This window comes from Bubalus bubalis, chromosome 13 (genome assembly GCF_019923935.1).
Source record: "Bubalus bubalis isolate 160015118507 breed Murrah chromosome 13, NDDB_SH_1, whole genome shotgun sequence".
Classification (NCBI taxonomy): Eukaryota; Metazoa; Chordata; class Mammalia; order Artiodactyla; family Bovidae; genus Bubalus; species Bubalus bubalis.
This window is the reverse complement of record NC_059169.1, coordinates 71,548,350-71,620,283: the sequence shown is the minus strand read 5'-3', so window position 1 is coordinate 71,620,283 and position 71,934 is coordinate 71,548,350. Positions and strand designations below refer to the sequence as shown.

Below are 71,934 nucleotides of genomic sequence, written 5' to 3'. Positions count from 1 at the left end.
TGTCTTCCTCATCATTCACTGGGCAACTGCCACCTCGTTGGCTCTTAGGACTCAACACAGTAGGTACCTCTTCTTGGAACCCTTTCTCAACTGCCTTTATTTGCCTTTTCTCACTCTCCACTCCCACCCAGGCTGAAGTTGAAACCTGTGTATGACTTTTCATGGTACATATCACATTATACTGAAATCACTCAAGGGTTTGATCTTTTTTCCTCACTGAACTTGAGTTCTTGGAGGCAAGGCAAATTTTTATCTTTGGTGCTTAATTCAGTGCCTGGAAGCTGGTCAAAAATTAAGTATTGAAAAAAAAATTAAGTATTGAATGGATGAAGGAATTCAACACAAAATATCTATTGATTGAATGTCAACTGTGTTCAAGCAGCTGTGGATCTGGGCACCTGGGAAGACAATGGAAAGCAAAAACTTAACACAGCAATGACCTCTCATATGGCTTATACTCCATTGGAGGAGCAGGCATGAGCTAAATACCCACAGTAATGAATAAATAACTGAAACTAAAATGTGTGTTTTGAAGATGAGGAACACAGTTTAATGAGAGCAGTTAAAAAGGACCATGATCTAGACTATTATGTTCTGTTCATATTTGTTTGCATGGTTTTAGATGGAAAAGATGTGAGTATATTTAGATTGGATGGGAACAATTCAGCTGAGTGAAAGAGGTTAAATAATATATAGGAGAGAAGACAATTAAATAACATCACACTTCTGGAGAGGGTATCTTACAACCCTCGTGGGGGGACTGGCCTCTTCTGAAGCCACAAGAGGGAGCATTGAGAGAGTGGATACGGAAGTAGCAGGGTGGCAGGTTTTGTACCAGAAAACTGAATAAGGTTTGATCCAAAAGCTTGGATTTTCTGAGGGAGAGGAGTCACAGCTGTCTACTGGAAAAAAAGGCAGAAGGTGAGAAAGTCAGAGATCTGAAGAGACTGGAGAGGCTTTGAAGCTTTCATTATGGACTGTAGGAAAGCAAGTCAAGTGAGAAGCCCCAGGATGGCTGGGCTGTGTTAAGAAGAACCCATCTGAAGGAGGTGATGCTGACTATATACTGACAACAGTCTGCCTATTGTGTCATTTTCTCCAGCAGACACGGAGGCTCAGGGGCAACCACAGTGACAGCACACAGTTGGTTTCACTCTGGGCTGGGTTTTTGCCACGTGGAGATGAGAAAGTGCGAGTGGGTGAAGGGAGTTTAATATAATGTTAAGAATGTTATGGAACTAAGAAACCATGGAACCCAAGACGAGAAGCCTGATGGATTAGAAAGTGGGAGGGGTGTCAGTGGACCAGAGGTCCCAAGGAGGAGGAAGAACAACTACAGTGAGAGCAGCTGAACAGAAGGTGGGAAGGAAGGATGGGCCAGAGCTGGAAGATGGTGGGATGGGGCAGCTACCCTTCATCACATCCTCCAAACATAGAACCTCTTCCACAAAACACAGATACTAAGAGATAATGAAACACTGCTAGAGGAACCAGCATGAAAAAGAGGCAGAGGGCCAAGCCATCAATAAAGTGGTTAAGAGTTAACTTATTTAGCTTCGATTTTGCTTCTCTGTCAACCATGAGCATGATAAGCCCCAGACCTCAGCCCACACACTACCCTCTCCCAGGGTTCTTCTCCCCAGTGTTGAACCTGACTAGGCTGCTAAAGAGGGAAGGACACAATTACAGGTCCTTACACATTTATCAGGGGGCTTCCTGGTGGCTCAGTGGTAAAGAATCTGCTTGCAATGCAGGATTTGCAAAAAACCCAGTTTCAATCCCTGGGTCAGGAAGATAGCCTGGAGGAGGGCATGGCAACCCACTCCAGTATTCTTGCCTGGAGAATCCCATGGACACAGGAGCCTGGTGTTGGACACGGCTGAAGTGACTTAGCATGCACACATTTATCAGTGCTTAAATTTGTTACTTTGGAAATAGTTTCAAATGATGGTAAGATTTGGGGTGTGGCTATAGGAGCTTGTGACAGAAGTGGAGAAAAGGCCACTGAAAATGAATCGAGTCTTGGAGGGTCATCTGTGGAGGGGGATGGCACATGTGGTAGAGAAGGCTGTGAGTTGAGCATCAAAGTCTTCACTGAATGACAGAGTACAACCACAAGGGCATACGACAGGAACCTGAAGACAGATGGGACAGCAGATCAAAAGGCATGAACCTTAGTAATGGAGAATTTTTTTTGCCGGAGAGTGAGGGAGTAATGGTCTGGAAGAGGCAGTGAACGGAAGGCAGACAGAAACTTAGTCACTCAGTGGATCCAACTCTTTGTGACCCCATGAACCGTAGCCCACCCGGCTCCTCTGTCCACGGGATTCTCCAGGCAAGAATACTGGAGTGGGGTGCCATTTCCTTCTCCAGGGATCGAACCAGGGATCTTATTGAACCGGTGTCTCCTGCGTTGGCAGGTGGATTCTTTAGCACTGGGAATGCTGATTCCTGAGGCCAGTGGAGTATAAGGGCATAAACAGCCAACATTTAATCTAGGCAAAGGGACACATGAGAAGAATCATTCCATAAAATGTGACCCAGTGGACTGTATCAGCCCAAAAGGCATGGCATTCAGGTCTGCCGAATGCAACCTCCAGGTTCATTGTGATCTTGGCTGGGAAAGTGCTAACCTAAGGAAGAGTCAGATTTCAGTTAAGACAAGGAGATGGAAGGGATGGCAGAGAAACGCTGATTAGGGTTTAGCCCAGGGTACAGTCTAATAAATAGTCACTCACTCACTTAAGAGAAAACTTAGAGCTAAGGTTTTATCTCTCGATTGAAACCTGGATGGACAGGCTGCATCTTGTTAACCACAGGGCCCAGCACTATCTCTAGCAGATAGCAAGTTCCTGAAATATGTTTGTTAAAAGTAGGAATGAATTTCCGGTTACTACAATTGTAGTATGGAAGGGAATGGGGGACTTCCCTGGTGGTCCAGTGGCTAAGACTCTAAGCTCCCAACGCAGGAGACCCGGGATTTGATCCCTGGTTGGGGAACTAGCTCCCACATGCCACAACTAAGAGTTCACGTGCCACAGCTCAAGATCCCTTGTGCCACAAAGAAGACCCAGCACAGCCAAACAAACAAATTTAAAAAAGGAAGGGAAATGGGTGAGCAAAAATAGTGACACACACGTTACACCTCCATCAGTAGAAATAAGGTGTGGATATAGAGCGCAAAGGAAATGGAAAGTCTCTGCCCTCAAGAGAAGCTCTGCCAAGTGCCCTTGTTCCAGGTCAAAGTCATTGTTCCAGAAGTGGGCTGTACCCCGGGATACCTCCACCCAAGATGAGTTTTCAAGTACTACAGTAGAGGCCGAGCAGTAGCTAAAGTGGGGGAGAGGGAAGGAGGGTGGAGAGAAAAGGAGAGAGAGTTGGCTCTATTAGAAGAGGGTGTATTCAAGCCCCAGTTGATTTTACCATTTTATATGAAGGAAGGAGAATAGATAAGATGCTTATTAATTTTCCAGTGGTGTCTTAGGAGAGGAACTGGAGATATACAGCATAAATGCTAACCATAGTCATCTCTGGCTGGTAGATTTGGTTTTCCTCTTTGTACATTTCTTCATGGCTACATTTTCTATATTGAATATACCTGACTGATTTTTTTTTTTAGAAAAACACTAGAAAAATATTATGTCTCTTCTAAATTTCTCACAGGCTCAGACTATCTACTCTCAGGGCAAAACTGGCTGCAAACTAAAGGGATTATAAGACTTCAAAGGAAATAATCTCTAGTCACTTCAGCAGTGGTGCAATTGTGAAGAATCAATAGATACCCATTTAATAAAATGAAATGTGTTAGAAAAGTAAACAACTTGCAAAACACCAGCTGTGTGGCTTAATATTGCTATTGATCTACAGTATAGAAGAAGGAAAATTCAAGGCTACAAGAAAGTTTGCTACTTTAATGAGAGAAAGACACATTTTTAGTTAATCTCAGGCAATGACAAGTCACCCAAGGGAAAATAACTAAACTATTATTATAAATAGTCTGAGTTCTACAAGTTTGAAACTAGATGAGAAATTCTGAAATTAAACAGAATTTTTTCTTACTTGAGGTATCTACAAGGATACACCCTGTATTCCAACTAAGAACAAGAAATATGTACTTGATTTTGCTAGATCATGCTGCAGTAACAAACAGCCCCGCAAATCTCAATGGCTTACAACAAGTGTATTTCTCATTCATATTACATGCGAAGGGCTGCAGGTCGGCTATGGCTCTCATCCATTTTGCTTCTCATTCTAGGACTGGCGCCGAAGGAATAGTCTTTATCTGGACCTGACATTCTCATGGCAGAGGACAATATTAAGTGAGTTAGTAGAAAACAGCAATGGTTCTTAAAGTTTCTCCTAAGAACTAGCACACTGTAATCTTCTTTTGGTTTGGTTTTGGTTTTTGTGGAGTTTTGTTGTTGTTGTTAAAGAAAGTGACATGGCTAAGCCTAGTGACAGGGCACCTATACTCCTTCCAGGGGATGCAGTGCAGTAGACAGGAGTGTATAATAATTTTACAAGGAAGGGATCTGTGGATATTTGGGAATAACAATACAACCTCTTACAAAACATAGTCACTTACACATGCCATGAAGACACAAACATTCTTGTATCTTAGGAGAACAAGGCACAGCTACATAAGAGTGCCTGCTGTGGGGCATTTGTTGTTGATGTTTAGCTGCTAAGTCATGTGTGACTCTTTCCAACCCCAAGGGTTGCAGCCCGCCAAGCTCCCCTGTCCATGGGATTTCCCAGGCAAGAATACCGGCGTGGGTTGCCATTTCCTTCTCCAGGGGATCTCTCTGACCCAGGGATTGAACCCGCGTTTCCTGCATTGGCAGGGGGTAATTCTTTACCCCTGAGCTACCAGGGAAGCCCCACTGTGAGGCATATACCACAGCAGACCCTCTACTCATTGTGTCCTATGTAAGTCTTTCAATAACCCTTTCAGCTGTCATAGGCACTCATTATTCTCATTTTACTTAAGAGAAAGCTGGAGTTGGCTAACTCTACCAAGGTCTCTCTGGTAGATTATGAAAATGGCCACAGTCTTCTCCTGGCATCCACACCTCGCAGTTTCAGTTGGCAGACATTCCCATTGAGGAGCCGAGGCTATTTTCTCCATTCTTAAATCAGGCTGGCCAGACACGTGGCTGGCTTTGGCACATGAAACGTTAATAAATGTAAAGAGCTTGAAAAGTGCTTGTGTGCTGAGACTTGCCTTTTTGCTGCTCTTGAATCACTCACCGTGAGAACAAGTCCAGGCTGCCCTTCTGAATGATGAGCGACACATGACTCACTCCTCCTCTTATCCCAACCACAGCCTGCTAATCACAAGTAAGGGAGGCCACCCTACATCATCTAGTCACCAGACAAACCACCGCCTGACAACAGACACGAAGTGGATACAGAGATTGAGTTGGGAGTGCTGAAGCTTTATTGATGCTTCTTAAGAAACAGTGAGGGAAAAAGATTGAGCAGGGAAGCCATCAAACAATAACCTGACCACTAGACTGCTAACCCAGTAGGGAGCTCTGGAGCAAAAACAGCCTGTTAGATAAATTCTATGTGGGATAAAGTGCCTTGTACCTCTGCCTCTAACTGTGATCTCAGTCACTGGCTGAGGAACACCACAAGAAGGTGACCTCAGTCGAAACACTGAGGGTGGGAGGATCTGAAGGAGCTAATAGCTGGACAATGCTGGTTAACCACACAAGGGTTTATATCTTGGTTCTCTGTTCTATTCCTTTGGTCTACGCATGTGTGCTAAGTTGCTTCAGTAGTGTTCAACTCTTTGCAACCCTATGGACCATATCCCACTGGGCTTCTCTGTCCATGGAATTCTCCAGGCAAGCATACTGGAGTGGGTTGTCATGCCCTTCTCCAGGGGATTTTTCCGACCCATGGATTGAACCTGGGTCTCCTGCATTGCAGGCAGATTCTTTACCATCTGAGCCACTGGGGAAGATCAGATAACCTTCTGGTAAAAAGCTGACTCAATTATAATAAATAGAAAATGTATGGAAAATAAACAAGACTTTCATTAAAATAACGACGTATTGAAGTTGGACAAAATAGTCAGTCTGGGGGAATTCCAGCACCCTCCATGGTGGGTATTCAATATTTTTGCCTGGATGGGTGGGAGGAGAAGTGTGCCCTCCCAGGAAGTCCTGGAACTGGGCATGGGAGTCCCCCGTGCCTGAGAGCCTTACCCTTCAGCTGAGAATCTAGGTAAACTAAGAAGAGATGCAGTGATAAGATCTGTCAGGTTCTAATGCTGCAGTAACTATTGGTATGCCCTGTTCAATGGGTCGGCAGTCCTGCAGAAAGGAATTGTGCTATGTGGATTGTCCAAATAGAGTAAGCAACATCCATGTGGGCTGATTTATACTTCTCTTGTAGGATCCCTAAATATCAGGTCGGTGCCTTTTCCCTTTCATAACCATTTGTATTTCATGTCAATCAGCATAAAGATTTTGAGAAAATTTTTTTTTCTAGTTTCCTTAAATGATAATGTGGACAGTAGCTTTTGTTCAAGTATTCAAGTATAGGGCACTAATGTGTTAAGTACAGCTCTGAGTACATAGTGCAGTGAGATCAAAGACTTAGATCAAATGGCTTTGACATTTGATGCTCTCTCAAAGCTCTCTGGCCTGATGCCCTTCTTTTTCCTTTATTCCTTCATAGGAGGGTAAACTCAGGCCCATTCTAACTCGTCAAGGCAAGTTAAGACCAGGCTGTAACGTATAACCAGATTTTATTGAAGGCTTCAGGATAGTAAAACAAAACTACAGCATAGTAAGGGAAAACTTCAGGCTTCCCAGGTAGCACAGCGGTAAAGAATCTGCCTGCCAATGCAGAATACAAAAGAGCCGTTCAATCCCTGGGTCAGGAAGATCCCCTGGAGGAGGAAATGACAACCCACTCCAGCATACTTGCCTGGACAGTTCCATGGACAGAGAAGCCAGGCAGGCAGGCTATAGTCTATGGGGCTGCAAAGAGTTGGACACAACTGGGCACAGAACAAAGGAAAACTTCAAACTGGCTACTAAATGTGACTTCTTCTGAATCTCCTTATCTACACTCCTATTAGCCCCAGACTTCCTACTGTGTTTTAGGAGTAGGCTACCCTCCTTACCAAGAAGGGCTGTGACCATGAACATCACCCACCTGAGCTCAGGCTCCCTAAATCTTCTGAGGCCCAGTGAGCAGAGGAAACTGCCTCCCCTTATCTCCAGCGTAACACTAGCTTTCCAGGAGATGTCATCATTTCCACAACCCCACCCACAAGGATGACAACTTCAGGTACTGTTAATAGAGCAGTTTAGCTCTGAAATATCTTTTTTTTTTTTTGCTAAGCCACCAGCATCCGGGATCTTAGTTCCCCGACCAGGGATCAAACCCATGCCCCTTGCATTGAAAGTGCAGAGTTAATCACCAGCGAAGTCCCAAGCTCTGTAAGATCTTGAATCTTACCATTGCTAAATTGCATCCTGACTTTTCCTTTCTTCGACTTCCCTGGTGGCTCAGATGGTAAAGCGTCTGTCTACAATGAGGGAGACCCGGGTTTGAGCCCTGGGTTGGGAAGATCCCCTGGAGAAGGAAATGGCAATCCACTCCAGTACTATTGCCTGGAAAATCCCATGGACAGAGGAGCCTGGTAGGCTACAGTCTATGGGGTCGCAAAAAGTCAGACATGACTGAGCGACTTCACTTCACTTTTCCAAGTCCAAAGTGCACTCTGCTTTTTTGTTGTTTTTTTTTTTTTAAGTCAGATTTAATGAGATTTAATGTACATAAAATAAAATTCACCTATTTTAGTGTATAGTTCTGAGCTTTGACAAACACATAGCCATGTTACCACCACCACAATCAGTTCCAGGACAGTTGCTTCACTCCCCAAAATCCCTCAGGTCCTGTTGTGCTCAACCTCTTTACACCCTCAGCCTCAGGCCAAGAGTGACCTGTTTTATGTGTCTGTAGCCTTGCCTCTTTCAGAGTGTCATATAAATGGATCCAAACAGCAGGTAGCTTTTTATATATGATTTTTTTCACCTGAGACCCATCCATGCTGGTTGTTCCTTGTATTGCTGAGTCATTTTCCATTGTATGAGCATACTATAGTAGATTTATCCATTCACAGTTGAAGAACATTTGAGTTATTTCCAGTTTTTGATGATTATGAATAAAGCTTCTGTAACATTTGCATACAAGTCTTTGAATGAACATGTTTTCATTTCTCTTGGGTATACATCAAAGAATGGAACGTCTGGGTTGTGTGATAAGCATATGCTCAACATTATATGAAATAATAAGTTGTCTGCCAAACTGTTCGTACCATTTTGCATTCCTACCAACAATGTATGAGAGGTCTAATTAGTCTGTATGCTTACCAGTACTTGGTAATACCAGGGTTTTTTTGTATTTTTTAAAAATCTTATTCATTGTAATATGTACAGGTACTTCAGTGTAGTTTAGTTTTTAATGATGAGCATCTTTTCATGTGCTTATGTGCTACCCATATTTCTTTTTGGTGAAATATTTTCAATTCTTTTCAAATATTTCAAATATTTTCAATTCTTTTGACTATTTACTTATTGACTTGTTTGCTTTATTGTTGGGTTTTGAGGATTCCTTACATATTCTTATTCCAGTCCTTTAGTAGAAATATGCTTTGCAAATATTTTCTCCGAAGCCTATATTTTGTCTTCTCGTTTTCTTAAACAATTTGTATTAGCAGATCAGCCTCTATAATCAAATATCATAGACTGGGTGGTTTAAACAGCAGACAGTTATTTCTCACAATTCTGGAGCCTGAGAAGTCCAAGATGGGGATGCCAGCAGATTCAGTATCTGGTGAGAGCTCTCTTTCTGGCTTGCAGACTGCCACCTTCTGGCTGTGTCTGCACATGGTGTGGAGAGAGCGCTCAAGCTCTCTGGTGGCCTTGCTGCTGCTGTCACTTCAGTCGTGTCCGACTCTGTGCGACCCCGTAGAGGGCAGCCCATTTACATAAAGGTACTAATCCCATCATGAAGATCCCACCTTTATGACCTCATCTAAGCCTCCTAAGTGAGTGAATGATAGTCACTCAGTCATGTACCGACTTTTTTCAACCCCATGGACTTGCAGGCTGCCAGGCTCCTCTGTCCGTGGAATTCTCCAGGCAAGACTACTGGAGTGGGGTGCCATTTCCTCCGCCAGAGGATCTTCCTCACCCAGGGGTTGAATCTAGGTCTCCAGCATTGCAGGCGGATTCTTTACCACCTGAGTTACCAGGGAATCCAAGCCTCCTAAAGCCTCCACAATCAGATAATTGAGGGGGCGAGCCTCCAATATATGTCTGTGGGAAAATACAATTCAGTCCATAGCAATGTCTCGCAGAGTAAATTTTAAAGTTTAATGAAGTCCAAATTAACAATTTTTCTTTTACGGATCATGTCTTTGGTGTCACATCTAAGAAGTTTATGCCTAGCTCAAAATCACAAAAATTTTCTCACATTTTCTTCTAGAAAGTTTATACTTTCAGCTGTTTTTATGTAGGTCTAATCCATTTTGTTATGTGTGCTTAGTCACTCAGTCGTGTCCAACTCTTTACGACCCCATGAACTGCAGCACGCCAGGCTCCTCTGTTGATGGGATTCTCCAGGCAAGATTACTGGAGTGGGTGGCCATGCCCTCCTCCAGGGGATCTTCCTGACCCAGGGATCAAACCCAGGTCTCCTGCATTGCAGGGGGATTCTCTACCAGATGAGCTACCAGGGAAGTCCTGGTATGACTTGTTAGATATGGTGCCAGATATAGATCAAGGCTCTTTCTTTTAACATTTGTATGTCACATTGTTCTACTGGCATTTATTATTATTTTTTTTTTTTAATATCTTTTCTGGGACTTCCCTAGTGGTCCAATGGGTAAGGCTCCAGATCCCAAAACAGGGCACCCGGGCTTAATCCCTCATCAGGAAACTAGATCCCACCTGCCACAACTAAAAGATCCTGCATGCTGCCACAACCAAATAAATAAATATTTTTTTTTAAAAAAACTCATATAACATAAAAGTTATCATCTTAACCATTTTTAAGCATATAGTTCAGTAAGTGGCACCCTTTTAATGGTTCCCATTTGCTTGTTTCTTAAATCTTGAATGAGTACTGAACTTTATCAGATATTTTCCTGCATCTCTTAAGATGATTATATTTGTTTACTTTTTCCCTTTTTTAGAATGGTGAATTACACTGAATTTTCAAATATTAAGCCTGACTTGTATTTCTGGAAATAACCCCATTTAGCCGTGATATATCAATAGTCTCCTTTTCATATGTTGCCAATTTTTATTTGGGAAAGTACCACGGAGTATCTTTATGGACACAACATACTGAAGGCTTCTGAGTTTCTGGGTGGAAGAAGAGATGCTTTAAAAATGTTTAATCAGTTCATTTACCATAACATGCAGCGTAAGCATATTACTCAAAAATATGTAAGCAAGTGTCAGAAATAACAGCTCAGAATTAAAAGTGAATGGAAGCAGGAGTAGAAAATGAGGTTATTCTTCCACTGTTTGTACCACCTGTTAAAATTATGTGCACATTATTTTAGAAGTAAAACAATTTAAATTAAATTTAAGAAAAAGATCCTCCCCAACCAGAAACCAAACAACTCTGATTCAGCTGGGATTTTTTTTGTTGGTGCGTGCCATGCAAACTGGAAAGGTAAATAGAAAACTAATTTGTCCCAGCGTAACTGATTAATTAGTCCTTAATTTTCTTCCCATGATTTGTTAATACTCTTGTATCACGGTGTTTCTGTACCATTTGTCCTTGCTCGGATACTACACTGATTAGAGATACAGTAGCATGAGTTTGGGCTTCCGTGATGGCTCAGACAGTAAAAGAATCCGTCTGCAGTGTGGGAGACTGGATTCGACCCCTGGGTTGGGAAGATCCCCTGGGTTGGGAAGATCCCCTGGAGGAGGGCATGGCAACCCACTCCAGTATTCTTCCCTTGGACAGGGCTACAGTCCAGGGGTCGCAGAGTCGAACACGACTGAGCGATTGAACATAGCATGAGTTAACTGTAGTGAACCTCATTTAAAAAAATAAAAATAAAAAAAGGACGTGCAAAGACACAGAGGTTTATAAAAAAGTAGGTGGCTGGTAAGCGCGCGGAGGAATCTGAATAGATAATGAACGTTGAAACATCCACAGTAAACAGCACTCGTTTAAACGAAAAACTCCAGCCGCGCAGTTCCCTGGGAGGCAACAAACATCACCAAGTGAAGCAGAGACGTAGACACGCAAACCACCGAGGCCAGGTTTGCAGGCCCTCACCTGCTCAGGCAGATTGGCAGCGGCTGCGGGGGCGGGGCGAGCCGAACGTCACTTCCCGTCGCGGCCGGCCTGGTCCTCTCGCGCGATGACGGCCAGCGTGGAGCCGCGGGGGCGGCGCCCGGGGGTCGGAGTGGGCGTCGTGGTGACCAGCGGCAGGCATCCTCGCTGTGTCCTCCTGGGGAAGAGGAAAGGGTCGTTCGGAGCCGGCAGTTTCCAGCTTCCCGGGGGCCACTTGGAGTTCGGGTAAGCAGCCGCCTGGCTGACTGGGAAAACAAAACGGGCGCGCAGAGGACGACGTCGCCGCCTGCGCGCATCCGTGCGTGAGTGCGCGCTGACGCTGCGTCCTTTCTCGCGCGTTTGTCTTTCTCGCTTGAGGCCGGCAGGGGGTGCTGTTCTGGGCGAGGCAGGAGCAGGAGTCGCCACGTCCGCGTGCGAGCTGCCCTCGAGGGGTCAGCTCCTCTCGACCCCTGACGCGGCTGGGCGCTGTGAGTTGTCTTTTTCCTGCTGCTTGCGCTTGAAAGGCCGGAAGTGCGTATTTACAGGCCTCGAGTAGTGTAGTTGTCCCTTCAAACGTTTGCACGGTTTGCTGGCTATTTAAACGCAGGCGGTATGTTCTTTTCCTGCTCCCGTAAGTCTTCGTAGCGCTCCAACCAAGCGAATGGTTGACGGAAACCCTGGGCCTCTGTACCTCCCTCGTTAAAACGGGGAAATCGCCCGAAGTACTCCCTAAGGTCTCCCTCTCTGCTTTGACTTTCTGTGAATTGAGGTGTCAGACCGACAGAGAAAGCTTAGTTCTACACAAGGGTGAATGAAGAAAGGCTGAGATTGACCTAGAAGGTGGGTTCACCCAGGCTCTTGGACTCTTTAATCGATAGAAATTGGTAAGATGCCAGAGGAGGAATTTAGGCAGAGGTTTGTCGGGGCTCGTGCTGTAGCCGGAGGGAGGGAACGAGAACAAGAAACAGGTGCCCTCGCTCGCTCTCCTGGAGCGGGAGGTGGTGGTGAGCTGGTTTCTTAAATGGAGTGGGGCGTAGGTATGGATCTGCGGGTTGCGCAGAAGGTGCAGCTTAAGTGGTCTGCCTGCTCCCTTGGTGGTTCTGTATGCGGAAATCATGCCTGGTAACCCTGCTTCGCTCTGAGCAACTCACAAATGGCTGTAGGTTTGTGGCTTTTTTTGTAGTTTGTCTTTAATTGCCCCAACTGTGCATGCGTTATTTTTAGTCTCTAACTCTGTCCAGGTGCGAGCATCCCCGGAAAGGGTCCCATCCTATCTCATGGTGAGAATAAGGATGACCTCTGCAGCAGATAAACAGCATCAGAAACGTTCAAGGGGCTTCCCAGGTGCCGCAGTGGTAAAGAATCTGCCTGCCAATGCAGGAGATTTAACAGAAGCAGGTCGGGAAGATCTCATTAAGGAGGAAATGGCAACCCACTCCAGCATTCTTGCCTGGAGAATCCCATGGACAGAGGGAGCCTAGCGGGCTACAGTCCATAGGGTCGCACAGAGTAGGACACAACTGAAGCGACTTAGCAGCAGCAGCAAGCTATCACTTAATAAATAATAAAACTACTAGATTAAAAATCAAATTGCACAGACAAGCACACCCCTTGATGGTGCTGGGTGCAGAAATCATGTGAGGTACCCTGCTTTTGCTCCTGGCGGCTCACAAGTGGCAGTTGGGTTTTTGAATCTTGTTTATAATTTGTGCCAGCTGTGCATGGCAGATGTGCGCTGGTCTACTTATTTTGGGTCCCTCATTATTTCTTTTTGTTTTGCCGGATAGAGGAGAGGAGACATAAGGGTCCCAGGTCTCAGCCTGTCCCACCATCAACGGGATGGAGGGAGGGGGGATGTACAATTATGGCTGATGGCATTGTTGTGTGGCAGAAACCAACACAACATCGCAAAAATTAAGAAAAATAAAAGTAGTATTTTGGTATTCTGGTCCTCTTACAGGCGTTTGTGTTTCCTTTGTGGTGGGGAGAGGAGGTGCGGGCCCATGTTTTGCTCTCTTTCTGCCGCCGCCTCTTCTCAGTGTTTCTGATTTCTTTCTCCCGAGAGTGCCGAGGTCGGAGGGGAGGGCGCGGAGCGTTCCCTGGGTGGCGCTGCTGCGCTCCATGTGCCCTCTGGGTGCAGTATTAACGTGTGCGCTCTTTCTGAGGGTGTGTTTGGTGGAAGTCCTCCAATCCTACAAGGATTTCTGCACTGCACAGTTCCCTGACACAGGTGACCAAAAACTACTTGTGATGCTGGCCGCCAGCTCCTGGTGCTAGCTAGCACACCGCGCTACATCTTCTTTCTGCCCGGTTCCCAGTAGTCTCACAGCATCTACTTAGCCCGAAGAAAACATGATGCTCTCACCGCCGCTTATTTTCTCTGCTCAGCCATCGTGGGCTGCTTTCGCCAGTCCCCTACCGTCCAAATGCCTAAAGTGGGGATGAGCTGCTGTGTTCCCGTGCATCCCTCACACCTCGGGGCGCACTTCAGACTTCCCCAGCTCGTTCCCTGCTGGTCCTCTGCTCTGAGGCACCGGGCAGCCCTGTATGCTTCCACAGCTCAACCCTTTAAGTGGGGGTGACGCACCGGTGCCTCCTTGAGAGTCAGTGGTCACCTCGTCTTCGTGACCATTTATTTCTCTTGGAGAGCCTCTTGGTTGGTTTGGGGGCAGAGTTGGCCCCCCATCAGGAAGAAAGGGAACATTCCTACAGCCTGAAAACTCACAACTTTCCTCCTTCCACAAAGATCTGTCTAATGGGTAGAGCGAGGGTAGATTAGATAATTAGAGAAATAGTCAAGGTAGAAAAAATAGAGAAACAGTATTTTATTTGCTGGATATCTCACATACTAAAGTGCTTCATAAATATAAGGAAATTTAATCTAAAAGTCACTGAACCACACAGATTTCTTTTCATACTTGTTTTCACTTGATACGTACTTTATCTGACTATAAAATTCCATTTGGAACCATTTCTAAAGGGGGATACTATATATTTTTAATCTTGTTTCATGTATGAAAACTGTACAGTGAAATGTTTTAATTTATATGCAGGTTTTGGTAACTTTTAGAGTATCAGTTCTTGTCAATATCTAGTTATTATGGATCATATTGAAGGTGAACTAATCACAGAAGTGTATTTTAATATTTTGTGAATGCCTTTTGTTCTCAATTTTGAGGCATAAACTGAAATTCTGAACCTACTGGAAAAGACTTTACTTACTTCTTGATACACTTACAACAAGCCTGTAAGAAAGTAGCATTATCTTTTTACTAATCCAAGGTGGAAAGGAATGGACTTTGAACTCAAACCTAGGTCTAGTTAACTATAAGGCCTGTGCTCTTAACTGATACATCAGACCACCTCCTGGTTGCATGCTGCTTCCGGGCAAGTGAACTAGTGCTGGATTGGCTAAATGTTCATTTTTTGTTGTTCAATATGAAGTCCTTTTGGTCTTCAGATAACTAGATACAGGCTAAACAGTATCTAAGGGTTGTTGATTTATTGTTTTAAAGCATGGATCAATTACAGCTCTTTGGGGTTACACTGGAAATTTCTAGCCAGAAATTTCATGGCTAAAAAAAAAAAAAAATGAATAAATAGAATCGAATATGGTGGTGTGTTTCTGTTTTCCAGTGAAACCTGGGAAGAATGTGCTCAAAGGGAAACCTGGGAAGAAGCAGCTCTTCACCTGAAAAATGTTCGCTTTGCCTCGGTTGTGAATTCTTTCATTGAGAAAGAGAATTACCATTATGTCACTATTTTAATGAAAGGAGAGGTGGACCTGACTCATGATTCAGAACCAAAGAATGTAGAGCCTGAAAAGAATGAAAGTAAGAGAATTATATACAATAGTTCGTTTTCTACGAGAGCATGTCTGAAGGAAGATTATGTCACCATATGAAGAGAGTTAGAATGTAATTATACTTGAATTAGAGCTTAACTCTACTTAAGTTCTGAAGACATAAGGATAGAACAGGAAAGAGAATGGGTCTAGAGCCAGACTGCTTGGTTCTTCCGCTCAGAGATTTGTGACCTCCAGCCAAGTTCTTTAGGTCTCTGGGCCTCTTTTCTCATTTGTTATAATAGTAGCTACCTCAGATGGGTTGTTGTAAGAATGAAATGAGTTATTACCTACAGTGGGCCGGTCCTAATGAACACAGTAAGTACTCAGTGTTAGTTTTATTGCTAGTGTTTAATTTTGTTTCAAACTGACTTTTTTAAGCAAAACATTTAATGTGCCTTCCTCAGTTTTCTCACCTGTGCAAGAGAGATAGTAACTTTCTTTTATAGAAAATGATTAACTTGCAAAACACCTAATCTGTTGCCTTCTGGTTGAATTGAGTGCTCTGAAAGCTTTAATGACAGTAATTGATATCCTTTTATTTACTGTGTACTACACTTTGTCCCTGGGGCTTCCCTGCTGGCTCATAGGTAAAGAATCCACCTGCCAGTGCAGGAGATGGGGGTTCGATCTGTGGGTCAGGAAGATCCCCTGGAGTGGGAAATGGCAACCCACTCCAATATTCTTACCTGGATAATCCCATGGACAGAGAAGCCTGATGGGCTACAGCCCATAGGGTCGCAAAAGAGTCAGACAGGGTTTAAACAACAACACGGCAAGGTATGGGGGCGGGGGCATGGATGCACCACCCTCCCAGCAGCTTCACATGTTCAACTCTGAAGCTTTCTGAACCCAGTTGTGTGGAGTTTTTATGAAGGATCATTACGTTATGGGATTATTATTATTGTGATTGAGTAAACCATTGCCCATTGATTAACTCAAACCTCCAGCCCCTCTCCCCACCCCTAAGGTGGAGTGTGGGGGTCAACCCTGTGATGATGCCTCTGTCTTTCTAGTCAGCACCCACTTCCCGAAACTGTGTGGGAGCCACCAGCCATCTCATTAACATTAACTCAGCCTTGGTTGAAAGGGGCTTATTATGGAAAACATAAGTGAGTGATCCCTGTCACTCAGGAAATTATTAATACAAAGGTTTTAGGAATTCTGCCAGGAAACAGGGATGAAGACCAAATACATATTTCTTATTTCATGATATCACATGAAGAAAAACACAAGAAGGATCCAAAGGCCTTCAGCTGGACTAGGGTACAAGAAAAATTATTCACACCTTAAGAATGGGAAGGCAGGATTGTACCAGATTCACTAGGGGAGCTGATAACTGGCCAAGGTACAGTGGCTCGGGGCTCTTTGTTTTATTTATAATACAGGCATGCACTCTGCCCCGTGTTCATCAGGCCCTGGATCTGAACAGCCTGCTTCAGTCTTCTAGTCACTGCATCTTTCCTCCAGCCGTCAGATTATAATTAGAGGGGTTATCCAGATGCTTCCTTCTCTAGGAGGCTCAGTTAACTGAGCATCTTGCGACACGTGGTTAGTGTGTGCCTCCCCTCTTCGTCCCCCACCTCTCCTCGCCCCTACCCCCCATACTGTGTGGTCACAGGTACTGATCAGCCCTTCCAGAACTCGTTCCAGGTTCACGGATTCTTTGTCTCCTTCCTTCCCAGAGTGAAACTACGTATCTGTATTTTATAGGCAGAGAAATGCTTAATGAAAGAAACAGCAATTACACGTAGATATATACATGTAATCATAAACTAATTTAGAACATAGAATTCTTAATAATCATTGTATTTTTGTTGTTAATATAATATTTAAACATTCACCTATAGTGAGCATCTGTGCATGCTCAGTCATGTCTCTCTGCGACCCCATGGACTGTAGCCCACAAGGCTCCTCTGTCCATGAGATTATCCAGGCAAGAATACTGGAGTGGGTTGCCATGCCCTCCAGGGAATCTTCCTGACCCACAGCTCCTGCCACATACCCTGCATCACAGGCAGATTCTTTACTGCTGAGCCACTGAAAATTATGTTTGTATAGCCAAGATAATGCGTAGCATCACTCTTGCGCTTCATTTTATTAGTAGAAAATCACTTTTTAAATTAATTTTTCTTAGTACAGGTTAACTAGCCAAAATGAATATGCTTTGTTTCCTTTCAACTGAAGAAATTGCTTTAATGTCTTTCTTTTCTAGGTTGGGAGTGGGTTCCTTGGGAAGAATTTCCTCCCCTGGACCAGCTTTTCTGGGGACTACGTTGTTTAAAAGAACAAGGCTATGATCCTTTTAAAGAAGATTTGGATCATCTGCTAGGATATAAAGGAAGTCACCTAGAGGTGAACAAGGAGATTCACTGAGTTGGTTTTTTTTTTTTAATGGGTTGGCCAAAAAGTTCAGTTAGGGTTTTTTTTGTATGATGACTGTAGTCTTGCTTAGTTGTCTCTAACTTCATTTAAAACAATTTTGTGAGATTGTATTGTGACACCTGTCACAGCAATGTGCATTTTTTAAAAGAAACGCATCAAAATTGGTGAATTTGGGGGTAGCCATTTTAATATTGAAGATGGAAGAAAAAAAGCAACAATTTCGGCATATTATGCTTGATTATTTCAAGAAAGGTAAAAATGCAACAGATACCAAAAAAAAGATTTGTGCAGAGTATGGAGAAGGTGCTGTGACTGAGCGAACATGTCAAAAGTGGTTTGCAAAGTTTCGTGCTGGAGATTTCTCTCTGTATGATGCGCCACGGTCAGGTAGACCAGTTGAAGTGGATAGCAATCAAATTGAGACATTAATTGAGAGCAATCAACATTATACCACACGAGAGATAGCCGACATACTCAAAATATCCAAATCGAGCGTTGAAAACCATTTGCACCAGCTTGGTTATGTTAATCGCTTTGATGTTTGGGTTCCACTTAAGTTAAGCCAGAAAAACCTTCTTGATCGTATTTCCACTTGTGATTCTCTACTGAAACGTAATGAAAGTGTTCCGTTTTTAAAACAAATTGTGACAGGCAATGAGAAATGGATACTGTTCAATAATGTGGAACGGAAGAGATCATGGGACAAGCGAAATGAACCACCGCCAGCCATGCCAAAGGCCGGTCTTCATCCAAAGAGGGTGATGTTGTGTATATGGTGGGATTGGATGGGAGTCCTTTATTATGAGCTCCTTCCAGAAAACCAATCAATCAATTCCAAGAAGTACTGCTCCCAGTTGGACCACCTGAAAGCAGCACTCAATGAAAAGCGTCCAGAATCAGCCGACAGAAAATGCATAATCTTTCATCAGGATAATGCAAGACCACATGTTTCTTTGATGACCAGACAAAAATTGTTACAGCTTGGCTGGGAGGTTCTGATTCCTCCACCATATTCCCCAGACATTGCACCTTCAGATTACCATTTATTTCGGTCTTTACAAAATTCTCTCAATGGAAAAAATTTCAGTTCCCTGGAAGACTGCAAAAGGCACCTGGAACAGTTCTTTGCTCAAAAAGATAAAAAGTTTTGGGAAGATGGAATTATGAAGTTGCCTGAAAAGTGGCAGAAGGTAGTGGAACAAAATGGTGAATACATTGTTCAGTTCAGTTCTTGGTGAAAGTGAAAAATGTGGTTTTTATTTTTGCTTAAAAATCAAAAGAACTTTTGGGCCAACCCAATACATAAAAGGCAAAATAAGGCCCTGTTAAAGAATAAAAAATATCTACATTTCAGAACAACTCCATTTTACCTGAAAAGTCCCACGTGATGGACGGTTTATTTGTAGTCTCTTAATATACCCAACACCTTTTCATTCAGTACTTGTGAGAGATTGTGTCATGAACTGTGTTTCAGATTCAGAAAATGTGGTAACTGGTGATGTTATAAATGGTAATTCCGCTTTCTGTATTTCTCTGGTATTGATGTGTCACTTCCAGTGTGTGTGGAGGAGAGTGCAGTAGAATTTGTCTTAGTGTTTCAGTTCTAGTAGAGATCCTAATTCAAGTGCTAACACAGAATTTATCGCATTTGTTGGTTTTCCTTTCCTGTTTTGTTGTTGTTGTCAATATATTTTGACAGTTCCTACCACTAGAGCAGACAGGACAGGTCATTGGGTGTATTTCTGATTGGGAATGTAAACCTAGGGAAGCAAGTTAAACCATCCAGGATCTGTATCCCATCGTTAACAGGCCTTACCATTTTGGATCTCAGTTGATCTCTCTCGAGATTCAACTTCCTTGTATGTGAAATGTGATTAGACTAGGGCAGCGGTTCTCAGTATGGTCCGGAGAAGTCCTCAAGGTCAGAGTCGCTTTTGTCACATCCTCATTCTTTGCTGAGTGTACAGAGGAGTTTTCCAGAAACTGCGTGTTATAGGTCACTCTAGTAGAGTGACTGACTGCAAAGCAGATAAGAAAATCTAGCTCTCTCCTAGTAAGCTAGATATGGAAGAAATTGACAAAAAATGTAAAACAATGCCATGCCTCTCACTTTTTTTTTTTTTAAAGAAAAACATCTATATTTTTTATAAAAATTATGTTAACATACAAGTTTTGTGTTATGGGTTTTTGTTATTTGTAAATAAATAAAAGAATTCTTAAAATTTATCAGTTTTAGTTCCTAGTATGATACTATTACTAGATAACATCCTACAAAAACTCTTTGGGCCTCAGTGTTTTGTTTTTTTTTTTTTTTTTTTTGATGAAGTATAGTTGTTTACAACGTTGTGTTAGTTTCAGGTATGTACCAAAGTGATTTAGATATGTATTAATGCACACACACTTTCAGATTGTTCTCCATTGCAGATTGTTGTAAGGTAAATATAGTTCCATGTATTATACAGTATATCCTTATTGTTATCTGTTTTATACACATATAGTGTGTATTTGTTAATCCCAAACTCCTAATTTGTCCCTCCCCATCTCCTTTCCCTTCTGGTAATCATGCCTTTTCCCTGCATCTGTGAGTCTGTTTTGTAAATAAGTTCCTTTGTATCATTTTTTTAGAGTCCATGTATTAGTGATATCATGATATTTGTCTTTCTCTGACTGCCTGAGTGTGTCTAGGTCCACCCATGTTGCTGCAGATGGCATTATTTCATTGTTTTTGTGGCTGAGTAATACTCCATTGTGTATATGTGCCATTCTTTATCCATTATTTGTTGATGGATGCTTAGGTCGTTTTCACGTCTCAGCTATTGTAAATAGTGCTGCTGTGAACATTGGGTGTGTGAATTTTTTCAAATTTGTTTTCATCTTTTCCGAGTATCTGCCCAGAAGGGGGATTTCTGGATCGTATGGCATCTTAGTTTTTTAGGGAACCTCCTTCCTGTCCCCTTTAGTGGTCGCAGTGTACATTCCCACCAACAGTGTTGTAGGGTTCCGTTGTCTTCCCCACCCTCCTCAGCATTTATTTGTCGACTTTTCAATGATGACCGTTCTGACTGGTATGAAGTAGTACCTCATCATAGTTTTGATTTGTGATATTGAGCATCTTTTCTTATGGCTTTTGGCCACCTGTATGTCTTTGGAGAAATGATGTTTAGGTCTTCTCACTTTTATGATTATGGGGTTTTTTTTGGATGTTGAGCTGCATGTCGGTTGCATAATTTGCAGATATTCTCTCCCATTCTGTAGGTTGTCATTTTGTTTTGTTTATGGTTTCCCTTGCTGTGCAAAAGCTTACAAGTTTGACTAAGTCCCATTTGTTTATTTTTGCTTTTATTTCTTTGGCCTTGGGAAACTGACCTAAGAAAACATTGGTACAATTTTATGTCCGAGTTTTGCCTGTGTTCTTTTCTAGAAGTTTTATAATGTCATGTCTTATTGAAGTCTTGAAGCCATTTTGAGTTTATTTTTGTGTATAGTAAAAGGGAGAAAAAAAATAAAAGGGAGTGTTCTAACTTCACTGATTTTGATGCAACTTTCAAACTTTTCCAACACCACTTGCTGAAGAGACTGTCTTCTCTCCATTTTTTCTCTCTTTTGTCAAAGATTAACTGGTGTGGGCTCTCTCTTCTGTTTTCTGGGCTCTGGGCTCTCTCTTCTGGGCTCTCCTGTTCCATTGATCCGGATGTCTGTTTTCATTACTAGTATCAGCTGTTTTGATACCCTAGTGTTGTCAGAAGTCTGGGAGGGTTATACCTCCAACTTTGCTCTTTTCCCTTAGAATTGCTTTGGCAATTCCGGGTTTTCTGTGGCTCCATATACATTTTAGGATCATTTTTTTCTGGTTCTGTGAAAAATGTTTGGGTACTGTGATAGAGATTGCATTAAATATGTAATTTGCTTTGGATAATATGGCCACATTAATAATATTCTTCCAGTCTGGGAGCATGGGATAGCTTTACATTTTTTTAAAAATCATCTTCAGTTTCCTTTATCAATGTTTTATAGTTGTCAGCATATAAGTCTTTCTCCTCCTAGCTCAGGTTTTTTCCTAAGTGTGTGTTTTGTTTTTTTTTTAATGTGATTTTAAAAGGGATTATTTTTCACTTTCTGATACTGTTTTTAAAGAAATATAATAGATTTATGTAATTCATCTTGTATCCTGCTACCTTGCTAAATTCATTTATCAGTTCTAATATTTTTTGTTTAATGACAACCCACTGCAGTATTCTTGCCTGGGAAACCCCATGGACAGAGCCTGGCAGGCTGCAGTCCATGGGGTCATAAAGAGTTGGACATGCCTGAGCACGCACATATGCACCTTATTAAGTTTGTTTATCAGTTAAAAAAAGATTTCTTTTGAATCTTTAGGTTCTCAGTAATTTTTAAGAGTGTAATAAGATTCAAAACCAAAGTTGGAGAACTGCTGAATTAGACCATAAACTCATCTTTTTTCATCATGAACCCATTTCTATAAAATCCCTTGCTTCTCCTAGAGCTGGTTATATTTGAATTTTGCCCTGTCAGAAGACTCAAGTACTGTTGTAATACATGCTACAAAAGAATCTTTCTCCAATGAATGAGGATCATTTTTAAAGTTGTTTTAATTGCTTGCTTTTTCTAAATTGTAGGTGCACATTGTAGAGTTTACCATTTACAAATCTCATTTTCTGTTCTGACAAACTTGTTTTAGAGTGAGCTCAAGTAAAATTAGTCTATGTTCCTTGAACTAATGAATTTCAGTTCTTCTTACTCCTATTTGATTATTCACATCCTTCTCTTGCCTGCTCATTCGTTTTACTCCCTTCAACTGACTTAACCCCTTTCTGTCCCTGAAAGTGAAGTGAAAGGGTTAGTTGCTCAGATGTGTCTGACTCTTTGCCACTGCACAGACTGCAGCCCACCAGGCTCCTCTGTCCGTGATTTCTCCAGGCAGGAATACTAGAGTGGGTTGCCATGCCCTTTTTCAGGGGATCTTCCCAACCCAGGGATCAAACCTGGATCTCCCACATTGCAGGCAGATTCTTTACTGTCTGAGCCACCAGGGAAGCCTCCTCCTTGAATGGCAGATATGGGAGGCTTGATAAGAAGAACCCAGGCAAGCCTTGTGGATGAAACTCAATAACTTAATCCCAAGTATGTTGATTGGGAATTCATTGAGGTATGTCTTTATGCTAGCTAGTACTTATATAAACAGGTGTTTTATAGTTTCAGAAACTTAACATAAACTACAAGTTTCTTCCGTTATCTACTTTTTAAAATTTTTAGTAGACAAATTCATTAGGAGCTTGTGAGGTTTTCCATTTAAATCACCAAACTAGACATGAGGGTTTACTTCAAGGGAAAAAGAAAAACCAATCTGGGCTCTTTATTTATAGCAAAAAGTAAAAAGGTAACTTTTCTATTTAGAGGGGGATTGCACTTTCTCAGCATCTGACATGTACAGTGGCATCCAGTAATCACTCTGTAAATATTTCTCTAAAAGAGCGAATGGCCAGAATAAGATTTAGAGCTGTTGAGTAAGCAGTTAATTCTTAAATGGTTGAGAATTGCCTTTAACAGAAAAAACTAATACACTGACTAGCAGTATTCTCCTAAAATGAAATGTCTATACCTCTCTGCCAGGATGCTGGCAAGTCTGAAATAGCTTTTCATGTGTTTGTTAAATCAAGCCCCGAGGTGTCCTCTATCCCAGGCAAGTCCTCCTACACCAACCCTCGAAACATCTGAGGAACATAAAGGAGAGCTGTTTCTATAGGTGTAGGGAGAGGAGCTGAAGTCTGAAATAGAGATGTCCTGAAGGTTCAAGACCTGTACAAAGTCCAAAACCAGGCATGAGAGTAGAAATCCAATCATCAGTTTAACAGGAATAATAAGGACAAGTTCCTGTGTTGGGGAAATTGCTAAATTGTTTGTGTGTGTGTGATGTACCTAAAATGAAGGTTTAATATGCATAATTTATAAGATGCCTCTTCAGTTCTTGCTGGGGGTTTATTCTGTAATATTTAATATTAAAGTCCTGCTAACTTTCTAGAATTTTTTTAAAAATCCAAGTTCTGAGATAAGGGTTTTGGGTGAGAGGTTGTAGAGCTGTACAGATAAACACCAAATGAGCATGTACACAGCAGTTTCATTTGAGGTACATGTGGAACTCCATTTTCCAATCCACTGGTCCACCAACACTCAAAGAATCTAGGTATTCCTTGAGTCCTATTTTTCCATTTCGGTTTATTTTTTTGTTGTGTTAAGTTTGTGTTGGTTTATAAGTGAAAACCCCTCAAGGGAAGAGGTGCTAAGATTCTTGGATTGTGAATGGCAGGGACCTTAAGGGCTTTAGGGCCCCAGTACTTAGATTTGAATGTGAAGGCTTCACACAGATGCCGCTTCAGCAGGTTAAGAAGCAGATTCCTCAATCTGCCTTCTAACAACACCCGAGTGATTTTCATACGCTTGGCTTGTGGCCACACTTGAGAAATACCACTTTCGAGATAAAGTGTAACTAGTTATTGTCCTCTGCACAAATCTAACATCCGTCACATGGGCTGCTGTTTTTTTTTTTTTTTTTAAACAAAATATATATAGTGTGCCTTTTTTTAAAAAGATAAGAGTCTATACCAGGAAAAAGAGTAAACGATGCAGTACTGTCTAAAACTGAAAAATCAAAATATAGTTAACCACCAGAAAAAAAAGTGATTCTAGGAGCTGCAGTAAGAGGGAAGGTGAAGCCTGAGAGTGTTTTCCATTCTAAAACACTTCTTATAATTTATGTTTGTTATGACATTTCTATGGTAAGTTGTCAGAAAAAAAACCTACTTCATTTTGTTTCTTCTAAGAACGGCAGTCTGCCTTTAAGAAACCTACCAAAGTTGGGATTACCAGTTCAGATGGATACATCATCATCTTTGATATCATATATGAACATATATGATACTGCATTATATTTGTTCATCTTCCAGATTCTAAAGTATGTACAAAATGCAACTGGATTTATAGAAATATCTTACCTACACTGAAAGTACATTTAAAATTTTTTTAAAACATACAAGAATACAAACAAAAATAAGTTTATTTACAAAAAAATACAATAATTACAAACAGTATAAATTGAGATGATTTCTCCTCTTCCTGTGACAGAAAGTTAATAGCCTTTCCTTTCAAATGAAGGTTTCTGTTATATAATGCACACTGAGTGATCTGCTCTTGCTTATGCTTTTCTAAACAATTCCAGGCCTATTAGTGATATGTACATGGGTCATTTCCCTCAAATCTTATTTCCAGTACTATGCACAAATCCAACACAACTGGAACAGAACAAGGTAAGACAGCATTGAGCTGAAAAAGCTTTACCCCAACAGTAAAGTGTGATTTTTCTTCAAGTATTAACCTAGTGGTTTAGAACTAAAACCATAATTTTTGGCTTTAAAAAGAAAGTCCACTATGATTTTTAATGGGCAGAACAATTCTACTACAGCCAACATCACCTGGCTAGCTTTCCACGTTTGCCATTTAAGAAACCGATTTCTATAGTATTCAATTCTGTATGCTCTTTGTCTTACGGTCTCTAATCAGAGTCACTGCTGCTGCTTGAGGAGTCCGTTGACATAACCTCTACATCATCCTCGTTTTCTTTGTTGTGCCCTGGAGGTTCCAACAGAAAGTCATGACTGTGGTTTGGTGGTAACATGTTCATTGCCATGTCATTTGACTGCCATGGATACTGTGGAGCAAGGACATCTGGACAAAAAGACACACACATGAGAACATTTCTACTAACGATTCATTCACTTCTTCTTTCCTTCATGCAAATACTTTGAAAAATTTTTTAAAGGTTAGAAATCAAAATATACATTTGGCCAAATTAATGATCAAACTTATCAAGGAAAAATGTGATGTTTTAGTAACTAGAATCTATGATTTATTTTTTTAAATCATACTTTCCTACAGTCACTATTCAAGACGGTCACAATTTCAAATCAAATGTCCTCTCTCTCTCTCTCCCTCCCTCTCTCTATATATATTATGCACGTATATTAACAATATCTAATAGGTCATGCATAGTACTTTCTATATATTCTCTCTATATACACATTATAAATAGCTAATGTGTACTATACCAAGTATTGCAGTTTAGGCTGCCTCTAAGCCTTCACTCTTCTCCCTGGACCCTAAACACGGCTCTCCACCAGCAGCAACGGTGTTCGGCTCTGCCCGTAGAGGGCGCTGCAGGGACTCCACAGGTGGTGGTGGCGGTGTCACCAAGTCGTGTGCCCAACTCTTGCGACCCCATGGACTGTAGGCCACCAGGCTCCTCTGTCCATGGGATTCTCCAGGCAAGAATACTGGAGCAGGTTGCCACTTCCTTCTCCAGGGCATCTTCCCAACCCAGGGATCAAACCCAGGTCTCCTGCATTGCAGGCAGACTCTACTGACTAAGCTAGGACGGAAGCCCATAAGAGGAAAAGACTTCTTCCCCTACTGGGCCTGCATTCCCTCCTGTGGTGCCTGGTTGGTGTGCAGGATGTCAGCGGCATCCCAGCTGGATGGGATGGCGTAGTTCCAGCCTTCTGCTGGGACTGTACTGACATATATGGTACAACCACAATGAGAAAAATGAGGTGATACTAAGGGAAACTAAGGCACAGTGAACTCCCAGTTTGTCTTAGTTAACAGTGTTCACAAAAGCATTTTTAGTAACACAGGGACAGCATGACAACGAAACATGAAACACTGAAAAAGCATTATCTAGAGTACATTTTTAGCAATGTAAAAAATACAGGGTGGGGCTTCCCAGTGGCTAGGACTCTGCCTGCCAATGCCAGTAATGAGGGTTCAATCCCCGGTCCAGGAACTGGGATTCCACATGCCACAGGGCAGCTGGGCCCGTGCAGCCCAACTACTGAGGCTGCTCTGTGTTCTGCAACGAGAGAAGCCACCTCAATGAGAAGCCGGCTTGCCGTAACTAAAGACAGCCCATGAACCACGACAAAGACCCAGTGGAGCTGAATAAATGAATAAATTTAGAATAGGTATTTTTAAAAATACACAGAAAATCATGAGATATGTAAAATATTAAGTGACTGCCCCCAAAATTTTTTCCTTTCTTATGCCTTTTAGAAAACTTTTAAAAAGTTCTACCAGATGAAAACAAGTAGACTTCTATGTGAAACTGAGGGGGGCTGAAGCTCAGAATGAGCTCTCATAAAAAACATACTCAATTTAGTTACTAAAAAGTCCATTAGAAGCTTTGTTATTCACTTAGTTAATTTGGGGGTTTTTAACAAGTATGTTCATGTGGTATCCTTTAAACTGAATACTTCTTACTCTGTTTATAAAGTATGGTTCATTAAAAAAAACTATGTCTGGAGCTTAAGTTAATGAGAGGCCTAATGCCTGAGGAAAATGGCACAATATCACCTTATTCTAATTTCATGGGGCTTCCCTTGTGGCTCAGCTGGTAAAGAATCCACCTGCAATGCAGGAGACCTGGGTTCAATCCCTGAGTTGGGAAGATCCCCTGGAGAAGGGAAAGACTACCCACTCCAGTATTCTGGCCTGGAGAATTCCATGGACTCTCTAGTCCATGGGGTCTCAAAGAGTCGGACACGACTGAGTGACTTTCACATCACATAGATTCTAATTTCACAGCCTCCGTCTAGAACGGTCTTAAACGAGAGGAAGCAGAGAGCAGCATAAACTGGTAGTTACCTAACTCTAGCAACTAAAATCGGAGAAGGCAATGGCAACCCACTCCAGTACTCTTGCCTGGAAAATCCCATGGATGGAAGAGCCTGGTAGTATGCAGTCCATGGGGTCGCCAAGAGTCAGACACAACTGAGCAACTTCACTTTCACTTCTCACTTTCATGCATTGGAGAAGGAAATGGCAACCCACTCCAGTGTTCTTGCCTGGAGAATCCCAGGGACGGGGGAGCCTGGTGGGCTGCCGTCTATGGGGTCGCACAGAGTCGGAAACGACTGAAGTGACTTAGCAGCAGCAGCAGCAACTAAAATAAGATGGGTCCAGACCCTCAAACTTGTTCAACAGCCAGGTCTTTGTCTTCATCATCATCTCTGAAAAAAAGCCATTATCTTGAAGTACTATTCTGATTAACACATACCTGGCAGTCTGCCTGCTGCAAGTGCATCCCCTGGGAGATGACCATTTACTCCATTAGTGGAAGGATTGTTCATCTGACCCAGTAATCCACTTCTCATCTCCAAATCAGTTGGGTATGGTCTCCGTGGGTCCCCTAAAAAATACAGCCTGCTTTTAATTCAATCACATATGGAAATATGCTTAAATACCTTCTTTGAAATATTGATTTTCCTTGGTTCACTTTGAAAAACTCAAGCCATATTTTAAATTTTGGAATATTAAAGTCATCTTATCAATTGCTATTAAGAACATGTTAAAATTTTAATTACATGTATTTTTATATCTTCTTTAGATCTTCACAATAACACTATATGAAAATTGTCATTTCAGCAACCATTCCAAATGACAAAATTATAATCCTGATTCCTCTAAATTAAAACCTTTTCCTAATAACCTTTTTATCATGTCATTTAAAGACTAATTCCTGGGGACTTCCCTGGTAGTGCACTGATTAAGACTGAGCTTTCACTGCAGGGGCCTCAGGTTCGATCCCTGGTCAGGGAAGTAAGAGCCCACATGCCACACAGTACGGCAAAAAAGACTAATTCCTCTAACTTTCAGGTAGAGAATCAGAAGCCAGTGATGTTCATTTCCAAACATGAAAGCACACTGTTTAGTTTTGGGCTGATGAAAAGTTGGCCAGATTTGAACCAATACTGGGGTATTTTCTCACCAACTCTAAATTATTTACCCTCCAAAACTGCAGCCACCCTTAATGTTTCAAGCTATGGCAAAATACCACTGTCAGGAGTGACTGAAAATAACTACTTCCCATCCTCCCAAAAGGCTGGAGCTCTACCTCAGGTCTCTGGCTGTCAATACACGTTGCAGTTTCTCTCTCTCCTGTTCCTTAGTTACTCCAGCTTTCTGCACCCTCTACACCTGCTGCCTGGTGTCCAGTGCTTCATCTTTATACCCTAAGAGGTGGGACTGTCTCTCAGGCTGGAGCCCTTGTGGAAATCCCTCGAAAAAGTTGGCTTCTGGCCAGCCAGGGTTTTCCAGGTATACAAATACAGCTTTAGAATCATCACATATTACCTTGTATTTTAAAATATATATTCTATATTTAAATCTTTTTTCCAATTTTTTTGTATAGTTACCTAAGAATTTTCACAACCACATGTATCTAGTAAAAAGAGAATAATTTTTACCTGGGACCCAGGTCAGTGGGGCGCACACAGCATTACTTGCACTAATCCTGTGTGCATACTTAATTATTTCTTCAGAGGAAATAGCACCTGAGAGAGTCAAGAGGAGTTTTAACATTTCAGCCTACTAACATACAAGTCTGTCAGCGCATATGTCACAGTTACACTTCATATTCATTTAATACACTTAATTTTATTACACTTAATACATACACTTCATTTTTTATATTCATAAAAAAGTGCACGTAAGTAGTAGGATGTATAGCATGGCCTAGTTTTACTATTATTATTGTCACATATGTATTACACATCTAAGAAAAATCTCGAAGAACACACATCAAACATTAACAGCAGTTAATCTAAAATAGGAAAAGAGGGAATTTAGATGTAAATCATACCTACAAATCATGAAAAGCAAATAGCCAAGGTTTTCATTACAATTCTGACTTTTAGTATATCCAAACTAAAAGATCCAAAATGGAAGCCTTTTGGCCTTTAAAGAGAAAAGCAGGACAGGACGAGAAGGCAGGCTGAGCGTCTCCCAGCACCACCAAATGGGCACACCCCAAAGCCTTACTCAGTTCTGACTTCATGGTGCTCTAGTCCTATTCGAGTTGTCCACTGCATGCTCTCTCATCCTCCATCCCATCTTTCAAGGTCCACCTCAAATCACATTGTTTCCAGCCCATATTCTGTTCTCCCAACAATGTAAAAAACCCATTGTCTTTATTACACATTTAACTAATAGCCGTAACTTCTTTATCTCATTTTGTAACCTAAAAAAGGATGTGACACCTCCCTAACAATGTCCAGCACAGGGCTGTAACATAGCAGACACTTCACAATGGAAATTCATTGGAAACTTTTTAACAGCATGACATGACTACCATTAATACTCTCATCAGTTTCTTGAACGGAGTAGGCAATGGCACCCCACTCCAGTACTCTTGCCTGGAAAATCCCATGGACAGAGGGGCCTGGTGGGCTGCAGTCCACGGGGTCGCTAGGAGTCGGACACGACTGAGCTTTTGACTTCACTTTCACTTTTCACTTTCATGCATTGGAGAAGGAAATGGCAACCCACTCCAGTGTTCTCGCCTGGAGAATCCCAGGGACAGGGGAGCCTGGTGGGCTGCTGTCTATGGGGTCGCACAGAGTCGGACACGACTGAAGTGACTTAGCAGCAGCAGTTTCTTGAAACCAAAACTTGAGTCTTTCAGAAAGTCATTTAATGTTCCCACATTACTAACCTTTCCTTGCTTTTTCTATTGACTTGAGTTTTTCTTTTGCTTGGTAAACAGCTGTTGCCTAATTTAAACAACATTTTAAAAAGAAATACAGATTATTCATAACTATACCAAGTCCAGTTTTTGGCCTAATTCACAAAATCATTTATCCCATAGAAACAATATATAAAACTTGGAAATCCCCACAATTTATTTGTAATATTCTGAAATACCACTTGGGTATCATTTACATCAGCTATAGTCAATGAGAAAAAAACCATATTTATGTATTTATGAATTAGCCTCCATTCACAAATTAATTGTTGGAAACAAAACATAAATTGGATTGTTTGCTACCATTTTTGCTTTATGTCTTCTATCATAAGAATGTAGAAAACAGACCAGGTACTACTCCCAAAACAATCCTTACATTTGGTTCAAGGATAAAACACCAAAACTATTTTTTTTCCTAGTTTACAAGATAAGTTTGTAGGTTGAGAGTGTCATTTATACATTATCAATGCATAATGACTATTACAATGAACTCTTCCACATACCCACCCTGGGCAAAGACAAACTCAGGGTAAAATGAAGCTGACCCTAGCATATGCATCCTCAGCCATAACACAGTGGGTAAAAGTAGGCAGGCAGAGAGATCTAGGTTTAAGTTCCATCTCTCTATTTTTACCCTCTTGGGCAAGACAGGTATTCATTTAAAGTCATGGTTTCATCTGTAAAAATAGAAAAATGGTACTGACCTCATAAAATTGTTAAGATTAAGCTAATAGACTAGTGCACCAGGGTGCACTAGTAAAACTGTCAGTTGCCATTACCTAACTCATAAGATTTATTCTTTTTCTAGCCCTCATGTTCACTGTCTTTAGAGAAGAGGCTGCAAAGTCTGGTCCGAATGAGAATCAAACTCAGTTCTTCCTGCAATACCACCACATAACAATTACGTTGGTCAGCACTGAGAGAAATAACTGAACAAATAAATTGTCTCTTTGAAACAGTAGAACAAGAAAAACTAAGAGTCCTTGACATATCCAAATCCCACCTCATTTAAGATGGAAGATGACATAAATTAATGTAAATTTTAATCAATTTATAAAATTGGTATATATTTTTACTAATTGCAAAATTTCTAAAACTGAAGATTTAGACTATTAATAAATGAAACTTATATGAGGACAGGATAAAAGTAAAATGTCATACTTCTGTGAATTCAATCTTGTGAAATCTTTAAATAATGAAAATATGGTTCTAAAGAAATGCAGAGTATCTGAAAATAATTAAAAAGTGAATGACATGGTCTTTCATCTAATGAAAGTGACAAGTTTGGTTAGATTTTAGACCTGGAAATTCAAGTTTTCTGCCACTTCAAAATTCTGAAAATAGGTTTATTTTTTGTACATAGAGTAAATAATAGCCCTTTTTACATTAAGAACCAGCCTCTATCAGCTTACCAGTATCTGTTCTGCTTCTTTTAGCTGTTTTTGTAGTTGCTGAATATCACTGTCTCTCTTTTCAACTTCTTTTTCTAAAACTTGCATTTCATGATGGATTTTTCCCTGATTAAGTGCCAATTTCATTAGTTCCTGAAATTCCCCATCTCTGTGAATTAACAACTCCAGGACCTGTGAGATAATAGTTGGTTAAAACAGACGACAGAATACTGGAGAACTACATTTCCAATGAAACCAGCCACACGTGAACTGGCAAGTCCTCAATTTTTTAACACCTTCAAAGTATTATTTTCTAATCATTATTAGAAATAAAAATAGCGTATCTATGATTATTTTAGAAAAGAGATTAAACAAGATTTTCTACTTTTTCTAATTATATGCTATTCTTTCATACAAAAGAAATCTTTCAGAACTAGCAATATGCCAAAATGAGCAGGCTTATTCATTTCTCAGGGAAGGCAAAATTTACTTGAGATGATTTTAGTTGACAGCCCTGGCAACCCACTCCAGTATTCTTGCCTGGAAAATCCCATGGACAGAGGAGCCTGGCAGGTTGTCCATGGGGTTCCAAGAGTCAGACACGACTCAGCAACTAAGCATGTATGTATGTTAGTTGACACCGGGAACTGAACAGACATTTCTCCAAAGATACACAAATGAACAAAACCAGAAGAAAAGGCACCCAATATCACTAATCATCAGGGAAATGCAAATCAAAATCACAACTGGATATTACCTTGCACCAGCTAGGTGATATCATCAGAAAGACAAAAGATAACAAGTGTTGGCAAGAATGTGGAGAAAGAGGAACCCTTAGTACACTGTTGGCAGGGATCTAAATTAGTGCAACTACTGCGGAAAACATTCCACTAAGTGTGGAGGACACTTAAAAAGTTAAAAAAAAAAAAAAAGAACCACCATATGATCCAGCAATTCTGTTCCTGGGTATTTATCCAAAAGCAATGAAATCACTACTTGCAAAAAGACATCTGCACTCGTATGTTCACTGCAGCATTATTCACAACAGCCAATACATGGAAGTAATCTAAGTGTCCATGATGGATGAACGGAAAAAGAAAATGTGATGTAGATCTATACACATGCACATACACACAAAGGAGTATCATTCATCCACAAAAAGGAAATCCTGGCATTTGGGATAACATGAATGGACCTTACAGAACATCATATTAAAGGAAGTAAAGTCAGACAGACATTGTATGATCTCAGTTACCCGATGAATGTTAAAAAAGCCAACACACAAGAAAAGAGCTCAGGTTGGTGGTGGCCAGAGGGACGGGAGTAAAATGGGTGAAGGTCAAAAGGTACAAACTTCTAGCTGTCAGACAAGTAAATTCTGGAACTGTAACATACAGCATGGTGACTGTAATTAAGAATACAGTACTGAAATCTCAAAGTTGCAAAGAGTACATCTCAGTAACATAAAGTTCTTAAAAATGTGCAGAATGCAACAGACATTTTTCCAAACACATACAAATTGCCAACAGGTACATGAAAAGGTGCCACCTCCACCTTCCTTGCAATTTTCTTAAACGGGCTTATCATAAAAGACTTCCTTGGAAATCTAGTGATTAAGACTCTGTACTTCCACTGCAGAAGGTGCAGGCTGGATCCCTGGTCAGGGAACTAAGATCTCGCATGTTAACTAAACTTATAATGGTAATCATTTTGCAATGTGCACATATATCAAATCATAATGATATACATATTAAGCTAATCCAGTTTAATGTATTAAATATATTATTATTTGTATCAAATATATCATTTAACATATTAAATATATAGTTAAATATAGACATTAAATATATTAAATAATGTATTAAATATAACATAATTATATGTCAACTATATCTCAATTACATCTCACCTAAATGATGCAAAAAAATCCATTTAAAAACTGCAATTAATAATTGAATAGTCTGATCTTCCTGTTCTCACACAAAGTAAACATAAACAGGAAACTGAAGAAATGACAGAGGTTTTTTGTTTTTAATTCAAAAAGAAACCACTTACCTGGTTCTCCTCTCCAGACTGTAGCAACTTTTGGTTTCTTGAAATTGCCAGCATTTCTATAAGTTCTCTATAAAACAAAAACAAAGTCTGCAAAGTAAACACAACAGAGGCTCTCTTATCTGACCTCACCCAGCTGATGTGCAGGACTGATGGTCCTCACAGCAAGCAGACTCAGAGCTCCTGCCCCACAGGCCCTCTGAATGGGCTTCAGCTCTCACCAGCACAGCCCATTCTCACCAAGACTCAGCTGTGCTCAGTACCAGCCCCATTTATTCAAGTTTTACTATTACTATCATTATATAAATCAATATGGAGTAGATAAACACAAATCAAGTATGACTGTGAACAGGAAGAACTGTTTCTATAAAAACCTAAGCCAGGAAATACTCAACAGAGGTGTTTCAAAGGAAAACTGTATCGAACCAAGAGAAGTCAAGTCATAAAAACTCAGCAAGAGCTGCCCTAAGACTGCCTGATGAGTGGCCAAGGGCTCATTTCACTTTAAAGAAACTGAAGGAGAAAACGCAAATGATGAATTACGGGTGGTTTATGCAAGAAAAACTCCTGCTCCATCAGGGGTCTACAAATGCAGCCCATCTGTGGTTTACGTAAGTAGCTATTTTAGGAAGACAGCCACGCCTCTTCATTTATATATTGCTAAAAGCTGCTTCCCCATGACAAAGGCAGAACAGAGTAGTTGTGACGGAGAACTTCTGGCCTGCACATTTTTTAATTAACCAAACAGGTATCAACTAAGAGGGATTCTTACACATAATAAATCATACATTTCTAGAATGCTTCTCTGTTAAATATGTTAACTTTCCTATATGAAAAATAGTAGAATGATTGGGAGGAAATGTGCAGCAGGCATTTTCTATCTATACGTTAATTTCAAAATCGATGATAGATGGGACAATTCAGGAAAGGACAGCTTCACAATTAGCCGCCTGACACTACTGGTCAGTCCGGTTTGCACCTTTTTATCTTCATTTTCCATTTTACCTTCATATTCCCACCATCCACCTTCCTCTCACTAGCCTCAGGCTATTTTAGTGGATGGTACCAACTGGACTCAGTATTTCCCACTACTACCTCCCTCCCATACACCACTACGTATGAATTAATTAAAGCTAATTAATGAAAAAAGTGAATAAAGGGGTGAAAAGTTCATACATTCAAATATTTCCTGAGTGCCTATTATGGGTCAGGCACTTTCTAGATGATGTGAGTTATAAAAATGAATTAAAGTCTAATGCAGAAGTGAAGAAAATATATAAGTAAAACCAGAGTTGACAAGGATTAGGAAGAAAATTAAGCGGAGTGTTATAGCAGAAAGCGTCAGGGAGGTAGTCTGGCTACTTACACTGTGTGGTCAGGGGAGGTTTCTCTACAGGGTTATCTTTGGAGTAAAGCATGAACTAAACAAGAGAAGCCGGCTAGCAGATGTGGGAGGAAAGAATGCTTGTCAGAGACACAGCCGGTGCATCAGCGCACAGGTGGGCTTGAGGAAGCACACCGGAGGTGCCAGGGAGGGCACAGAGCAAGGACGCGAGGGCTGCACCGTGTGGGGCAGGAGCCCCAGCCCGGGGAGAACTCCAAGGTCATCACAATACGGAACGTAAAATGCACAGACGTGTAATGCCCTTGAGTCATCCCGAAACCATACCCCTCTCCTTCCCCACCCTGTCCCTGGAAAAACTCTTCCACGAAACAGGTCCCTGGTCCCGCAGAGGTTGGCGTCTGCTGGTCCAGGGCCTTGTCGGTCAGGTTAAAGGATCAGTGTTTCACTCCAAGTGCAAAGACAAGTTACTAAATTGTTTTAAACAGGAAAAGGACAGGACCTGATTCATGTTTTTAGACAATTACTGAGCTATCTGGAGACAAGACTCTAAGAGAGCTAGAGTGCGAATCAGGTCAGGTGGTCTTTGTAGGAGCTCAGGCAAAAGAATGACACCGGCTTTGACTAGGTCCTGGGCATGAGGATTTAGTCATGGAAATGGGGAAACCTGGACAGATTTAGGGTATATATTTTGGAGGCAGAGCTGACAGGACTTGCTAAGATGACCAACTATTTTAGCCCATTTCTGTACCCCTTAATGAGATGAAGAGTTGGGAACCCCTGCCCTAAATGCAAGCTGGCCTCTGGGTGCTGGGCTGGGGGTGACCGCGGGGAGCATGGTGGGAGATGCTGAGAAAGGAAGTACACGGGGCTGACCAAGAACTCAGGCACGGACATCAGGGCGTGGATTCAAGTCCTCTACTCCTTTCTTCTTGTGCGACCTGGAAAAGATGTTGGGATTGTCTGTATGGTGGATCCCTCATCAGCCAAATGTAAGTAATCAAAGCACTACCATATAGAGAGATTTTAAGGAGGTGATGTCCGTATTTATCTGAAGGACTTAAAACCCTGGCACCCTTCTACACTGTTGGCTGGAATGTAAATCGATATAACCACTATGGAGAACAGTATCGAAGCTCCTTAAAAACTAAAAAGGGATTTCCCTGGTGGTCTAGTCTGCCTGCCAATGCAGAGGACACGGATCTGATCCCTAGTCAGGGAACTAGGATCCTACATGTGTGTGTTAGTAGCTCAGTTGTATCCGACTCTTTGCGAATCCAGGGACTGTATGTAGCCCACTAGGCTCCTCTGTCCATGGAATTCTCCAGGCAAGAATACTGGAGTGGGTTGCCATTCCCTTCTGCAGGGGATCTTCCCAACCCAGGGATCAAACCCAGGTGTCCCTCACTGCAGGCAGCATGATACCAATATAAATTTTCATCAGGAGTCAAAATAACCAGAGAGAATGTAGGGTGGGAAACTGTGACCAATGGCGTTGGACTGGAATTGTTATAATAAATCATAGATAGCCATTTCAAGACCTTGGAGCCATACATGACCCTAAAGCTAAAACAGGCCCTTGAATGAAGACAACATGATTAAAAATTAGAACTATGCATCAATATACACCTGAAATATGTAACAAGTATGCCAGTTCTATTTGATACAAATTATTTGGATTTCCCTGGTGGCTCCAATGGTAAAGAATCTGCCTGCATTGCAGGAGACCGGGTTTCGATCCCTGGGTCAGAAAGATGCAAATTAATAGGAATCAGAATCCGGAGGCAAATTATTATAGCCCTTAGCTGAAATTCACATTCCTGATACTACATCTTAACCAAATTCCAATTTAATAATCCATGACGAACAGTATACTGGAAATAGTAGTGAACTGAGAGTACAGGACACCACAGTTCTCATCTCAATTCAGCCACTAACTAGTCACACATCCTGAACCAGGCTCATAGTAAATACCCAGCAAATGGGATGTTAAATCCATGAACCTAACTTCTTTGAATCTCTAGTTCATTTGTAATAGAGATCACTGGATTAAAAGATCCTACATGTCACAGGGCAACTAAAACCATGTACCACCTACTGAGCCCATAAGCACAGAACTCACCATGCTTTGCACACGAAACCACAGCAATTTGAAGCCTGTGAACCACAGCTAGAGAGTGATCCCCGCTCACCATAACTATTAATACAAATAAGTAAGTTAATTTTTTAATAAAACTAAAACTACCATGTGATGCACAATCCCACTCCTGGGCATATGTCCAGAGAAAACCGTAATTCAAAAGGGTACCTGCACCCCAGTGTTCGCTGCAGCACTGTTTACACCTGCCAAGGAAACGGAAGCAGCCTAGCTGTCCACTGACAGAGGAATAGATGAAGATGTGATACACATACACAGCTGAATGTTACTCGGCCATGAAACAGAATGAAATATTGCCATTTACAGCAACAAGGATGGAACAAGACATTACCATACTCAGTTGGACAGAAAAAGTAAGTATCATATGATATCGCTTATATGTGGAATCTAAAAAAATGAAACAAATGAACTCATTTACAAAACAAAAACAGACTCAGAAAACAAATTTAGGGTTACCAAAGGGGGAGAGTGGGAAGGAGGAGGGATAAATCAGGAGGTTGGGATTAGCATATACACACTGCTCCATATAAAACAAATCATCAACAAGGATCTACTGTATAGAATAGGGAGCTCTACTCAGTACTCTGTAATAACCTATGTGGGAAAAGAATCTGAAAAAGAATATATATGTAATAGGTAAAAAAAAAAAAATCTTGGTATTCTTCTAAAAATTAAATCATTAAAGATACGTTGCCTGTAAGCTTAAATTATACAAAATGTCCCATCTCTAGGAAGCCTGCCTCCCAGGTAATGAGCATTAAGCTAAAATACCTTGTTTAACTCACAGGAAACATCCTGACCAGGCCCACCCCCGAAGGACTGCAGGGAAGAAGAAATTAACAATTCCCCTCCGGAAGCTGTGGGAAACATTTGATTTGCCTCCCCTCCTAGTATAAAAGAAGACTGAATTCTAACTCAGACAGGTGGCTCTTTCTGGCTTTCTGAATAAAGTCGCTATTCCCCTGCCCCAACAATTCATCTCTCTATTGGCCTGTCATGAGGCAAACAGTAGGAGCTAAGACTGGATAACTGATACACACACACACACACACATAACTGAATCACTCTGCTGTACACGTGTGTGAGTGTGTGTGTGTGTTTGTTGCTTAGTCGTGTCCGACTCTTTGCAACCCCATAGACTTAGCCCACCAGGCCCCTCTGTCCATGGGACTCTCTAGGCAAGAACACTGGAGTGGGTTGCCATTTCCTTCTCCAAAAGGAACTATAGAAAGAAAGTGAAGTCGCCCAGTTGTGTCCGAATCTTTGCGACCCCATGGACTGTAGCCTACCAGGCTCCTCCATCCATGGAATTTTCCAGGCAAAAGTACTGGAATGGCTTGCCAGTTCCTTCTCCACTGTACGCCTTAAACTAACACAGGATCTGACTACACCGAGGACAGGCCTTGGGGGGGGGCTCCGCGCCACAATCACTTTTGACACAGACGCTCCTCTGGGTCAGTGGGCTCTCCGCAATTACACCAAGCTCCTCCTCGTAGTACCCCTGGGGACCGTCTCCCAGCGCGCAGCACCCACGGGAGTTCGTTATACGTCTGTCGAGTGTCGGTGGACGAAGGGACCCACACCCGACGACCTCTGACGTCCGCTAAGATTCCCATATTCTGGAGATCCAGGGTCACTGTCAGTATTAAGATGGACGTGAGTCTGAGCAAGCTCCAGGGGATGGTGAAGGCCGGGGAAGCCCGGCCTGCTGCAGTCCATGGGGGTGCAAAGAGTCGGACGCGACTGAACAACAACAAAGAGGGCTCTTGACCCCGAGTCCCTGAGGGTTGCAGAACCACTTCCACGGCGCTCGGGCACTGTCCCTCGGGGCGCGACCCTCCCCTTCGAGCCCCGGGGAAACAGCCCAAGGCAGGCCGGTGGTCCCGACTCAGTCCTCCCAGCCCAGCCGCAGCAAGGGCCTCGGGCCGACGGCCTCACCTCGACAAGACCTCCAGATCTTCCAGCGCTGACAGCAGCCGCTCTCGCGTGCTGTTACCGCCGGCCGCTCCTAAGCCGCCGCCCGGCCGCTCCTTGTCCTTCTCGCCGCTCGACGCCGCCGCCATGGTGCCCACGGGCAGGCGTGCGCGCAGCTGCGCACTGGCGACGAGAGGCGGGCTCGGCCAGCGGAAGGAAGGCTCGCCGAGGCGGGGAGGAGCGACGGGCCAGAGCGCCCCCTGCGCGCCTGGCGGTACGCTGAGGGCGCCAGCGCTCCCTGCTGGTCAGTGAGAGCTTCTCCTTCCACGCCCTGATTCAGTTCAGTTCAGTCGTTCAATCGTGTCCGACTCGTTGTGACCCATGGACTGCAGCACGCCAGGACTCCCTGTCCATCGCCAACTCCCGGAGCTTGGTCAAACTCGTGTCCATTGAGTTGGTGATGCCATCCAACCATCTCATCCTCTGTCGTCCCCTTCTCCTCCTGCCTTCAATCTTTCCCAGCATCAGGGTCTTTTCCAATGAGTCAGTTCTTCGCATCAGGTGGCCAAAGTATTGGGGTTTCAGCTTCAGTTCCACCTCCTGGAGGCAGAGCCAAACCGAGAACTGCGGGCCAACGCGATCATAGTCTCCTAGCCTGTGCTTAGTCGCTCAGCCCTGTCCAACTCAGCGTCTCCTAAGCGTTAAGTTATTCAAGCAGGAATGGGAAGCTTGCGCTCAACGGGTTTTCAGCATTCGGAGGACTTACTTAATGGCCTGCCTCTGCGTCAGTTTCTTCCTGAAATGTGCAGGCGGGGGCGGGTGGGGGGCGCTCCTCTTATTAACTTCTCTCCTAGTCTGCGTTTCCATAACGCTATTCCCATTCTCCTGTTTGGGCTCTCAGGAAGGCTGTAAGAAGTTTAGGGCAGGAACCGAAATCTATCGTATTTTCTTCCTTTTTTTCTTGGTGGTAAAATACACTTAGCATAAAATGTACCATTTAACCGTGTTTAAGCGTACAGTTCAGTGACATCAAGTACCTTCATACTGTGCTACCATCACCACCATCCTTCTCTCAGTTCAGTTCAGTTCTGTCCCTCAGTCGTGTCTGAATCCTTGCGACCCCATGGACCTTTGTTGGCAAAGTAATGTCTCTGCTTTTTAATATGCTGTCTAGCTTTGTCATAGCTTTTCTTCCAAGGAGTAAGCGTCTTTTAACTTCATGGCCGCAGTCACCATCTGCAGTGACTTAGGAGCCCAAGAAATAAAGTCTCTCACTGTTTCCACTGTTTCCCCATCTCCTTGCCAGTAAGTGATGGGACCAGATGCCATGATCTTCGTTTTCTGAATGTTGAGATTTAAGCCAGCTTTTTCACTCTCCTCTTTGACTTTCATCAAGAGGCTCTTGAGTTCCTCTTCACTTTCTACCATAAGGGTGGTGTCATCTGCGTATCTGAGGTTATTGATATTTCTCCCGGCAATCTTGATTCCAGCTTGTGCTTCTTCCAGCCCAGTGTTTCTCATGATGTAATCTGCATATAAGATAAATAAGCAGGGTGACAATATACAGCCTTGACGTACTCCTTTCCCAATTCAGAACCAGTCTGTTGTTCCATGTCCAGTTCTAACTGTTGCTTCCTGACCTGCAAACAGATTTCTCAAGAGGCAGGTCAGGTGGTCTGGTATTCCCTCCTCTTGAACAATTTTCCACAATTTGTTGTGATTCACACAGTCAAAGGCTTTGGTGTAGTCAATAAAGCATAAATAGATGTTTTTCTGGAACGTTCTTGCTTTTCAATGATCCAGCAGATGTTGGCAATTTGATCTCTGGTTCTTCTGACTTTTGTAAATCCAGCTTGAACATCTGAAAGTTCACAGTTCACGTATTGCTGAAGCCTGGCTTGGAAAGTGTTGAGCATTACTTTGCTAGCTTGTGAGATGAGTGCAATTGTGTGGTAGTTTGAACATTTGGGGGCATTGCCTTTCTTTGGGATTGGAATGAAAGCTGACCTTTTCCAGTCCTATGGCCACTGCTGAGTTTTCCAAATTTGCAGGCATATTGAGTGCAGCACTTTCAGCATCATCTTTCAGGATTTGAAACAGCTCAACTGGAATTCCATCACCTCCATTAGCTTTGTTCATAGTGATGCTTCCTAAGGCCCACTTGACTTTGCATTCCAGGATGTCTGGCTCTAGGTGAGTGATCACACCATCGTGATTATCTGGGTCATGAAGATCTTTTTTGTACAGTTCTTCGGTGTATTCTTGCCACCTCTTCTTAATATCTTCTGCTTCTGTTAGGTCCATACCATTTCTGTCCTTTATTTAGCCCATCTTTGCATGAAATGTTCCCTTTGTATCTCTAATTTTCTTGAAGAGATCTCTAGTCTTTCCCATTCTGTTGTTTTCCTCTATTTCTTTGCACTGATCTCTGAGGAAGGCTTTCTTATCTCTCCTTGCTATTCTTTGGAACTCTGCATTCAAATGAGTATATCTTTCCATTTCTGCTTTGCCTTTAGCTTCTCTTCTTAGCTATTTGTAAGCTATTTGTAATCCTTCTCTAGAGCTCTTTGTATCTTGCACAACTGAAACTCCGTATCTATTAAATAATAGTTTCCCATTCCTCCCTCCCTTCTTGTTTATCCATTCATCTGTCAGAGACATGTGGGTTGCTTCCACAATTTTATAGTCCATCTTTATAATCATATATCTCCCAGAAAAATGTTTTATTCACTGTTCAAGATGACCAGTGAACTGAATCAATGAATGTGATATGTAAGCGCTGTGTGTGTTGTTAGTTGATCAGTTGGGTCAGACTCTTTGCAAGCCCATGCTTTGTAGACTGCCAGGCTCCTCTGTCATGGGATTCTTCAGGCAATAATACTGGAGTGGGTAGCCATTCCCTTTTCCAGAGGATCTTTGTGACCCAGGGATCAAACCTGCATCTCATGTATTGCAGGCAGATTCTTTACTGACTGAGCAACCATATAATTGGTAGTTGTTGAAAATAGTTCGTTTGGGCTTTTCTTTTTTTTTTTGGTCTGCTCTGCGAGGCATGTGCAATCTTAATTCCCTGAACAGGGCTTGAACACACACCCCCTGGGCTGGAAGTGTGAAGTCTTAACCACTGGACCACGAGGGACGCTCCTGAAAACAGTTTAAACAATTGATGTAGTTTAAATAATTTTAAAATTCAATCATTTAAAGAACAATTCCAAATCAACCAAAAATGTGATTTAACCCACTTTTCAGCAGGGAAAACAATGTAGTAGAAAACCTTCCTTACTAGGGAAACCCAAGGTTAGACAGCCCTGAGAGTGGGAGCTCTGCATCTGACCGAAGCTGCTGTCACAGAGAGTGAGCCGCAAAGCTGTCACTCCCAGACAGCAGCTGGAAGGGAGCCAGGAGCACCTGTGGTCCTGCCCTCTGGCCTGACCTTTCTAGAGGTGCCAAACCTGATTCCTGCTGGAGGATTTCCTCAGGACTCATGCTAAATAAATTCATTCATTGCAACTGCTGAATAATAATAACCCAGAATGCCATTTTATTATCTTAAGATGAGCACAATTATATGCATAGATAAACCCACACTGAAAGCCACAAATATCACCAGAATGTTGACTGGTAAACCTGGATCAGAACAAATGAAGATAAATACAGATTTAATTGATGCAATCATCAGGACTTAGACCACCATGCTGTAGGGATATCTGTGTTAAAGAGATTGGCGTGTTTGTGTTCATAGGTCAGAGTTGCCTTCTTCCCTACACAGGACAAGAGACTCATGGACACCTTTTATTGTCCTACCACCCCATACTTCTGCTGTGGGCTCACCTCTTCATTTAATACAGTCAATTCTCAGGCAATGGACTTAATTAAATTTAGGCTTTCTTAATTACAGTTGCATTCTAAGCATGCCTCCCAGTAGCTCTAATCAATAATTTCTTATATTAAGTTTCCAAGGGGCTAAACTCCTTCAATTTATGTGGATTTTGTTTGTCTTGGGCCAAGATTCTGGTGGGGGGATGAGCTAGATCATATTAGTGTAGCTTCCACATAAAAATCCTGGGAGGATTCTAATTAGTTAAAAATGGCCAGTTATAAACCCTCCTTTACAGATAACCAGGGTCAACATGTGGACTGTGTGATGTGAGGGCTTCTCTGGTGGCTCAGTGGTAAAGAATCCGCCTGCAGTGTAGTAACTGCAGGAGACATAGGTTCGATCCCTGAGTTGGGAAGATCCTCTGGAGGAAGGCATGGCAACCCAATCCAGTATTCTTGTCCGGAGAATCCCATGGAGCTGGTGGGCTACAGTCCATAGAGTCGTACAGAGTCAGACACGACTAAAGTGACTTAGCATGCACTCATGCACTTGTGTGTTGTAAACTCCATACCTCCTCAGATTTGCACAAATTCACATGTACACTGAATATTCTCTATAGACTAATAAGCAATGGTACTTCCTACTGATACACTCTTTTGCAAACTGTAAAGATTCAAGTATGGTAAACAAAATATGAGCTATTTTATAACATATTATAGAGTTGGCCATTGAGCAACATGGTGGGTAGGGGTGCCAACTGGAGTACTACTACCTTTGCCTTGAAAACAAACTGATAAGTGATTCACCCAAGGCAGAATTGAACAGACAGTGAAAGTGAAGTCCCTCAGTCGTGTCCGACTCTTTTCCACCCCGTGGACTGTAGCCTGCCAGGCTCCTCTGTCCATGGGATTCTCCAGGCAAGAATACTGGAATGCGTTGCCATTTCCTTCTAACCCAAGGCAGAATTGAACAGAATTGGGACTCAAATCCTAGTTTTTTTTATTCCATATGTTGTGACCAATAATCAAACACAAGCTTTTCCCCACACTCATTTAACTTAAAGATCTGTAAAAGGAAAATGCAGTTTCTATATTTATTGAAAAAATTCCACATGTAAGGGGACCCCTGCAGTTCAAATCTGTGTTCTTTAAGGGTCAATTGTAACTAAATATGAATGTTTTATATATTTACACTGTTCTTATGATAACTGTTCATGGGGTAGATAGCATATTGAAAAGCAGAGACATTACTTTGCCAACAAAGGTCCGTCTAGTCAAGGCTATGGTTTTTCCAGTGGTCATGTATGGATGTGAGAGTTGGACTGTGAAGAAAGCTGAGCACCGACGAATTGATGCTTTTGAACTGTGGTGTTGGAGAAGACTCTTGAGAGTCCCTTGGACTGCAAGGAGATCCAACCAGTCCATTCTGAAGGAGATCAGTCCTGGGTGTTCATTGGAAGGACTGATACTGAAGCTGAAACTCCAATACTTTGGCCACCTCATGTGAAGAGTTGACTCATTGGAAAAGACCCTGACGCTGGGAGGGATTGGGGGCAGGAGGAGAAGGGGACGACAGAGAATGAGATGTCTGGATGGCATCACTGACTCAATGGACATGAGTTTGAGTAGACTCCGGGGGTTGGTGATGGACAGGGAGGCCTGGCGTGCTGCGATTCATGGGGTCGCAAAGAGTCGGACACGACTGAGCGACTGGACTGAGCTGAACTGAACTGAACTATGATAACTGAATTCATGGTAACTTTGAGTGTAAAGTATTTTCTCAATCTATTGATTCCAGAAGTATAAATACTACAGTGCTGTATTTTAAATGGATAGCCAACAAAGTCCTACTCTATAGCACAGGGAACTCTCCTCGATATTATGTGGCAGCCTGGATGGGAGGGAAGTTTGGGGGAGAATGGATTCATGTATTTGTATGACTGAGTCCCTTTGCCTTTAAAGGTAGGGCCCCTAATGAGGTACTTAAGTTAAAATGAAACTGTTAGGGTGAGCTCTAATCCCATCTGACTGGTGTTCTTATAAGGAGAGGACATGAGGACACGCTGAGACCAGGGATGTGCAAGCGCAGAGCAAAGATGGTGTTGAGGATGCTGCTGTCTCACACCTGGAAGGCACCTGCAGAGGAAGGTAGCCGTCTGCAAGCCAAGAAGAGGCTGGAGAAAAAACTAACCTGCTGCCACGTTGGTCTTGGACTTCCAGTGTGTGTGTGTGTGTGCGCGCACGCGCACGCATGGACGCACACACACTCAGTCATGTCCAACTCTTTGCAACTTCATGGACTGTAACCCACCAGGCTCTTCTGTCCATGCGATTTCCCAGGCAAGAATACTAGAATGGGTTGCCATTTCCTACTCCAGGGACTTTTCCTGACCCAGGGATCAAACCGACATCTCCTGTATCTCCTGCATGGGCAGGTGGATTCTTTACTAGCTGAGCCACTGGAGAAGTCCCTTGGACTTCCAGTTTCCGTAACAGTGAAATTTTTTTCTATTCTTTTAGCAACCCAGTTTGTAGTAATTTCCATCCTCTACTCATCCTTCTTATCATACTTTTCCTGTCAAGAAAATCTTCTCTTGAGCGCACTTCCCTCACCAGCAACTGCTTGGCTTCTTTTCTCCTCTGAGCAGCAAAGAGATCAGACTATTTTGTTACCAAATTTAGTCCTTCCTCATGTCAATTTCAGTTCATTTTTAAGCCCTAATTCCCCACCTAAACTCAGCTTGTAAAGGTCGTCAAAGACCTCTGTGCTGCTGAATGTAAAGGTCAGTGCTCGCTGTGCTTGATCTCTCAGCCGCCTGGACACAGTCCATCACCCGCTTCTACTTGATAACCCTTTCTTCACTTGATTTCTAATGTGCCAGACTCTCTTCATTTTTCTATTTCCTCACTGGTCTCTCTTCTGCATCTCTCTGGCTGCTTCCTCCTGGTTCCTTCTGACCTCTATGAAAGTGAAAGAACGTGTCAGTCACTCAGTCATGTCCGACTCTTTGCGACCCCATGGACTGTAGCCCTCCGGGCTCCTCTGTCCATGGGATTCTCCAGGCAAGAATACTGGAGTAGGTTGCCATGCCTTCCTCCAGGGGATCTTCCCAACCCAGGAATGGAACCTGGGTATCTTGCATTGCAGGCAGGTTCTTTACCATCTGAGTCACTAGGGAGGCCCAATTGGCCTCTGTACAGAAGAGCATTTTAGGGCCACTTCTAGGTTCTCATCTCCATCTGGCTCACTTCAGATCATGTCATTCAGTCCAGTGGCTTTAAATGCTGCCTATAAACTGACTCCCAAATTTTTATATCCTGCCCAGATCTGTCCTCTGCACTCAGACTTGCAAATGCAGCTCCTCCTGGATACTTGAGAGTCCTCCACTTGGGTGTCTAAAAAGACATTAGCAAGCTAGGATTCCTCATCTACACCCCCACCCACCCAGCAACACTGCCTGCAGCCTCCCTCAACTCAGTTCAGTTCAGTTCAGTTACTCACTCATGTCTGACTCTTTGAGACCCCAAGGACTGCAGCACGCCAGGCCTCCCTGTCCCTCACCAACTCCCGGAGCTTACTCAAACTCATGTCCATTGAGTTGGTGATGCCATCCAACCATCTCATCCTCTGTAATCCCCTTCTCCTGCTGCCTTCAATCTTTCCCAGCATCAGGGTCTTTTCAAATTAGTCAGCTCTCCGCATCAGGTGGCCAAAGTATTGGAGTTTCAGCATCAGTCCTTCCAATGAATACTCCAATGAATAATCAGTCCTGAGTATTCCTTTAGGATGGACTGGTAGGACCTCCTTGCAATTCAAGGGACTCTCAAAAGTCTTCTCCAACATCACAGTTCAAAGCATCAATTCTTCGGTGCTCAGCTTTGTTTATAGTCCAACTCTCACATCCATACATGACCACTGGAAAAACCATAGATAGCTTTGATTAGATGGACCTTTGTTGGCAAAGTAATGTCTCTGCTTTGTAATATGCTATCTAGGTTGGTCATAACTTTCCTTCCAAGGAGTAAGCCTCTTTTAATTTCATGGCTGCAGTCACCATTTGCAGTGATTTTGGAGCCCCCCAAAATAAAATCTGCCACTGTTTCCATTGTTCCCCTATCTATTTGCCATGAAGTGATGGGACTGGATGCCATGACCTAAGTTTTCTGAAAGTTGAGCTTTAAGCCAACTTTTCACTCTCCTCTTTCATTTTCATCAAGAGGCTCTTTAGTTCCTCTTCACTTTCTGCCATAAGGGTGGTGTCATCTGCTTATCTGAGATTATTGATATTTCTCCCAACAATCTTGATTCCAGCTTGCAAGTCATACGGCCCAGCATTTCTCATGATGTACTCTACATATAAGATAAATAAGCAGGGTGACAATATACAGCCTTGACATACTCCTTTCCCGATTTGGAACCAGTCTGTTGTTCCATGTCCAGTTCTAACTGTTGCTTCCTGACCTGCATACAGATTTCTCAGAAGGCAGGTCAGGTGGTCTGGTATTGCCATCTCTTGGACAATTTTCCACAGTTTGTTGTGATGCACACAGTCAAAGGCTTTGGTGTAGTCAATAAAGCAGAAATAGATGTTTTTCTGGAACTCTCTTGCTTTTTCCATGATCCAGCAGATGTTGGCAATTTGATCTCTGGTTCCTCTGCCTTTCCTAAATCCAGCTTGAACATCTGAAAGTTCACAGTTCACGTATTGTTGAAGCCTGGCTTGGAGAGTTTTGAGAGTTACTTTGCTAGCATGTGTGGAGGTAATGAAGATAATGGCGACCTCCTTCCAAAGGTCCTGCACACGCACTGCCACACTCAGTGCTCCTGACCCCGCAACAGTCTACCATCCACCCACACCCCACCGGAGACACCTGCACACTCACACGCAAGTCTAGGTCAGTCTTGTGTGGGGCAATGCCAAAGAACCACAAAGAAAGGCAATGCCAAAGAATGTTCAAATTACTGCACAATTGCACTCATCTCACATGCTAGCTCAAAATTCTCCAAGCCAGGCTTCAGCAGTACGTGAACTGTGAACTTCCAGATGTTCAAGCTGGATTTAGAAAAGGCAGAGGAACCAGAGATCAAATTGCCAACATCTGCTGGATCATGGAAAAAGCAAGAGAGTTCCAGAAAAACATCTACTGCTTTATTGACTACACCAAAGCCTTTGACTGTGTGCATCACAACAAACTGTGGAAAATTGTTCAAGAGATGGGAATACCAGACCACCTGACCTGCCTTCTGAGAAATCTGTATGCAGGTCAGGAAGCAACAGTTAGAACTGGACATGGAACAACAGACTGGTTCCAAATCGGGAAAGGAATATGTCAAGGCTGTATATTGTCACGCTGCTTGTTTAACTTACATGCAGAGAACATTATGAGAAGCGCTGGGCTGGAAGAAGCACAAGCTGGAATCAAGATTGACAGGAGAAATATCAATAACCTCAGATAAGCAGATGACACCACCCTTATGGCAGAAAGTGAAGAGGAACTGAAGAGCCTTTTGATGAAAGTGAAAGAGGAGAGTGAAAAACCTGGCTTAAAACTCAACATTCAGAAAACTAAGATCATGGCATCCGGTCCCATTACTTCATGGCAAATAGATAGGGAAACAGTGGAAACAGTGGAAACTTTATTTTTTGAAGCTCCAAAATCACTGTAGATGGTGACTGCTGCTATGAAATTAAAAGACGCCTTGCTCCTTGGAAGAAAATCTATGACCAACCTAGACAGCATAGTAAAAAGCAGAGATATCACTTTGCCCCAAAGGTCCGTCTAGTCAAGGCTATGGTTTTTCCAGTGGTCATGTATGGATGTGAGAGTTGGACTATAAACAAAGCTGAGCACCGAAGAATTGATGCTTTTGAACTGTGGTGTGGGAGAAAACTCTTGAGAGTCCCTTGGACTGAAAGGAGATCCAACCAGTCAATCCTAAAGGAAATCAGCCCTGAATATTCATTGGAAGGACTGATGCTGAAGGTGAAACTCCAATACTTTGGCTACCTGATGCAAAGAACTGACTCATTGGAAAAGACCCTGGGAAAGATGCTGGGAAAGATTGAAAGCGGGATGAGAAGGGGAAGACAGAGGATGAGATTGGATGGTATCACCAACTCGACTGACATGAGTTTGAGTAAGCTCCGGGAGTTGGTGATGGACAGGGAAGCCTGGCGTGCTGCAGTCCTTGGGGTTGCAAAGAGTTGGACACGACTGAGCGACTGAACTGAACTGATAATTGAGTTACAATGTTGTGTTAGCAACTTCAATTTTATTTATTAAAAAAAAAATGTTATGCATTTATTTATTTATTTTTGGTGGTGCTCGGTCTTCTTGCCGCGCAGGTTTTTCTCTAGTTGTGGCAGGCAGGGGCTCCTCTCTAGTTGTGGTTCACAGCCTTCCCATTGCAGTGGCTTCTCTTTTTGCAGAGCATGGGCTCTAGGGCACGGGCTTCAGTAGTTGTTGCTCCTGGACTCTGGAGTGCAGGCTTAGTCGTTGTGGTGCACAGGCTTAGTTGCTCCACACAGGTGGGATCTTCTGGAACCAGGGATCGAACCCATGTCTTCTGCATTGGCAGGAGGATTCTTTACCACTAAGCCACCAGGGAAGCCCCTAGCAGGTGGATTCTTATCCACGGCGCCACCAGGAAAGTCCAGAAACTTCAATTTTTAAACCAATTACAAAGCCTCAGAATGTGCCATTTTAACTGCTTTTAATAAGCTGAGTTCTCTGTACTCAATCCAACTGGTGTTGCTCTACATCAGGAGAAGTTTTACAGGCTGAACAAGGCCCCTTATCTTCCTCGTCCTGGTTACAATGGGAAGCTTTCATCAGAAGAACCTTATCCTCCTCTTTCCAAAACACAACACGGCAAAAAACTCCCACTGTCCAAAATTGCTCAGTGTTAATTAAAGTCATTAGCCCAGTGGAAAGTAAAGCAATTTGTCTTTTAACTCCCTACATTCTTGGGCCTTGAGAATAAAAAGGAGTTTAGGTTAAACATCTGATTCTCTTTAAATATTCATGGTGTGGTTTCAATGGAAAGGTTTTCTAGAATTAACAAACCTTCTAATAATAGTCTCATCTCCTGCTAGAAATTCTCCAGGCATCACTGAAAACTTACCACTTCTCAGTAACTCCAGAGAAGGTGGGCATCATCATTGGCCTGGTTTGATAGTTTCATTTAGTCTCTCAACAGATATTTATTGAGCTCTTTATGTGCCAGGGATCACACTGAATGCTGGGCCTGCAGTGGTCAGGGAAGGCTTCCTGGAAGAGAGGCACTCAGAAACTCCTAAGAAGGTAGAAATTGGCTGGGCTAAGTATTGGACATGGGGCAGGAAGGTAGGCAGGGACAGAAGGAAGAAGAACTAGAGTAAGGAATCAATGTCAGAAAGAGAATGGTTCAGATATCTCACCATTCTTGATTCAAACATGTAGTGAATTAAATGGAGAATTCAGTCCATTTATATGGAGGATTAAATAGTGAATTCACTACACATTTGAATCTCTTTGAACCTCCAAAGAGATATGTCCATGTCCCAGAATCTGTAAATGTGACCATATTTGGAGATATGTGATGTTCCAGTTAGCCCAATAGCCTTGATGTCTTCAAGAATTTTCTGGGACACAGCAGCCATCAATTAATAAATCAGTGCTGTTGGGATGTGAACTATTAACCATACAAATCCACCTACTCTACCATCACCCTGTCCATATTTCTTTGTTTCATACTCAAGGAATTCATGATAGACTCTGCCAAATTCAAGAACTTCACTTATGATAATTCTTATTTTTTCTCCATTTAACATTCCTAAATAACAATAACAGCAACAAAACGAGGTTTGAGGAAAGGGAACATACTTTTGTATTATATCCATTTTTGACAGAATACGTTTAAATTTGTCCTTAAATTTAAGGACATGTATTTTTAATTTCATAAAACCAGTACCTACCACAGAGCAAATGTTCAGTATTTTTCCTGAAGCGTTTTGACTTATCTAGCATCTGAATGTGAAGGTCAGTATTATATTCATTTTAACTTTTGTTTTCTCCCAGATCAAAATATTTGTTTTGGCTATACTGAGGGAGCTTTCCCAGAAAAAGTCTCCTTTTTGGCTGTTAGTAAGTTAGCTCACTTCCTGTCTCTAACTGTGGAGACAATTCAGAGAAGATTAACTATAATCTCCAGGCTGCCGGTTTGTTTTTCATTTCCTTGTGTTTCAAATCCTGTTCATTTTTGTGTATCAGCTTTTCACATGATAGGCAGATTCTCAATCAATGTTTACTAATTTAATTGAGGAAAACACCTCGTGAGCTAAACACTATAGTTCAGTTGGCAAAACTGGCTTCAGATTGCTTTCATCCATCGTCTCTCTGAATGTTTCACAATCCGAAATGAACCACAGGACCATGTATGCAAATGAGTCTGTGTAACACCTCCCTGCAAAAGCAAAGAGATAAACACTCCAGTGCGAGGAGATGAAGCATTGATGAAGAATGGAAGCCCCCCAAAACCATCAAATTTCTAGGCCATTAAGCCGTCTCGATACAATAACATCGTCATCATTTCCCACTGTTCTGGTAACTTTCAAATACATCTGCATTCGTGTCATCTGCTTCTGATACTGGCCAGATTTTTACCCTTAAAGCCATACAGATGAGTTTGCTGCTAATTGTTTGAGTAAAAAGCATGAGGTCGAAGGCGGTTTCTTGGCCCTGGTCAGGGAGAACAGTGGCCCCTTTGTATTTCCAGACTCTCTGGGGCTTGGCCCTTGCCTCTTCTTGGATAACTCATTGCTCTTGGACATTCTGGGCTTCGGCCAGCTCTGGCCGCAACCCTCCCCACGAGTCATTCCCCTGGGGCCGCCAGGCCAGCAGTGAACACACTGACTCGCTGTCCTCCAGGGCTGGGCTTCCAGAATGTGCCCTGCCCATTTTGTGAACCTAACACCTGATGTAAAATTTCTAATTACAGACCCCAAATTCTCTCTCCTAGGAGATCTGAAACTGCAAGCCGCTCTTCGTTAAGAACTTGTTTTTCACTGGAAAGCCCGTTCCAAACATTGGCCACAGTTCACTCCATCTGATCCATGCTTTTTATCTCTTCTCAACCAGACAAATGCATAATAAAGCTTCATTTGCTGCATGATCAGGCAATCCATTTTCAAGACTGGATGTACACAAGGCCCCTGGGCTGTACGAAGTGCCCCCAAGGTATTTCTCTGGTTTTGCCTCGGGTTATGGCAGAACAGCCATGACGTTCCTCAACAAAGGCTTTACAGTTTCAAAGGGAGCTTAGATCCCTTTATTTTAGTAGTGTCAGTGGTTCTTTTCTGAGTCTTCAGACATCCAGCCTGCTGTGTGTTTAGCGCTGGATTTTGATGTGAAGTGGTGGAATTATGAAACACAGATATCACTCGGCAAGGGACCATTCTAACAGATTTTTGCACATTTCAATCTCTTCGCAACCCATGCCTTTTGGATTACTTGCAGCCTAGCATATTGGTCAGTAAACTTTACATCCCTAGCATGAGTGAAGGGCCCATCCCCAGTCTTGCACCAAGGACAGTGAAGTGGGGAGAAGTCCAGGGGTATAAAGCTCCAATCAGTCCTCTTTCTTATTCCAAGTCACACTTGATGTACATGCATTTTCTATTTGGCACGCACCCCAGGGGCCCAGGCAGGCTCAGGGTGGCCCCAAATATTAGGGGAAAGAAAGGCTGCTGAGGTCTGGCACTGCCCTGAATTGCCAGAAGAAAAGGTCAAGTCAGAAATGGGGATGGGGGCAGGATGAGGGAGCCAGGGGACAGCAGATGATGCAGGGGCCTCCGTAGGGATAGTTGGCATGTATTTGGCTAGAGTGTCCCCTTTTTGCATTTCTCTCAGGAAAATGTATTGCAGTAAAAAATCTGAAGAGGGTCCAAATAGAAGAAATCTTGTGCCAACTTTGGGCACAAGTCTTCCTGTTCATTCATTCATTCAGCAACTTATGGAGCAGCTATGATCCTAAATACTGTTCTAGATTCTGATGACGCAGTAGAGGGTGATCCAGATGAATTCACTGCCCTCCTACAGCTTGCCTTCTAATGGGGAAGGCAGAGAATTAATAAGCAAATATATCTGATAATTTTGTTGTTGTTGTTTCTGTTTAGTCACTAAGTCATGTTCGACTCTTTGCAACCCCGTGGACTACAGCCCGCCGGGCTCCTCTGTCCATGAGATTTCCCAGGCAAGAATACAGAAGTGGACTGCCATTTCCTCCCTCATGGGTCTTCCTGACCCAGGTATTGAAGCACCCAAATCTCCTGCATCTCCTGCATTAGCAGGCAGATTCTTTACCACTCAGATTTTAATTTTAGTTTATGATAAATGTTATGAAGGGGTGGGTGACATGTTATACAGGGTGACCGAGGAGGGCGTCACTGAGGAGAGTGAGTTTTAGCAAAGAACCTAAAGATGAAAAGGAAGTTCTCACTGTTTGATGATCTAGGGATCATTCTGTTCATTCCAAGCAGAATGAACGGCAAATGCAAATGCCCTGAGACAGGGAATACCTGGGAGTGTTTGAGGAAGTCTGCAGGCTGGAGCACAGTGAGTGAGGCAGAGCATGTGGGATGAGGTGAGTGTCAGACAGAGGCCCCATCGTGGGAAACCTTGTAGGTCACAGCAAGGAGTTGGTGTTCTAATTTTGTTACAATGGGAGTGGAGAGGGTGATCAGTAGGTGGCTTTGGGTTGAACTTCATGGGGTCCCTACAACCTGGTAAAGTCATGTAATACTCAGGGTCATTAAAAAGAGATCAGATTTTGGGTGTTTGCTATTGTTGTTTAGCCACTAAGTCATGTCCAACTTTTGGGGGGACCCCATGGACTGTAGCCCACCTGGCTCCTCTGTCCATGGTATTTTCCAGGCAAGAAGACTGGACTGGGTTGCCATTCCCTTCTCCAGGGGATCTTCCCAACCCAAGGATTGAACCTGGGTCTCCTGCATTGCAGGCAGATTCTTTACTGCTGAGCCACCAGGGTGCTGAATATTTCAACCATGTTGCCTATCAGGACTATAGTCCCTACCAAGGGCAACTTTTCTCCTCACCAACCTACTTTCAGTTCAGTTCAGTCGCTCAGTCGTGTCCGACTCTTTTCGACCCCATGAATCGCAGCACGCCAGGCCTCCCTGTCCATCACCAACTCCCAGAGTTCACTCAGACTCACCTCCATCGAGTCAGTGATGCCACCCAGCCATCTCATCCTCTGTGGTCCCCTTCTCCTCCTGCCCCCAATCCCTCCCAGCATCAGAGTCTTTTCCAATGAGTCAACTCTTCTCATGAGGTGGCCAAAGTACTGGAGTTTCAGCTTTAGCATCATTCCTTCCAAAGATATCCCAGGGCTGAACTCCTTCAGAATGGACTGGTTGGATCTCCTTGCAGTCCAAGGGACTCTCAAGAGTCTTCTCCAACACCACACTTCAAAAGCATCAATTCTTCGGCGCTCAGCACAGTCCAACTCTCACATCCATACATGACCACAGGAAAAACCACAGCCTTGACTAGACAGACCTTTGTTGGCAAAGTAATGTCTCTGCTTTTGAATATGCTATCTAGGTTGGTCATAACTTTCCTTCCAAGGAGTAAGCGTCTTTTAATTTCATGGCTGCAGTCACCATCTGCAGTGATTTTGGAGCCCAAAAAAATAAAGTCTGACACTGTTTCCACTGTTTCCCCATCTATTTCCCATGAAGTGGTGGGACCAGATGCCATGATCTTTGTTTTCTGAACCTACTTAAGATCTGTCAATTAGAATTAAGGTGCATCTGCTTGTCACGAACTGTTCCCATCCCCTGATGCCTAATAGCACCAGTGACCTATGGTGGGGCCCTCACTCATTTATTAAGTATTTATTAAGTGCCTGTTATGTCCTAGGGATACAGTGGTGAGCAAAATACACATGTTCCTTGCTTATTGTGGGACTTAATGATAGGGAAAGTGCAGTGCTAGGGGAGCATACAGCAGTGTAGTCAAGTGACCTGGTCAAGGAAGACTTCCTGGAGGAAGCGATTGGCTGAGAGCTGAAGATTAAGTAGGAGAAGATCAGTTGTGGAAGTTTTCCAGTTGGAAGGAATGGCATATAGCAAGAGGTAAGAGAGAATGTGGTGCATTTTAAGAAATATTTTCAAAAAGATGAGAGGCAGAGTACAACATTAAGAAGTGGGAAGAACTGAGGCTGAAATGTACTCAAGGATCCAGGTCATGAGGATAAATCATGAAGAGTCACATAAGGGTGTTAAAGCATCTGTACTTTATCATGAAGGTGATGGGAATTCTCTGAAGGGTATGGATAATTCAGGGGGGATATTTGTGATTTGACCAAAATAGTAGCCATGGAAATGGAGCAAATTTGACTGATTACAGATACATTCATCCACAGCTTAAAAAGATAACTTGGAGCCAACTCTCTCTAAGGAAATGAAGCCAAAAAAAATATGGGGAGAATGAAATTGATGCAGAGAAAGAATGAAGAGAACATGATGGGTTATGTAAGCTGAATTTATAAAGGAACAAAACCCAAGCATATGTTCATCTTCTTCATATGCTATGAAGAAGATGAACGATATGCAGGGACAGGAAGCGAAAAGGATAGTGGGAAGAAAGAGATGATATGGCCCCTGAGAGAGGGAGGGGGGCGAGCGGTAGTCCCCGGGGCCAGCCCACTTCCTGGAAACTTTCTAGGTTCAGTTCCCATAAGCTTCAGCTTTATCACATGTTCCAGTCATGAATTCTCATGACCCCTGTCTCTCATATTGCTCCATATGAAGGAGCTTCTCCCCCTCCACATGCAGGCTAGCTTGACTGAGTTTTGCTCCTTGCAACTTAAAAGAATCTGAATCAACCATTATGTTATACAAACTAATTCTTCAAGAAAGTCATTAATTAAAAGCAAAGCAAACTGATGCAGTTATAATGAGAACTATAACTTCTGAGTGTTCATAGATGTCCCTGTCCATGGATCAACTGTTTTTCAATTCAATGAGACCAACTGCGAACTAAAAGTGCCTTGGAGAACAAAAAGCATTGAATGGTCGTGATGTCTGATCTCTCTCCAACTCCTTCTCCAGGAGTTGAATCACAAGAAACCACTTCTGAGGCCAGAGACCACAAATCCGGAGGTGGTGGCCCAAGGAAGGATGAGGAAATAGAACAGGGGAGAGAAGCTGACTCTTGCCAAGAAGCACTCACGAATATTCTGGAGAAGTCAGGTCAAACAGCAAAAGGGAGTAAAGGGTCGATGGAAACCCAGGATGATAATCATATTGGACATGATGAGGATGGGATAGGATGAGATAAGGCTCAGACTGAGCTGGTGCATGGAAATTGTTTGGTGAGGTACAGCGTGAGAAAGCTGAGCAACCTACCAAGTTTCAGGACTTGTGAGGGGACAAAAAGAGAGGAGGGTCAGCTCCATGTTCTTAAGGACTTACAGTCTGGTGGGAAACCCAGACATATACACAGATTACATAATGTGGTGAGAAGCAGGTTAGCATGGTGCTATGAGTTTACAAAGAGCAATTAGATTAAGCTAGGGGCTCAAGGTATCACAGCTGGGCACAGTTATGTTCCATTATAACAGTTACACCAGATATAAACCTGAAACATAGTTATGCAGGGAATTTCAGGACCAGCAAAATTTTAGGTGTATCTGAAAAGTTCTGAAGCACTTGTAGCAGGTTGTACAATAAATGTCAGAATATAAAGTGGTAACAGCAGAAGAGAAGGCTGGGGATTTAAAGAAAAGCCATTCCATGAAGGGCATTTTTATTTCCAAGATAAAAATCTTAGACTTATTCTTTTTTATAGATAAATATTGGTCAAAGTTTTAGTCACAAGAAGATGCAAAAGTTATGCAACAGTGTATCTTCCAACTTTAAAAAAAACCAGAAATGGAAATTTTTACAAAGCACTGTTAAATTGTAGCTGTAAATACTTCGCTTTTAAAATTCCAAATATCGAACAAAAAATGACCAACCAGATATTGAAGAATATAATCATGAAATCAATTTAGCAGAAACAGGGTTAGGATATGGACACTGTAAATAGTGAATATATACCTTTCTTTCTGTAAATCAGAAACAGAAAATACACATCCTTTCCTATGTTGTTGGAGCATCTTCTAATATAGATCATGCATTTAGGTATAAAGAGAATCTTAACAGAATATCCTAAAAGAGATTTTATAGATCATTGTTTTCTAATTAGATTCTAAGCTAGAAATCCACAATAAAATTGGACGTGGTTTTATAAGTCACTGAAAGATGTTTAGCAAGAGGGTGACACAACCATGTGAGGAATGGGTTTGGAACAAGAGTTGGGAGACACAGGAGGAGGGAAACCAGTTAAAGAGATATTGCAACAGTCTAAGAAAGCAAGACAGTAAGTCCCCTACCGGTGAACCTTCAAGTTGCAAACTTTCAAAAATGTGAACGTATGTTCACATGTCCAGTCGTGTAAGTCAGTTCACATGGTTCCACGTGCACACCCCCTCTACAGGTGGTTGTGCTTTTGTGTACTCTACTCTGCAGTAGTGTATAGAGCCCAGTACTGCAGGAGCTTCATTTCAAGCCCAGGATGTCCAGAAGCAAGTGTAAACGCAGCATGATGTAGTGGGTACTGCTAAGAAGTTCTTTTACAGCTGTACTGTACTACTGTACTTTTCCAGGTTCTATACTGTAAGATTCAGAATATTTTCTTTATTGTTTTCGCGTTTGTTTTTTACGTGTTATTTGTCTGAAAAGTATTATAAACCTAAAATTACTTAGAGTACTATACAGCCCATTGTGTTAGCTGGGTTCCTAGACTAACTTTGTTGGACTTAATGAAAAAAACTTAGACTTATGAACATGCTCTTGCAACAGAACTCATCCATATGTAGGGGACTTAGTGTAATGTGAGTCTGAACCAAGACAGGAGATGTAGGGAATAAAAAGGAATAGGCAATTTAAGAAGTATTTAGTAGATAAAATAAAAAAGGACCGGCTGACTGAATTTAGGGGAGAGAGAGAGACAGAGAGGGAAAGGAGAGGAGGAGGGAAAGAGAGAGAAAAGAGAGAGGTGAGGGGATGGAGAAAAGGTGAATGATGAGGTTGGGTGGTGATCCAATGGAGGCAGTGTCATTAACTCAGGCGAGCGACACAGGAGAAGGGAGAGGTCTTGGGGAAACAGGCAGCGCTCATCTTTGGGCTGGTTTGGTTTGAGGAACACAGGCTGTAGTGCAGTTTGTGGAAAGAAAGCTGTAAACATTGCCGTTGGCAGCAAGATTCTTCTTTTGTGCAGGGGAAATTCAGAACTCAGGCCATGAAAGGGGAGAGCGTGTCAGGGTTCCTCTTTTATTTGGTGATTGGTTGCGGATGGGTGTGCTTATCAGAAGTACTTAATAGGACTTTATACCACCTGCCTCTTACACCCACCACTTACCTGACATGTTTAGGAGAATGAGGGGGTGATAATTGTCCAAGCCAGCTGGAAGACAAGATGAAGGACTCTACAAAGAGTGCCACAAGGGCCGACTAATGCTATAGTGAATCCAGAAAAGGAGACAGGACTGTGAGTGAAATCAAGAGCGTGGCTTTGCTTTTTTCCATAAGTCCGGAGGAGGCACACAAGTCTTTTCGGTGCTGGGATGGATCACAGGCAGTGACCCACAGATAGGAATAAGCTTTAGGTGGAAGGATCAGGACCCGGAGGGTGCACTGGGAGGGAGAGGGAAGGGATATGGGTCCTGAAGCCCAGACAGGGGTTAGGACTAGCAGGCAGACCAATGGCGATGTGGCAGAGATTTGGGGTCTGTAGACTAGTTATTTCATGGGCTCTTATATAAATGGACTTCCCTGGTGGCTCAGACGTTACATTTGTCTACAATGCGGGAGACCTGGGTTCGATCCCTGGGTCAGGAAGATTCGCTGGAGAAGGAAATGGCAACCCACTCTTGCCTAGAAAATCCCATGGACAGAGGAGCTTGGTGCAGGCTACTGTCCATGGGGTCGCAAAGAGTCAGGCACGACTGAGCGACTTCACTTCACTTCACTTCTATGTAAATTGAAGTCAATAAAATTAACTTTGCCCTGTGAATTTTCTGAAGAGTTTCTCTACATTTCTTTGGATGGTTGATATCCAAGACCAAGGAGATTCAGCAGAGACCTTTATCAAACAAAGATAAAGCCTTGCTTTATGCGTTCACAGTTGAGGATTAAAGGACTTTTGACTACTTGAGGGGGCTTAGTAAGTGTTGATTACAATGACTTAGAAAATCCTTAGGGCATCAGATGGTGAAGCAGCCTAAGTCTTCCAGAACACATTCCACTTTGAAGCACGCGGTCCAGGGGGCCTGGAGAACGAGCAGGCAGTGATCTCAAGCAAAGGGCATGACCTTTTTTATCTGCAGTTTTCTAGTCTGTAAAATGGGAACTGTAATTTCTTCCTTCACTCAGTGAATGTTTTATGGGCATCTTCTGTGTGCCAAGCAAGATTCTACCCATGTTACAGAGTTATTTTGAGAATTAAATGAAGCAACGTAAGTGAAAGTGCTTAGTATAGGGTCTAGAATCTATCAGGTGTGAACTGTATTCACTTTTTTATCCAAAAGAATTTTTTTTTTTTTTACTACAATATGAATGGACATTTGAGCCAATATTGGGTCAGGCCAACAATGGGCCAAGCATAATCAGAGTGCTTGTTATAAATATCAGGATGTCTTGCAGGGGGAAAGGATTAACTGCACTGGGGATCCAAGAAGGAGATGACTTTTAATTTAAAGGTACATTTTAGAAGCAGTAGGATGAAGGGCAAAATGTTGCTCTTTGGAAAGCGAACCCTATGTCAAGGTTATTCTGGGAAGTCTGCATAGGGTGTAATGAAGCAGCACAGATGTTCCGAGTTAAGACCCGTTGGAAATATGACTGTCCTGCTGGGTCTAGAACATCGAGAAAGAACTATCAGATAGCTTGCTTCATCAGCATGTTTAGAGTTAAGGTGCATGACCAAATAATTGTTCTTCTGAGACATCTTAACTGTAAACACTGCAATGCACTCACTGAAGCCTGGAAAGTGAATTTGCAATTCAGAATAAATATTTGGAATTAACTGGGAAGGATCCTGATAATTTCCCAGTGCTCTGGTAATTCATTTTAAAGAGTAAAGGAAGAAAACCTGACTCAAGCTGGAAAACATGTTTTCTCTCAGTATTACTTTCGCTTCCAAAATGAGTTGATTCATTATCAAAGGGTGTGGGGTTTTCCATTTTCCTTTTATAAACTGGACTTTAGCCCAGACTGTGAAGAGCCTAATGAGGCTGGTCAGAAGTCACAATGAGATGGAATATACCTGATACTCAAAGGCAGAAGGGGAAGATCAAGGCTGCTTGCATGTATCCCCCTGATACTCCGAAAGACAGTAACACCACTTACTACGTTATGATAACTGTAACTGCCAGATTATTTTTCAACCTTTCCAATGGACTTTTAGCTCCTCAAGGACAAGGACTGTGTATTATTTTTTAAAAAAATTTTTTAATTTATTTATTTTTGGCTGTGCTGGGTCTTCTTTGCTGCAAGCAGGCTTTCTCTAGTTGTGGGGAGTGGGGGCTACTCTCTAGTTGCCCTGCACCGGCTTCTCATTGCTGTGGCTTCTCTTATTGTGGAGCACAGGCTCTAGCCACATGGACTTCAGTACTTGTGGTGCATGGGCTTAGTTGCCCCATGGCATGTGGGATCTTCCTGGACCAGGGATCAATCCCACATCCCCTGCATTGGCAGGTGGATTCTTACCCACTGGACCACCAGGGAAGTCCAAGGACTGTGTATTATTAATCACTGTAACTCCAGTTGCTTGAATACCCCTCATAGGAGAGACTCAGTAAATGCCTTAGAGTGAGCAAGGGGTTCGGTGAATTAGAGGGGTGGATGGACGGATAGAGGGGTAGACAGATGAATCTTGGGTTCCTGACATTAAAGAAATAAATGCCATAACAATACAGAAATGGTGCTCAGGTTAAAGGGAAAAAGAGACTGATTGATGGGGCCCAAAAGAGTTGCTGAGGAAGGATATGATTTTAGAGTCATTTAAGAAAAAGCAAACATGGATCGGTTTCACCACAGTTTCTCCTAATCCGTCCTGCTGGGACTCCAGAAAGAAAGCTGCTACGGGGTAAATGAGGCCGCCCTGTGCCGATCAAGAACTAGGAAGGACTCCAGGGCTTTCCAGAGGGACAGAAGGCCCTTCTCCTTGACTATGGATTTGTAATCCTGAGAGGCAAGTCTCCATCCGCCTGTGGTGGGAGGGTTACAGGGTTCAAGCGCCCACTGAGCAGTCATCGTGATGACAGCCTGCCAACGGTCACTTCTCATAATGGATGGACAGTGGTGGAGTAAGGGAGGAGCTTTGGGAGTGGAGGCCGTGGGGGTTGGCTCGAAGACTTCAGGGTGGCAGTGTGAGTGCCAGGGGACCGTATTTCATAGGGATTTGGTCGGGTCAGCAGCTGCAGGGCACCGGAAGCATAAACCTTTCACCTCCAGGGCATCTCAGACTAAGCCTGTCCACTTACAGTAATAAAAAAACCTCAATCGGCCAGACCTGGAAACAGCCAGGAGAGGGCGCCTCCAGGCACAACTCTCTGGTCTGCAGAGCAGCGAAAAGTGAAAATGTTAATTGGGACCCAATGGACTGTAGCCCACCAGGCTCCTCTATCCATGGAATTCTCCAGGCAAGAATACTGAAGTGGGTTGCCATTCCCTTCTCCAGGGGATCTTCCCAACCCAGGGATTGAACACAGGTCTCCTGCATTGTAGGCAGATTCTTTTCCATCTGAACTGCCAGGAGCTAAAAAGCTGTGGGGAGGGAGGGACTGCAGGGTCCCCTTCCTGGGCAACACTGACCCAAGGCCCTTTGAGAGAAGGTTGTGCCACAAGAATGGGTCATTGGAGAACGCAGTCTCTGCCTTTCTACTGGCTGGTGGAACTTGAAAAAATAGATCAGCTCTCAACTAACTGCATGGAAAGCAGCAGATACAAATACATCTGTACAAGGGAAACCTCTCCACTCCCCAACGCTTTACATGGTTCACATGAAGATCTGAAATTTCAAATTTATAATCTATACATTCAACAGGGTGGGGGATATTGGAGGGGCGGGGTGAAACATACTATACAAAGTGAAAGCTTGAATTTATAGATTATTCTACTGCTGTCACTTCTAACCATTAAGGATGTAGCAGATCACGATTTTTAAGAGCATGTGAGCCAAATGCTAGGCTTTCAATCCAGGCTTAGATGCCTTTTACTCTGAGACTTTGAGCAAGTCTCTTCACCTCCTAAGTCTCTGCTTCTTCTGTAGAAGGGGATAATAAGAACACCAATCATAGAATTGTTAAGATTAATGAAAGTAATCCAAGTAAATGCTGGCGCATAATAAGAACTCAGGCTTCCCTGGTGGCTCAGATGGTAAAGAATTCCCCTGCAATGAGGGAGACCTGGGTTCAATCCCTGGGCTGGGAAGATCCCCTGGAGAAGGGAATGGCTACCCACTCCAGTATTCTGGCCTGGAGAATCCATGGACTGTTTAGTCCATGGGGTCACAAAGAGTTGGACACAACTGAGTGACTTTCACTTTCACAATAAGAACTCAGGAAATTAGCATTCATATAAAATATGACTTGAATGATAAAATTTGAATTGCATCACATTTGGCCAAACAATCCCAAGTTTCCTGGGCTTCCCTGGTGACTCAGTGGTAAAGAATCCACCTGCCAATGCAGGAAAGCGCCTGCAATGCTGAAGACCAAGGTTTGATCCCTGGGTCATGGAAAGGGCATGGAAATCCACTCCAATATTCTTGCCTGGAGAATCCCCATGGACAGAGGAGCCTGACGGGCTACAGTCCATGGAGTCACAAAGAGTCACACACACCTTAGTGACTCAACCAGCACCAGCACCATCACCACCAGCTATTCTTCCTACATAATTACCGGTAGCGTGAACTCGTGAGACAAATCAAAAACATATTCAGATACACTCTTTTCCTTCTAAGATACTTCAGAATCTCTTGTTGAGCCTCTGAAGTTTTTACAGAGTGTAGTTCGGAAACAATTGCTTTATTCAGCCAAAACTAAAAGCCATACGTCCTAACCTGATTCTAGTGAGTTCAATACTTCTGGCCCATTCATGCTTTAATAACCATAGACAACATCTGAAGTTGGCTCCGTTGAAGCTCCTTCTAATATTTGGTGTTTATCTGAGCCGGTATGATCCTGAACCTATGTGAAGGGTACATAATTGACACTGCCAAGGAAAACAGTTTAGGAGCAGACCTTAGGTTAGAGGAAATAAAAATCTGTTATTTGGAGTCACTGTGAATAGACACAGAAGCTTTTAAAACATATATAATAGGATGTGAGAGTCTCACCATGAAGAAGGCTGAGTGCCAAAGAATTGATGCTTCCAAATTGTGGAGTCGGAGAAGACTCTTGAGAGCCCCTTGGACAGCACGGAGATCAAACCAGTCCCTCCTAAAGGAGATAGACCCTGAATATTCATTGGAAGGACTGATGCTGAAGCTGAAGCTCCAATCCTTTGGCCACCTGATACAAAGAGCTGACTCTTTGAAAAACACCCTGATGCTGGGAAAGATTTAAGGCAAAAGGAGAAGAAGGTGGCAGAGGATGAGATGGTTAGGTAGCATCACCAACTTAATGGATGTGAATTTGGGCAAAGTCAGGGAGACAGTGAAAGACAGGGAAGCCTAGTGTGCTGCAGTCCATGTGGTCACAAAGAGTCAGACACAATTTAGAGAGTGAACAACAACAATGGAATGTTGGTAAGATGCTCAGTAAAACATCTGGGCGCCTGTGACCTTCACAGAAAAAATACACTGGCACGACATTGTAAAGCAATTATACTCCAACAAGATTTAAAAAAATACAAATAATGGGGCTTTAACAAAGGACATAGAAAGATAGAGTGATGAGCAGATATGAAAACAGACTAAGAGATTAACAACCTTGTCAAATTTGCTCAGAGGTCTAAGAAAAATTAGTTTTTTACTAATTTTTAAATTAGTAAAAATTAGTAAAATTTAAAAAAAAATTTAAATTTTAAAATTACTGTTTCTGTTAAGTTATTTATGTCACTTAAAACTGTGACATGACGTGTAATCTCTATTTCTGTTAAAAAAGAAAAAGGCTTTGGAATTAGAATGCCACTTAAAGATGACTGGAACTTAAGTCTGTGACTCACTGATTTCTTTTAAACCTTTTGTTTTAAAAATATTAGCTCTGGGTGGTGAAGTTAAGGGGAAAATTTTGTTTCATACCCTCCCCTCTGTTCTCTTCTCCTTTCCATTCCTTATCCTATGTCTCTTCCATGTAGCAAATAGCTTGGAGTTGAATTTCATGTGCTTAATTACATGAAATAATTACCTAAATTTTGTGTTTTGCCTGGGAGCAAAACCACAATGGACCAGGCTATAATCAAATGATAAGGTTATGACAGCAACTAATTAGGGAAGCCCAATATACGTGAAGAGAGTTTTGCCATTTGCAAATAAAGACTAATGAAGTTAATATTATTAGGACTTAATAATACAGAGCTATATTATTATGCTGGTAGACAATTAGGCATAACTGGCAAGTAATCATATATGTAGCCTGTGTTACTTTTATGTATGCAAATTATACTTCTACAGGTTAAGTCTTCTCATTTTAGGTCCACACAACAGTATTATCTCAGCAAAGCAGGGCTGGGGTGAAGAGAATTAGACCAGAAGTAACTGACAAAGCAGAGGACCCATAAAAACAGACCCTGCATTCCTGGCAATTGGAGGTCTTGGATAAAATACTAGGGTGAGTGAAGGGAAAGCGATTCATGATAAGGCAGGAAGGAACACGATAAGGATGGAGAAGGGATTTAGGTTTTTTTTTTTTTTAAGGAGGGGGTTTTGGTCAAGGGTAATTGAGATTTTTCCTGTTCTCATCACCCACCTTTCACCACTCCCTCAAAACATTTATGGTATCCAGAAAGCCATAAACAGTAATTATCTCCCCAATTAGAGACAAAGTTTGATAAGCAAGCCAGCTGGCAGAGGTAACATGAAACTCTTTCTCACTAAAATGTTAATGGCTGATACTGGATCCTCTGCTATTTCCATAGGAAGAAAAAGTAAGAGTATGAGAGGGCTCTGGCACCAGAGGACTTCCCAAGGAAGGAAAGCATATTAAATGATAACAAGAGAGATAACTAACATTTACTGAGTACCTGTGGCCAGGTTCTGTTCTAAATGCTATCATGGATTAACTCATTCCCTCCCAAAGTGCTTTGTCTGAGGAAGGTACTCTTACTAATCCCTATTTTTCAGATGAGAAAGCTGAGTCCCAGAGAAAGTAGGCACTTGTTCAGGGCAATGGCACCCCACTCCAGTGCTCTTGCCTGGAAAATCCCATGGACGGAGGAGCCTGGTGGGCTGCAGTCCATGGGGTCTCGAAGAGTCAGACTTCACTGAGCGACCTCACTTTCACTTTTCACTTTCATGCATTGGAGAAGGAAATGGCAACCCACTCCAGTGTTCTTGCCTGGAGAATCCCAGGGACAGGGGAGCCTGGTGGGCTGCCATCTATGGGGTCGCACAGAGTCAGACATGACTGAAGTGACTTAGCAGCAGCAGCAGCAGCAGAGTCATGGGGGTGAGACCAAGACTTGAATTCTGGCATTTCTAGTCCTAGAGTCCATACTCCTGGCCATTGTTGTTCAGTCACTAAGTCGGGTCCGACTCTCTGTGACCTCATGGACTGCAGCACGCCAGGCTTTCCCTGTCCTTCACCATCTCCCAGGGCTTGCTCAAACTCTTGGCCATAGTTGAAAGGAAACTGATTTGGAGAGAAGATGGCCCAGGAGACAAAACTCCCTTACATGGATGATGTTGCCTAAAGTCAGCCTGTTTACTTCTGAGTGCTGGAATGAGAAGGAGTCCATGCAGAGGTGTTTTATCTTGTCACAGAGTTGTGTATTTGCTACTTACAAGAACACCAGTGCTGGGGAGGACATTACATTAGGTCCTATGGAACGTTTTGATACCGCCTTGGTTCCCGTGTTTGTATGGCTTTGCTGCCTGAATTAGTGATCCTATTGCAGTTGCCTCTGAGTGCACATTTGGAAACTGGGTTAGTTCCACTTGTCAGCTTCCTGACTCAGAGGAATGCCAAGGGCTAATGGACTGATCCATGCAAAGTGCGTTGAGCCATAAACCAGGACTAACTGAACTTTGAGAGAACAGTGTGACTTGGCAGCTGTATTTGGATTAAGAGAAGTGGTAGAATAGTCTCACAGTAGCCGCTGGATGTTCTTGGTTTGGCCGCCTGGTCTACTAGGGCCGCCTGAATTCTCCTCTAGGCTTTCAAGCGGCACCACTATAATGAAGGGCAGCTGTCTAGTAGACTTGGGCCATGTCCATATAGTCTGGGATTGTTCAAATTATGTAGAGATAAGAATTCCTAATTCAAAACAAGAATCTTCAAGCCAGGACTTTGAAAGCTATTACTTATCAAAAAAGGTTAAAAAGAACTGGATCTACTCCAAGGAAACTTTTAACCTAATAGCAGACACCATACCTTAGGACTCAATTCAAATGATAGTAATCTAATTGACATCACAAGGGCAGAACCATTGGAAAGTTGTTTAAAAAATAATAATAATGATGATGATTTATAAAGAGACGTGGGTAGGAAGATGCCCAAGACAAAGAGGATGGGGAGAGAAGATGTCTCAGTTGTAGCTACGATTAAGAAACAGCAAACCCCAAAGAAGTATAAAGCTACTTTTTTTAAAAAAAGAAAAATGTGTCTGATTAATGCACACTATCTAGTGGAATTTCTCTTCCATTTTTTAAAGCATAGAAATATTAATTACCAACCTATGTCTTCAAATAAAACAGATGAAAGCAGGAGGGTGATCATGATATTTTTAATAGATGCAGTTATTAACTCAATGATGTACCCTCAGATTTTTGGTCTTCTAAGGACAGAGTTATATCTTGGGGCAGTCAGGTCTCTCTAGACCCAAGAAAGGATCACGTGAGCTAAAAAATAAACACAAGCAGTGGGAACCAAGGTGGGAATTCAGGATCGGAAATAGGACAGATTAAAATAGTTTACGGAAAGAGTTTGAAAGCAAGGGGAGGAAATTGAATGACAGAAGGGAAGACCATATAGTATTAAGGAGCAACAAACCCAAAACAAGAAAAATAAGAGAGAGTTTTTCTGAGTGCTGCTGTAATTCAAACCATTTCGAATAAAAGCTATGACAAATATCAGAAAACTTGAGATACAGATTTGGTTTGAAGAGGCTAAGACTTCCTTGTGGGAGCTGCCTAGGCTCGTCAGTGTTTTTTAGTGTTAGTGGCAGCTCGTTAGTGTTAAACTTGGCAGTGTTTTTTAGTATCTATGGATTCTTCTCTTTAAACACTCAAGGCCCTGTCTATTCCTCACAAAAGGAAAATAGTGATACAGACCTTTTAGTGTGAAAGTAAGGCAAGGTATAATCTTCCCAGGAGTATTTGGGAGACTAAAGCATCATGAGCAGGAATTTTTCAGGTCAAAAGCTGGTGGACGAGGTACAAAAACCTTCCTGGAATCCCTTCTCCCAAATCTCATGGAAGGCACTTTCTGCTTTTGCCTCTGTCTCCCACAGTTTATGATGGTGGTTACCTGGTTCACAGACACATCTTCACAGGGTCTTTGCTGGATTGAAAGAGGTTCCCTTCACTAAAGAACAATGGGATTTGTGGGAAAAAAAGGTCATTTAGGTAAATTCACAGCATTGAGACAGGAGGTAAGGGGGCAGATCACAACCTTAAAAGAATGGCGTAGCCATTGAGGATACAACAAAAACTGTTACACCTGCTAGGCCCCAATGGTGGGAGATTCCACTTCGAGTACATCCTGAACCTCATTATACACTCAGTGTAATATATTAACATCTAAATGACAAGCCCACAGGCGCTACGACAGTTGTGAGGACAAGCATTCAAAGCCAAAATTGGGCTGTGGACCAATTCCTGATAATCCCCTCCCCTTCCCCAAAATAGTTGGAATAAGTCTCCCACTCATTAGCCTATGAAATCACCCAGCCCATAAAAACTAACCATCCCTTACTCCAGGCCTTCTCACCTTCTGAGGTGGCCCACACTCCGCGTATGGAGTGTCTGTCTCCCTGAATAAATCCGCTTTCGCTCTGCCTGCTCTTGGATTCTTTCCTGCAGGAAGCCAAGGACCCTCCCTTGGCGGCCATCCAGGGGACTCACCCGAGACCGGGGACGTGACCATCCTTTCTTGTCCCCATATTCTTGCAACACTATGATTCTTCATTATGTTCAATCTGTGATAAGGTCTTTGAAGGTCCACTACCGAGCGGTTCCTGTTTTATGTGTCAGGGAGACAGATAGTCATTAACCGGCCCATTTCACATAAAAAACGTTCATTGTGTTTGCTGAGGATGGGGTTGCCAGGGCTCATGCTCTGCGTCTCTGTGTCTAAGCCTGTTTACAGGGAGGTGAAGGAGGGCTTCCTTGCCCACACTCTGCGGGCTGCCCCACCCTGCGCTGGCCTCAATGGCAGGAAGGGTGGAGCAGGCGCACAGAGTTTTGACAATGCTCCAGGACTTTGCACCCCAAATATTTACTGAGACAGTCAGGTAATTCTTTAGAGAGGCTGGGCCTAACCTATAAAAGCTGGCAGAGGGACAGGAGAAGAAAGAAGTGCTCCCTCTGTCTGCAAAAGGCGTGCTCCGTGTGCCTGTAATAATTGCAAAAGCCGTGATATAGAAACACAGGGAAGGTCCTCCACACCCTCTTGCAACTGATCACCCATCTGACAGCTCAGCTTCAGGGCAAGGAGCCTAGGCAGCTCCCACACACTGCTCTCCTGAGTCTACGGGCAGCTGTTTCCTCTGCCTGGAAGAGGCTCTTCTCACTTAAAGCTACCTTTTCTTCACAGAGTCCTCTCCACCCCCCTCCACATCCCACTTCCTGTATTAAGCTTCTTCCAGCTGTCTCAGCCCACAGTCATCACTTTGCTCTTTGGCCTCCCACACCACTCGCCCAGCACTTGGTAATTTCTGTGGTTGATCTGTTTATCCCTTCAATTCCCCTCGCCCTACCACGGGACTTTGTCCGAAACCGTCAGCCTTGACAACGTGCTTATAAATGATGATAAATCATTGCAGTCGAGTGGTTTAGGCATGCCTGACACAAGTTCATGTTTGTGTAACTTTTAACTCAAATGAAAAGTTTCTCATGGCTAGCACTTTCAAAAGGCAGTAAATCCTTAATGTGCAATTGTTTTCAAACATTGTGGATTTTTCAGGGAGGCATAAGGAACAGGCCTCATCAGATCTGGGGAAAGAGAGGAACAAACAGCAGGTTCACAGAGTCCTAAACGCACACTGGTGTGACCCATTCGTCCCGCTCAACCGGAACTTTGCCAGTTTCAACACCAAAAGTCCTGTGTCCTAGGCAGCCTCTCAGCCCCAGGCAGACCTGGACAGTTGGTCACTTACCAGGTGGCCAATGCGCGTTTTGACAAGAAGCAAATGCAAGTCTTAACTAATGGACTGCACCTACTATATCTTCTCTCACCTCAAATCCTGGTGCCCCAGCCTCTCCAAGGACACTCTACTCTCCGGTGACGAGTGGAGAAGCAGGCAATGATGCCCAGTTCTCGAGAAGGAACCTTGAGTTTATTCAGCTCTGCTCACTACAGAAGCCATCTCAGGCCTGGGAGGACAGACGGTCAAGGGAAAACGCTTTGTACAGAGTTCTCACAAAACAGAAACTAAAAGGAATACTTGGAACAGGAAACAGTGACCTTGATGGCACGATTCCCAAAGGGAGAGGCCAAAGGCGGAGATTCAGGAAGGCAAAAGTCCAGGGTCCACGGGAACTCCGTCTCACGCTGAGCATTCCACACCAGGCTTGCTCCGTGCCCCTCCAGAGCATCTGCTTTGATGATGCTCCTGGGTAATCAGGCCAACTGGGACAGTTCAAGTGGCTTGGGCCAGCGGTGAAGAATCTGCCTGCCACTGCAGGAGACGAAAGAGACATGGGTTCAATCCCTGGGTCGGGAAGATCCCCTGGATAAGGGAATGGCAACCCACTCCAGTACTCTTGCCTGGAGAATCCCATGGACAGAGAAGCCTGGCGGGCTACAGTCCGTAGGGTTGCAAAGAGTCGGACACAACTGAAGTGAATTAGCACACCCAGAACAGATAAACAAGAAGACTGGAATCTGCGACCACAAATACCTCTGAATGTCACAGCAATCAGCAGGACTAGTAATCCTTTCTGAGCACCCAAAATCTCTTATAAGAATAGATGCATTTGGAAAACCCAGATGGTCCTGAAATGAGCATAACAATAGAGAGACACATCATTAATAATGGTACACACAAAAAGTCCAGTCCAGGTCGATAGTTTGTATAATGATGAGAAATGTTTCCATAATAAACAAAATGAATCATTTTAATCTGTACCACATATAACCCAGTAACTCACAACAACAACAAAAAGTATAATTGAGAAATAGAAATATTACTTCCTGTATCTGTTTATATCACTGAAGATTTAGGTGGAGCTGATTTCTCTAAGTGTGCTTTCCTTTGACTGACAATGCTCATGTGTCCCAGAACCAAGCTGGCCGGGGGTGGGGGTGGGGGGCTGAAATTTAGGGTGTCCAGGGTGTCTAGTGCAGGAATGTGCTCTAACCACCAGAGGGTATTCTTTCCTCCTCTGGACTGTAGGCAAGTTTATGGAATCACAAACTAACCCTAAACCAGCTCCCTACTAAAAATGGGCCAGGCCAGATCATAGGAAAGTGCACTGATTCATAATATTCACACAAATTCCCCCTTGCCTTCCCATTTGAGAGAGGGCTCAGTTTTCTTCAGCGAAGAGAACTGTGCTGGCAGCAAGCCAACCTACACACACAGTAGAAAACAAATGACTTCTCTCCTGCTGGTCAAAACAAGAGAGGAGTCATTTCAGAAATAAGCCCAGGTGGTTATTTCAGATCATCCAACCCATACGCCCCACCCCCCACCGACAACTGCCCACCCCAGCCCCCACTCCTCATGGGTAGAGCAGGATTTTCAAGAAAATGAGGATGCCCTGGTCAGAAAGAAAGAGCGGAGGGATTTCAGGGGCTGTGGGGCCTCCTGCCTGAATTTTGATCTAGGCTAATTTACAACTGAAAAAGGCCGAGGTCTCATTGGAGACCAGAAAGCCTAGGAAAGTTACCAGAGAGATTTGACAACGTCCAGAGTCAGCCCGGGAGTCTGTCCCAGCGCATTAATATACCAAGTTTAGAAAGCAAGGTCCTGGAAAGATGCCCCAGGGAGATGCCCAAGGGAGTCAGTTTGAATCCTGCCAAATGCTTACTCTGGAAAAAGGAAGACTTTGTCCCTTCCAGCTTGTTCAGTGCCAGAAGCTCTTTCAGGGAGAAAGGCCGTGAAATTGAGAAATATGGGATATTGGGTCATCTGCCCAACTGAAGGCAGCTTCAGCAAACCCAAACTTCAAGTTGATATTTTCCTCTTGTTTTTCAAATGACTTCAAATAATACTTATTCGCTGCTAAAAATTCAAACAGTACGGAAATAAAAGTAAGAAGTGAAGCACTTTTATCTCACAGCCAGCCTACTCCCTACAGCCCCACTCACCAGAAATACTGTGGATAATTGACTCATGCTTTTCAGGGCTTCTGATTTCTATGAATTACAAAAAAAACTGATCTCTCTACTCATCTAGTTCTCCATCTCTTCATCTCATATGTCTCACAATCATCTGCTCGGGGATTTTTGTTGTCGTTTTGTTTTGTAAAAAGTGGAGATCCTGAAACAGATAGATATTATTTGACTTGAGATGTTCATTGCACAAATCATTGCATTTTTCCAGGTCCTCATTCCATTTAGTTGTGACCCTGGGTCGTTCCATTGTGCAGAGGTGCCAAAAGCCAGTGCGCTATGGATGGACGTTTATGTTGTTTCTGATTTCTCTTTCAATTACAAAAATGCTATAATGCAATTCTTAA

The 71,934-nt window shown here is 42.9% G+C and overlaps 2 protein-coding genes across 3 annotated transcripts; one reads left to right on the top strand and one right to left on the bottom strand.

Annotated features, from left to right (window-relative positions):
• The first annotated feature begins 11,387 nt into the window (after positions 1–11,387).
• Positions 11,388–19,780, top strand: NUDT15 (nudix hydrolase 15). Its single transcript, XM_006060836.4, has 3 exons — positions 11,388–11,571; positions 14,962–15,158; positions 17,385–19,780. Exons 1-3 carry the CDS (start codon positions 11,414–11,416, stop codon positions 17,543–17,545), a joined length of 516 nt encoding a protein of 171 aa, XP_006060898.2. The 5' UTR covers positions 11,388–11,413; the 3' UTR covers positions 17,546–19,780.
• Positions 19,781–24,608: 4,828 nt separating this feature from the next.
• On the bottom strand, positions 24,609–39,206 carry MED4 (mediator complex subunit 4). Of its 2 annotated transcripts, XM_006060835.3 has the most exons (8): positions 39,025–39,151; positions 35,805–35,869; positions 33,590–33,656; positions 31,556–31,726; positions 30,114–30,171; positions 28,867–28,953; positions 27,678–27,809; positions 24,609–25,294 (listed from the first exon to the last, which is right to left on the bottom strand). In XM_006060835.3, the coding sequence occupies exons 3-8, from the start codon at positions 33,641–33,643 to the stop codon at positions 25,122–25,124; spliced, it is 675 nt and encodes a 224-aa protein (XP_006060897.1). In that variant the 5' UTR covers positions 33,644–33,656; positions 35,805–35,869; positions 39,025–39,151; the 3' UTR covers positions 24,609–25,121. The 2 variants fall into 2 exon arrangements, with proteins under 2 accessions (XP_006060897.1, XP_006060896.1); XM_006060834.3 differs by lacking the exon at positions 35,805–35,869 and having other exon boundaries at positions 39,025–39,206.
• Between the last annotated feature and the right edge of the window lie 32,728 nt (positions 39,207–71,934).

Coding starts and splice junctions, on each gene's coding strand:
- MED4 (XM_006060834.3), bottom strand. CDS start 39,149: ATGGCGGCGGCGTCGAGCGGCGAGAAGGACAAGGAGCGGCCGGGCGGC. Junction 31,727..33,589: donor AGTCTGGAGAGGAGAACCAG/GTAAGTGGTTTC, acceptor ATTATCTCACAG/GTCCTGGAGTTGTTAATTCA. Junction 27,810..28,866: donor CCCACTGACCTGGGTCCCAG/GTAAAAATTATT, acceptor TGTATTTTTTAG/GGGACCCACGGAGACCATAC.
- NUDT15 (XM_006060836.4), top strand. CDS start 11,414: ATGACGGCCAGCGTGGAGCCGCGGGGGCGGCGCCCGGGGGTCGGAGTG. Junction 11,572..14,961: donor GGGGGCCACTTGGAGTTCGG/GTAAGCAGCCGC, acceptor TCTGTTTTCCAG/TGAAACCTGGGAAGAATGTG. Junction 15,159..17,384: donor AGAGCCTGAAAAGAATGAAA/GTAAGAGAATTA, acceptor TTTCTTTTCTAG/GTTGGGAGTGGGTTCCTTGG.